Source organism: Mauremys mutica, unplaced genomic scaffold (assembly GCF_020497125.1).
Source record: "Mauremys mutica isolate MM-2020 ecotype Southern unplaced genomic scaffold, ASM2049712v1 000705F_np12_subseq_156622:218855_obj, whole genome shotgun sequence".
Lineage (NCBI taxonomy): Eukaryota > Metazoa > Chordata > Testudines > Geoemydidae > Mauremys > Mauremys mutica.
In genome coordinates this window covers 1,255-62,234 of record NW_025423038.1, presented here as the reverse complement: position 1 = coordinate 62,234, position 60,980 = coordinate 1,255, and the positions used below count along the sequence as shown (strand labels likewise).

The 60,980-nt window shown below is 48.7% G+C and overlaps 1 protein-coding gene and 4 non-coding genes across 5 annotated transcripts; 4 read left to right on the top strand and 1 right to left on the bottom strand.

Moving 5' to 3' along the window:
- The first annotated feature begins 3,043 nt into the window (after positions 1 to 3,043).
- On the top strand, positions 3,044 to 27,990 carry LOC123357502 (HHIP-like protein 1). Its single transcript, XM_045000683.1, is given in 10 exon segments — positions 3,044 to 3,355; positions 8,702 to 9,348; positions 13,057 to 13,200; positions 14,657 to 14,985; positions 17,521 to 17,647; positions 18,278 to 18,423; positions 21,590 to 21,671; positions 23,934 to 23,982; positions 23,984 to 24,017; positions 26,397 to 27,990. Coding segments are annotated over 10 exon segments (2,490 nt in total). The 3' UTR covers positions 27,017 to 27,990.
- A 14,062-nt stretch (positions 27,991 to 42,052) lies between these two features.
- TRNAI-AAU lies at positions 42,053 to 42,126 on the top strand. Its single transcript has one exon. It is a non-coding gene; the product is annotated as a tRNA-Ile (tRNA).
- Positions 42,127 to 50,487: 8,361 nt separating this feature from the next.
- TRNAD-GUC lies at positions 50,488 to 50,559 on the top strand. The gene has a single exon. It is a non-coding gene; the product is annotated as a tRNA-Asp (tRNA).
- Positions 50,560 to 52,225: 1,666 nt separating this feature from the next.
- Positions 52,226 to 52,297, top strand: TRNAD-GUC. Its single transcript has one exon. It is a non-coding gene; the product is annotated as a tRNA-Asp (tRNA).
- Positions 52,298 to 57,979: 5,682 nt separating this feature from the next.
- Positions 57,980 to 58,052, bottom strand: TRNAK-CUU. Its single transcript has one exon. It is a non-coding gene; the product is annotated as a tRNA-Lys (tRNA).
- Between the last annotated feature and the right edge of the window lie 2,928 nt (positions 58,053 to 60,980).

Below are 60,980 nucleotides of genomic sequence, written 5' to 3'. Positions count from 1 at the left end.
TTTGACCTTATAATACCAAAGAATGTAGAAGTTAGTTATCAGTAAAAAACAGTAGCTGCAGTTATGCCTGAATTTTTCTTGCTTCTAAATACGTCTCACTTCTTAACATGGCCTGTTGTAAGCAAGTTCACATCAATGCTGATTATTATTATATATTGTTCACTCTCGATGTCATCGCTGATTACACCGAATGAAGCTGAAGTCATATATCTATAATAACTTCTTTCCAAATTACATTAGGATTTATTCTTTTTGTGATCTGGAAGTTCTTTATATTACTAACAGAATAAATAAAAATCAGTTTCACCAGTTTAAATAGTTGACCAAAATAAGTTATGCTGCAAAATCATGCACTTTAGACAACAGTTTAGAATTTAGAATAAATGTTAAGGAAATATATTAAAGATTTGGAATTATGATGAGCACTTCACAATAGGGTCTTGTTTTATGGTATCAGTTTGGCAGTTCCTGATGCAATTTTGTAGAAAAGTACCCCTAATTTTCCATTTAAATTTTTTATATTTCTTATCAATTTCAATATAAAGAAACACAATACTTTTTTATACTTTATACTGTCATGTGTATGTAGTTAGCAGGGTTGCAGTACAGCTGGAACCAGACTCAAAGCGTTCCCATCACTTTTCCAAAAATGTTTCATTATACTGTAAATACATATATATAATTATTTCAAACAGGAACATTTGGTTATATTCAAATTCATATATTCTGAATTGGTTCTTACGAAGGGCCCCAGTCCCCTCAAAGTGAAGGGATGCACATAGTACTTCCCATTATTAGGGCCCAATTTTCAATAACCCCACCCCTAACTTTACCAAAGTCAAACCAGTCTTCCTAGAATTTCTCATTGTAACACGTAAGAGGAACATTTTTTTGGATCAAATTGAGAAGAATCCCAGCGAGAGTTTTTAAAGATACAGTGCTTCCAAAATTTTTCCTGCCCTTCCATTTTTGGAAGTTGCTTCTCGCGCTCTCTTCTCTCTGTTTAGTCTATAGTAGAGTTGATTGAAAAAATGATTCATTTTTTTTAATGGGAAATTTCAGAAAAAAAGAAAACTTTTTAAGATTTCCCACAACATTTTTTTGGTTTTTTCAATTAAAACAATTTTTTCCTGCTTTTGAAAACCAAAAATTTTAACTGAAAAAAGTTTACTGAAAAATATATGTGGAAAATTTCAAACTAAAATGAAACTTTTTGTTTTGACCCAAAAGCCATTATTCACTGGAAAAAAAAGTTTCAGCAAAAACATTCCCACCAGCTCCAGGTGGAATGCAGCAAGGGGGGCAATTGCCTACCACCCCAGACTTTTCAAAAGTCTGTATCAGAAGTTCTCATACTGTGGTCCAAGCTCCATTCAGGTGTTCCGTGGATAGTTCCCGCTAAGGTCCACATACAAGAGAATGAAGGGCCACCCACCTAATTAGTGGAGCCGCACAGGTGTGGCTCCACTAATTAGGTGCCTGGACCCTGGAGAAGACGCATGTGTAAGGTGAAGAGGTGGCCTTGGAGGGGAATGGGGGTAGGTGGGAGGGGGCAGTGGGATGAGAAGAGGGGGTGGGGGGAATTTGGGACACGCAGGGCTGTGGCGGCCAGAGAATGAGGCGACTTTCCCCAGCTCCAGTGTAGACAGAACTTACGCTAACAGGAGGGATTCTTCCATCTGCTTAGGTAATCCACCTCCCCAAGAGGCAGTAGCTAGGTTGACAGAATTCTCCTGTTGACCTAATGCTGTCTACACTGGGGACTTAGATCAACTTAACTGCGTCACTTGGGAGTGTGGATTTTTCTTCACTATGGCTGCAGTTCCTAGCCAATAGGAGCTGTGGAGCCAGCGCTCTGGGTGGGGGCAGCACGTAGAGCCTCTCTGATTGCCCCTGTGCCTAGAGACATGCCAGCTGCTTCAGGGAGCCACGTGGAACCTGCCTTAGCGCCACTGCGCTACCAAGTGGACTTTTGGCCTATTAAAATCTCCCACATTTTCTGGGAGATTGAGGCTGATACCAGGAGATTCCCAGCCAATCTGAGAGGGTTGGCAACCTGTGAAGACACTTGCTTCAGCAACAGAAGGGCTTTTTCCATCACTGTAGTTAATCAAAGAATATCAGGGATGGAAGAGACCTCAGGAGGTCATCTAGTCCAACCCCCTCCTCAAAGCAGGGCCAATCCCCAACTAAATCAGACAGATTTTTGCCCCATATCCCTAAATGGCCCCCTGAACAATTGAGCTTACAACCCTGAGTTTAGCAGGCCAATGCTCAAACCACTGAGCTATCCCTCCCCCTTTGTCTCTGTGAGGCAGTAGCTAGAATTCTTCCATCCACCTAGTGGTGTCTACACTGGGGGTTAAGTTGACCTAAATACGTCTCTTCGGGCCGGACAATACTAAAAACTCTGTCGCACAGGGGTGTGAAAAATCCCCATGTAGCTAAGCTGACTGAGTCCCTGGTGTAGACAGCGTGAGCTGGAGTGAGGAATTCTAGCCATGGCCAGTTGTGGAGGTGGCGCTGGGAGCATCCCTCCCATGGCTGTAGTATCTGAAGTGCCACCGCAGCACCTATGTCACCGTGGGGTTTTATGTGTCGCCATGGGCTGGGGCGGGACCTGCTCACAGCCCCGAGCTCTGTGGAGTTAGTCTCCCCCCTCCCTCCCTCCCTCCCTCCCGCGCCGAGCCGCAGCCCAGAATTTCTTCGCCAAAGTTGCTTCTTCCACATGCGCTTCCTTCCCTGCAGCTGCTCTTGGCTCTGCCCAGGGCCGGGGCGGCGCTTCAGCCTGACTCCGGGGCCCCCGGCCCTAGGGAACCGTTAGCAGCAGAGAGCGGGACCGGCCAGCTCCCGCCCCGGCGGCCGGGGACTCGCCTCTGCTGGCCCGCTGGGTTCCGGTGCGGCCAGGCTGCCCCCAGCGCCGGAGGGGTGGGAGCGGCCGGGCGAGGTGCAGCCAAAGGGGCGGCCCGGGGATTGCATAACCCGAGCCCGCCCTGGAGCGGCGTGTGAGCGCGCGGGGGCCGCACTGAGCCCAGCGCCCAGCATGGCACATGGCAGGGCGGCGCCGGCGTCGGGTCCCCGCGGGGCCAGGCCGGGGCAGCGGCCTCCGCTCCTGGCGCTGCTGCTGCTGCTGGCCGGGCTGGGCCAGGTGCGCCCGCACCCGCAGTGCCTGGACTTCAAGCCGCCCTTCAGGCCGCCGCAGCCGCTGGACTTCTGCGTGCAGTACTCGGACTTCGGCTGCTGCGACGCGGGGCAGGACCGGGCGCTCATGGAGCGGTACTACAGCATCAGCGGCCGCCTGGCCCAGCCTGTGTACGCCGCCTGCGCCAGCCACCTGCAGGACCTGCTCTGCCAGGTGACACTGCCCCTGCTACCCTCCCTCCCTCCCTCCCTGCGGGGCCGGGTCTGCCATGCTCTGCCAGGTGACACTGCCCCTGCTACCCTCCCTCCCTCCCTGCGGGGCCGGGTCTGCCCTGCTCTGCCAGGTGACACTGCCCCTGCTACCCTCCCTCCCTGCGGGGCCGGGTCTGCCCTGCTCTGCCAGGTGACACTGCCCCCTACTACCTTCCCTCCCTCCCTGCGGGGCTGGGTCTGCCCTGCTCTGCCAGGTGACACTGCACCCTGCTACCCTCCCTCCCTCCCTGCCTGCGGGGCGGGGGCTGCCCTGCTCTGCCTGGTGACACTGCCCCCTGCTACCCTCCCTCCCTCCCTGCGGGGCCGGGTCTGCCCTGCTCTGCCAGGTGACACTGCCCCTGCTACCCTCCCTACCTCCCTGCGGGGCCGGGTCTGCCCTGCTCTGCCAGGTGACACTGCCCCCTACCACCCTCCCTCCCTCCCTGCGGGGCCGGGTCTGCCCTGCTCTGCCAGGTGACACTGCCCCCTACCACCCTCCCTCCCTCCCTGCGGGGCCGGGTCTGCCCTGCTCTGCCAGGTGACACTGCCCCTGCTACCCTCCCTCCCTCCCTCCCTCCCTGCGGGGCCGGGTCTGCCCTGCTCTGCCAGGTGACACTGCCCCTGCTACCCTCCCTCCCTGCGGGGCCGGGTCTGCCCTGCTCTGCCAGGTGACACTGCCCCTGCTACCCTCCCTCCCTCCCTGCGGGGCCGGGTCTGCCCTGCTCTGCCAGGTGACACTGCCCCTGCTACCCTCCCTCCCTGCGGGGCCGGGTCTGCCCTGCTCTGCCAGGTGACACTGCCCCTGCTACCCTCCCTCCCTGCGGGGCCGGGTCTGCCCTGCTCTGCTCTGCCAGGTGACACTGCCCCCTGCTACCCTCCCTCCCTGCGGGGCCGGGTCTGCCCTGCTCTGCCAGGTGACACTGCCCCCTACTACCGTCCCTCCCTCCCTGCGGGGCTGGGTCTGCCCTGCTCTGCCAGGTGACACTGCCCCCTGCTACCCTCCCTCCCTCCCTTCCTGCGGGGCCGGGTCTGCCCTGCTCTGCCAGGTGACACTGCCCCCTGCTACCCTCCCTCCCTGCGGGGCCAGGTCTGCCCTGCTCTGCCAGGTGACACTGCCCCCTACTACCCTCCCTCCCTCCCTGCGGGGCCGGGTCTGCTCTGCTCTGCCAGGTGACACTGCCCCTACTACCCTCCCTCCCTCCCTGCGGGGCCGGGTCTGCCCTGCTCTGCCAGGTGACACTGCCCCTGCTACCCTCCCTCCCTCCCTGCGGGGCCGGGTCTGCCCTGCTCTGCCAGGTGACACTGCCCCCTACTACCCTCCCTCCCTCCCTGCGGGGCCGGGTCTGCCCTGCTCTGCCAGGTGTCACTGCCCCTGCTACCCTCCCTCCCTCCCTGCGGGGCCGGGTCTGCCCTGCTCTGCCAGGTGACACTGCCCCCTGCTACTCTCCCTCCCTCCCTCCCTGCGGGGCCGGGTCTGCCCTGCTCTGCCAGGTGACCCTGTCCCCTGCTACCATCCCTCCCTCCCTGTAGGGTCGGGTCTGCTCTGCCAGGTGACACTGCCCCCTGCTACCCTCCCTCCTTGCAGGACGTGCTCTGCCCTGCTCTGCTTTGCTCTGCTCTGCTCTGCCAGGTGACACTGCACCCTGCTACCCTCCCTCCCTGCGGGGCCTTCTCTGCTCTGCTCTGCCAGGTGACACTGCACCCTGCTACCCTCCCTCCCTGCGGGGCCTGCTCTGCCCTGTGCGTACAGTTGACACTGCACCCTGCTACCCTCCCTCCCTGCGGGGCCTTCTCTGCTCTGCCTTGCCAGGTGACACTGCCCCCTGCTACCCTCCCTTCTTGCAGGACATGCTCTGCCCTGCTCTGCTCTGCTCTGCTCTGCCAGGTGACACTGCACCCTGCTACCCTCCCTCCCTGCGGGGCCTGCTCTGCCCTGTGCGTACAGGTGACACTGCACCCTGCTACCCTCCCTCCCTGCGGGGCCTTCTCTGCTCTGCCTTGCCAGGTGACACTGCCCCCTGCTACCCTCCCTTCTTGCAGGATGTGCTCTGCCCTGCTGTATTGAAACCAAAATATTGGTGTATGGTACATACGGAGTGTAAGATGACTGCCTGGTTTGAGATATCCTGTCAGAGAACCATATGTACTACAACATTTAATATGAGTCTGTTTTCTTCTCCATATGTGTGTGGAACTCCATTGATGTCAATGTGAGTTATGCATGTGTGGCCAATATGAATTCTATAAACAGCTTTAAGTTGGAATTCTCTTGCTGTTTTGTATTAAGGTTTGACTTTTAAGACCAAATTTTCAGTCATGGCCACAACAAATGCACCAGGAAATATGCCAGCTTATCTGCTTTGCCTTGCACACTTTTATATTTGCATAAGTGAATTGGTGTGCAGTTACTCAATCCGTGTATGCAGTTTTAGTGTTTTGTCTCATTGAATCTCCTTTTGTTCACATTAATTGCTGTTCATTTGAAGGGCAGTCAGCATAATAACCTTCATTTCACAATGAATAGGCTGACATAATAAGAAATCTTATTTTACACACTAATCAGATCTGTTACATAGTCCCTTGCTTTATTATGGGAGATGCCAGAACTGTTAAAAAAATGAAATATTGTGTGTATTACTATTGTGTATATTTACCAGCTAATTTAAATATAGGTATCTTGGATGTTTTTTTCTTTTCATCATTGACTAATGATCTAAACTGTATGTTGTTGTTGTTGTTTTGGTTTTTTTATTAAGCCTATTTTGCTTAGGAGAAGTGTGGCCCTATAATTAAAGCACAAATTTATTCAAGAGAGTTGGTTTCTTTTCCCAGCTATACCACGGACTTGCTTGGTGATATGTGATAAATCATTGATCCTCTCTTTTTCTCAATTTACTTATCTATCACTTGAAAATAAAAATCCTTACCAACTGAGGCTTATTGCATTGTTATAGAGCACTTTAATATCTTTGGCTGGAAGGTGTATTAGAAGTGGAAAGTAATATATTATTACTTAACAAGAAAAAAGCACCTGAAAACCAAGAGAACTGGATGTTTTGGTCAGTTTGTAAGAGACAAGTAGTTTTCTGGATTTAAGTGACTTATAGATTGGCAGAGGCCCTGGAGGTTTTTCGCCTTCCTCTGCAGCATGGGGCACGGGTCACTTTCTGGAGGATTCTCTGCAGCTTGAGGTCTTCAACTGCAATTTGGGGACTTCGATAACTCAGACATAGGCTAGGGGTTTGTTATAGAAGTGTATGGGTGGGATTCTGTGGCCTGCATTGTGCAGGAGGTCAGACTAGATGATCATAATGGTCCCTTCTGACCTTAAAGTCTATGAGTCTATGTCAGGGGTCGGCAACCGGTGGCTCGCGGCTCGCCAGGGTAAGCACCCTGGCGGGCCGGCCCGGTTTGTTTATCTGCCGTGTCGGCAAGTTCGGCCGATTCGCGGTCCCAGGCCAATGCAGGAGGCAGGAAGCGGCGCGAGCCGAGGGATGTTCTGGCCGTGGCTTCCTGCCTCCCGCATTGGCCTGGGACCGCGAACCGCGGCCAGTGGGAGCCGCGATCGGCCGAACTTGCCGACGTGGCAGATAAACAAACCGGGCCGGCCCGCCAGGGTGCTTACCCTGGCGAGCCGCGAGCCACCGGTTGCCGACCCCTGGTCTATGTCAAGAAAATGTGCTTGTGACAGATAACCCTTATATGAATTTGATTCAGTTCTTAGGCAGGGTATCTTCATATACTGCTGTTTATTTGTGTTGCGGTAGCTACCAAAGGGCCCAGTCTGGATTGGAACGCTTTCATGATGGGCACTGTAAAATCTCATAGCTGGGGTCCTACCAAATTCATGGTCCATTTTGGTCAATTTCACAGTCATAGGATTTTAAAAATCATAAATTTCATGATTTCAGCTATTTAAATCTGAAATTTCACTATGTTGTAATTGCAAGGGTCCTGACCCAAAAAAGAGTTTGAAGGGGGCAAGGTTATTGTATGGGGGTTGTAGTACTGTTACCCTTACTTCTGTACTGTTGCTGGCGGCAGTTCTACCTTCAGAGCTAGGCAGCTGGAGAGCGGCAGCTGCTGGCCAGGAGCCCAGCTCTGAAGCCAGAGCCGCCGCCAGCAGCAGCACAGAAGTAAGGATGGCCTGGTATGGTATTGCAACCCTTACTTCTGTGCTGCTGCCTGCACAGCTGGGCCTTCAGTCAGCAGCCGCCACTCTCCAGCCGCCCAGCTCAGAAGGCAGCAGTGCAGAAGTAAGGGTGGCATGGTGTGGTATTGCCACCTTTCCTTCTGCACTCCTGCTGGTGGGATGCTGCCTTCAGAGCTTGGATCCTGGCCAACAGTTGCCGCTTTCTGGCCGCCCAGCTCTGAAAGCCGTGCAGAAGTGAGGATGGTAATACCGCAACCCTCCTAAAATAACCTTGTGATCCCCCTGCAACTCCCTTTTGGGTCAGGAGCCCCAGTTTGAGAAATGCTGGTCTCCCCTGTGAAATCTGTATAGATTAGGGTAAAAGCACACAAAAGACCAGATTTCAGGGGGGGAGACCAGATTTCACAGACCGTGATATGTTTTTCATGGCCGTGAATTTGGTAGGGTCCTACTCATAGCATGAACAGTCTCTACCCTAAATGTTTACAATCTAGTTTAACAGTCTCAAGGTGCATTTGCATTTGCTAGTTAGGTAGTTGGGTAATCAAATGTAGTTTGTGCTCACAGATCTGTGGCCCTCACTCTGTTGCTGGCACAGCAGTGCATGCCTTTATCAGTTGAAGAGGAATGGAAGCTATAGAAAGCTATGGCTCAGTTGCTACTTCTTTCAATGTGGAAATTTTGGGAGCTGATTCTTCAGTGTTTGGTCTAGTTTTATAGTTACAGATGTAACTCCATGATTTCAATGCAGGTGCTCCAGCATTAAGCTGGAGTAAAGCAATGGTGACTCTCTATCTTTGGATAATAGAGCCTGTAACACAAAACTTCACTTTTCCTCTGTTAGGACATGGGCGTGATGTACACTAAGCATACCCATGAGCCTGGGTCCAGTTTTTATGTGCTGGCACTCAGGCTTGAATACCTGAATCCACATTTGAGAACTCTCATTGAAGCCTGGCTCCCACCATCTCTATTTAAGGTTATTACCTCAATTGTTGGGATGAATCATTTTCAGAGGTCTGAGATCTTTATATATGTAAATATATTTGCATAGTGAGTCACATGCATGTTGTTGTGATAAGGTAAATTTTCGTATTTTGGTGACATTTTTTCAGCCACATTGTGAAGTGACTGAGGTTTCCTCTCTTTCTGTAGGAATGCTCCCCCTATGCTGCTCACTTGTATGATGCTGAGGATCCTTCCACTCCCTTGCGGACAGTGGCAGGACTTTGCCAAGAATACTGTGAGCAGATGTGGCAAAAATGCAGGTCCATGTTTCGCTATCTCTCTACGGACAAAGAATTATTAGCCCTGGAAAACAATATGGCAAAGTTCTGCCGCTATTTGTCACTTGATGATGTGGACTATTGTTTCCCTCGCCTGCTGGTAAATCAGAATCTTAATCAAAACCTTGGGTTAGTAACTGCCGACTCAGAGGGCTGTCTCCAGTTGTGCCTATTAGAGGTAGCTAATGGTCTGCGGAATCCTGTTGCTATGGTGCATGCAAATGATGGAACTCACAGATTTTTCATTGCCGAACAAGTTGGTTTAGTTTGGACCTACCTCCCAGATCGGTCAAGGCTGGAAAAGCCATTTCTGAACATCAGTGAAGCCGTACTTACCTCACCTTGGGAAGGAGACGAGAGAGGTTTTCTAGGTATTGTCTTCCATCCTAAATTCAAATTTAATGGTAAAGTGTATGTCTACTATTCAGTTGAAGTTCACTTTGAAGAGAGAATCCGAATAAGTGAGTTCAGAATTTCTCCTGATGACATGAATACTTTGGACCATGGTTCTGAAAGGTATTGTATGCACATTTATCTGTCAAATTTATTTAAGATTTCAAAGAAAATTTCATACATTTTTAAAGGCCTGCTAACGTAATAAATAAGATTAATTTGGCTTAATATTGCTCTTTCATTCTAATTTTATATGAAGCAAGTCCTAGTCTATTTATGCTGTAACTTTAAAGGGGAAAAAGGACATTAATTCATAATAAAGATTTTATTTTAATGTACAAAGATTAGAAAATTCAAAACCCTTCCCCCAAGAGTAATTGTACCTGCTGCATTTTGCACAGGTATGTATTTAGGTATAAAAGATACATGTTCAATGCGGATGAATTACAGTTGCCCTGGAATAAAACATTTGACTTTCCTAACTGTTCAACATCTAAAGATTTAACTGTAATGTTTCTTAAAGTTTTTTGCATTTAATTTCCTTGGTTTGACTACTGTGTAAGAAAGAAAAAGGAGCGAGAGAAACCTTGACCGCACATTCAAGTATACTTCTGCACTATGTGAGTCAAATTCATCCCTACTGGAATGTCACTGAAGTCAATATAAATGAAGTCAGCGATGTTACACCAAAGATTAATTTGACCCAGTATGCTTAGCTGAGTGATGGTGCATTCCTATGGTGTGTGCATTCAAATAAATATGTATATTTTGGAATGAAATAAATACAGTTGCATTTATTTGAATTTGCCTTGCTCTTCCTATAATCACACTGTTATGAGCACATTTTGGGCTCATCAACTCAGCACATTTAAAGTTACTAGAAAATAATATTTTAATTCATCACTCTTAAAGCAGAAGCTCTGAAAACCACCTTATTTGCCACTTCATATGCTCATCTGTCATACACTTCCTTTCCTTCCCTCCCCACAATCTCACACACATTGATATGAAAGGGCTTTCTCCTGTGCTAGTGCCCTCATAGACAGCCTCTCTATATCTCTGTTTTGTCTGTATCTGTTTTGACTATCCATCTCTTTTAAAATGTCCTCCTAAAATCTCTTCTCAGTGCCTGTCAGTATCTTCAGCTACCCTGAAGTGTTGTATAATTCTGCAGCTATAGTATCTGTTATTATTTATTACTCTTATAGGCACAACATTCAGAGAAAGGATGGTTGATGGGTACTAGATTAGGGCTTGGGAGAGCTCATTTCAAGTCTCTGCTCTGCCACCGACTTCCCGTGTGACCTTGGACAGATCACTTAGCCGCTCTGTGCCTCAGTTTCCCATCTGTAAAATAGGAATTAATACCACATTTCTACCTCACAGGGTGTTGTGAGGATAAATTAATTAAATATTATGAGGTGCTGAGATACCATGGTAATGGGGGACCCTATAAATACGTAACTAGATAGAAATGTGTAATAATTATGCAACATCCTGAGATACATTTGTATGAGACACTATATAAGATAACTCTAATTACTATATATGCCAAACCAAAATATGCACAGTAAGTTATGAAATGTGTGAAATGCATACAGTATTATTTTAAAAGAATATGTTTTGCATGTAATAATCTTATACATTTTAAAAGTTTGCATTACAGTGAATTGGAGCATCCTGTTCTTCTAAAACAAGGCATCATTGAAGTCAGTGTAACGTTTTGGTTTCATAAATGTTGGTGTTTCATTGCTTAATGTACAGAATTAAGGCACAGGCCAAACATATTAACTGCACTATTTTTAAGCATAGCTATATTTTTCTTATTTAAAATGTTTTACAGATTCTGAGTTAGCTAATCTAATTCTGCTGTTGCTCTGCACCTACAGTGCAAAGATAATTGAAGTTTTGCATGTAGGACAAAGTAGGACTGGTTTATAAAGTTTTTATAATCTGGTGTAGGTCCAGAAAATTACAGTTTTATGAGAGCACTGAATATTATTTATTTTAATATAGAATCATAGAATATCAGGGTTGGAAGGGACCTCAGGAGGTCAGGCTAGCACCCACAGTGTGTTAGGTACTTTCCAAACACTTAAAAATGAGGATCCTTGCTCCAAAGCAGTCACAATCTAGTGACAGACAGAGGCTAGGGGAAGAGGAACAACAGTTTATATACGTCAACTTAGTTCCCTATAGGCAGAATGGCAGAAGTGAGTTTTTAAAAGGTATTTAGATGTGGACAGAAGAGCCTTGAGAAATTAATCGGGCCTAAACCTGCAAACGTTTACTCTCGTACTGTCCTGTTGAATGAAGGCCCATCAGGCTCTAAGTTTGTAACCTCTTCCATAACTACTACAATGTTCATTACACAAATAGATTCATGCTGCAACCTGAAAAAAGCAAAGCCTGGTCCTGCTGTCCTTACTTTGGCAAGGCTTCCATTGACTTCAGTGTGGATATTGTCCAGAGATGGATAGTCAGGCCTGTAACCCTGCGTGGGGTTCCATTAGCAGAATTTATATATTCTGTTTGCCTTCAGGTTTATTAATAACTCAGTTTGTCTTGCTGTACTGCACAATCCCTTTGCTTTGGGAGCAGCTGAACAGAAAGCAGGTTCCTATTGCTTACAGTATCCTTCTTCACTTTTACACGTGGATAGTGTCTTGATGTGCTGTCGAACAGCTACTCCATTCTAGAGATGATGAAGTTTAGTGGTGGATGAATTGATCCCTACATGGCTAGTTCATCTGTTTATAGGGCACTTTAGGATCTTTCAGAAAGAGAGGGGACAACATTAATGGAAGATACTGCAATTTGTTGTTATCTGATCAATTATTTTTACACATATTAGAGACTGTCAACTTGAAATATAGGTTTTTTTTAAATAAGGAAGTAAAATACATTTCAAGTGTTACACTTGTCCCTGAATCACACTGCTAGAATGTGTATTTTTTAATCATGTTTTCTTATATTTAACTGTTTGCTATACTTAAAGTGATGCCAAATGCACAAAGTAAACAAGCTGAAAACAGATTTTTTCCTCAAATTTCTTTCAGTTAACAAAAATGTTAGCTGTTGCTTTGAACAGTAATCAGAATATTTGTGTTGACAGAGTGTGAATATGTTAAGGATGTCCCTTTAAAAATCATTTAAGTTTGTGGTTCAGTAATTTACAGATTCCAGGAGCAAGTGAAATATGCACCTGTAATTCTCCTTAATAGTTTGTGCCTCAAGCCTTGAGTTTTATTATTATTATTTAATATTTGTAAAGAAGTAGCTCTGAACGCTCTAGTCAGAATTATAGCCATGTTGTGCTAGGCACTTTGCACAGGTAGACCTTGGCCCTGCACCTTATAGCTTACAGTCTGATTGCAAACGAGAAGCAACAAACAAAAGGCACGAAGAGGGGGACGACAGGGGTAACAAAAAAAAATAAGGTCACATGGTTACACAGGTTCCTTACTGCACAATGTGATGGTTCCATATCATTAAAAGTGTTGTGAATTTATCTAAAATAATAAAATCAACTGTGTCTGCCCTGTTGCACCATTTGGGATTCCAGATGACTAGTGCACAACACTATATGGCTCAAAAAATAGCGTGTCTGAAATCAAAAGCTGGCCCACTGTGGGTAGCATGTAAAAGAAACATCTCTGATTTCTCTAGAGTGAGGACAAAGCAAAATTCTATAACCAGGGTCTGGAGGAAGATTTGTGTTTTTCCTGGTCCACATACAGTTTCATGTCTCAAATGCTGTACTTAGGCTACTGAGCCTTTTGATTATAACTTACCCAATATTGATAATGCTTCATTCCTGTTTATGATCAGGATAATTCTGGAGGTAGAAGAGCCAGCTTCCAATCACAATGGAGGAGAGCTACTCTTTGGAGATGATGGTTATCTTTACATATTTACTGGGGATGGAGGCATGGCTGGAGATCCTTTTGGGACGTTTGGAAATGCTCAAAACAAGTATGAGCCTCTAAATCTGTGTGCAACTTTGTGTGTGTGTAGGGGAGTGGGAGTGAAGTAGAAGAGATAAGCCATGGGGAGAGGAACTGTATTTTTCTAGTTATGTTTATTGTTTCCTTAAATGTGTAATTTCAGTTTCCTCAACAGACATTAAAGCAGCATTCTTGTCTTTTGAAGGTAAAAATTACAGGAATTATAGAAAATGCCTTTGGTTTTAATTTCATGCTATAATGCAATAAAACCTAGATATGTTGACTCCAAGTCCTGTGGCTTATCCATTAGACCATGTTTCCATTAAACCAAAATGTCTTCATTTAAAAATAAATAATTCAGAACGGAGCTCTTCCCTAATCTAGATTATGCCATTTTGCAATTCTGAACAAACACCCACAATACTTACATTTGGAAATTAGCTGCTGACTATGCACCGCATTTCATTTTCGTTATTCTTTCGGTATGTAATATAGTTGCCATAATGAACCAAGTGCTGTCATAAATCTTGTTACTGTATAGGAAGCTGTGTTACTGCAACCTTTTCTTTGCATATTAAGCATTGTTATGATGCTAATTTACATTACAACAGTAACTAATGTGTTTTTTAAAGAGCTATTAAAATCTGAAACACGAACCCAATTTTTAGCCACAATATACTGAACTGAGCCCAGTTTTCTAGGATCTAGATGGGGATTATAGAACTTTTCACTTCCAAGACACCAGTTTAAATCTGCCATGTTGGTAGTCCCAAAAAGTCATTACTATATGAAGGTTGTTCAGTGGCCCATTCAAAATGAGATAGATAGATGGTCTTGGTCCAGTTGCTTAAGTACAAATATTCAGATAACAAAAAGCTCCACCACAATTGGCACCCTTGTTGGCAGCAAAGAGGCCAATGTCTGATTGGGCAAGGAAACTGCCCTCACCCTGGAGGTGATCCTATTAATCTTCACTGCTGGATCTTGGTGAGGAAGCTTGCACTGCTGCTGCCACCTATTCTGACGATAAATAGAGGGTTTCCGTCCATCTGGCATTTTTCATGAGCAATAAATTCACTTAGGCTACAGTCCTGCAAATGCTAACCTGACAACTGAACTTTTCTCCCATAGCAGTCTCACTGAGGTGTATAGATCTCTTCAGATGCTTAAAGTGAAATGTGTGAATGTTTGCAGAATCAGGGCCTTAATTTTTTACTTAAATCAGTTTTTCTTTTGTATATAAGACTAAATCCTGCCCTCATTAAAGCCCTTGGCAAAGTTCTAGCTTACTTTAAACTGCGTAGGTTGGCTCCCATAAACTTCAACTACATTAATTTTTGATGCACTGAAAGACTTATGTTTTCTGAAATAGAAATTATGAAATATTAGACTGCATTTTTTTAAAAAACTACTTATCTTTGGTTAAGAATATGTGTTTAAGAGAGTGCTGTCTTTTCCCCTCTCTCTCTTTTGAACAAATACAGATCAACATTGCTAGGCAAGGTGTTACGGATCAATGTGGACAATAATGACCGTGGGCCTCTTTATAGAATCCCTCCAGACAACCCTTTTGTTACTGACCCAAAAGCTCGACCTGAAGTCTTTGCATACGGGGTGAGAAATATGTGGCGCTGCTCTTTCGATAGGGGTGAACCCTACACAAAGGAAGGGAAAGGGCGACTTTTCTGCGGAGATGTAGGACAGAATAAATTTGAAGAAGTTGACATTATAGAGAAAGGAAAAAATTATGGCTGGAGAGCAAGGGAAGGATTCAGCTGTTATGATAAGAAACTTTGCACCAATTCCTCACTAGGTAATTATACACTCTAAATAAATGACCTTGATATTGGGTGGTGCCTGCACTTCCATTATTGACTTCTGCTTTCACAGGCTGATTGTGCAGTTGCAAACATATATTTTGGGGTTTAAACTTGGCATATACAGCCTCATCCTGGGAGCTAACTAACTTGGGAAGTTACATTATAAACGTTTGCCATTTCTGAGAAAAATTAACTGAACTTTAATGTCCTGGCTATTCCACTTCTTAGCCAAATATGCTGCTCACTATACCAAATTGTGCCATGATGGGTCTGTGATTTGGACAAATATGCACGAGCAGGGCCGGCTCCAGGACTTTTGCTGCCCCAAGCACCAGCGCGCTGCTTTCTTCTTCAGCGGCAGGTCCTTCCCTCTGAGAGGGACTAAAGGACCCGCCACCGAAGAGCCCGACGTGCCACCCCTTGCCCTTGGCCGCCCCAAGCACCTGCTTGCTGAGCTGGTGTCTGGAGCCAGCCCTGTGCACGAGGGACAATTTTCATTTTTGCTACATAAGCAACACTTCTATGCAAGTCTGTGGAAGTCAGAGCTATTTGCTTTGCCCCTGAGATATTGACATTTTACTTATTTATCTCCATAACTTATAAATGGTTTAGTTTCATAAAGAGAGATTCTTCAAGCTATTATTCCCCTACATGGATTGGTCACTCTGCCAGCTTTTAAAAGGCTACTCTGTATGATGATGATGTGATGATTTATTTTTTTTAATCCCAAAAGGAAAACACTCTTAACTTTTTATTTTTAACACTTGGGCTCAGTACACATGCTGTCTGCTACAGTTTGGTCAACATAGTAAATCTCAGGGCACGCCATGCCATAAATGTGTCTGGATTTTGGGCCACAGTTTCAGTGGGAGTAAATTGGCATAGCTTCACTGCAGGCTGTAGCCAATGGAGTGACATCAGTTGACACCAGCCAAGCATCTGGCCCATTGTGTTTTTATGTTGTTCAACACCCTACTTTTTTCTTTTTGCCATATAAACATCGTCTTCCTATGAATTTAAATATAAGGAAATTGATACATAGGAAAGGACGTTAAGAGCTATAAAATGTGGGTTAATGGGTCAGAAAGGACGTGGCACATTTTAAGTCTGAATTCTCTTCCTTCTGCCACTGAAAAAATAGCCTTTTGAGTGTCCTTTTAATGCCTTTCTGTGTGTCAGTTACTTAAGCTACATTAATGGGAACCTCTTTATCAGTGACACGGTGGGTTCAGAACAGTTTCTGATGCTTTCATAGATTCTTTAAAATAAAAAAAAGTTGAGTTGTCAGAAGTAACTACTTTAGATGGGTATATAAAAATGATACAGCATGGCTTCCCATCTGCCCTGACCCTTACAATACATGAATGAACCATATGGTTAAGGGGAGTGGGAAGAGCTTGGCAGCTCTCAGGATCAGGTCCAGTGTTATGTTGTGTAAACTGCTTTCTTTATGGAAACAGCTCATTAATTTTCTTGTCCTCAACAAGGGATTTCCCATCTGGCCTTCCTCACCCACAGTACCATCATCTTCCCAAGGCAGAGAGTTACATTTGTTGACAGAAGAGGGCTGCCTAGGATTCCCTTCAGGTCTCATCAGTGCCCATTTTATCTCAGCTACGGCAGTCACTTCAGAGAGATAAGGCTCTAGTGCAGCAGGTTGAGTGTCAAGCTGCCATTCAAGGCTCTCCCAGAGCCAATCGCCAGTCGTGGGAGTACTCGCTGAGAGACTGCAGGAAAGTGCTGAGCCCTTTGGATTCCCAGCAAATAGGTGTGGGGAAAACAGGATGGGGAGAGAAATACATTTCCCTTCTCCAATTTCCTAGCTGCTGTGAGGGAGAAGAGGGATAGAGAGGAGAAATGCATGCCCTCTTGCCCCATATACATGTGCCCTCTGTCCCTATATTCAGGAGTTTGGGAGGAGAGAGGGAGGGGAGTGAGGAAACTTAAGATGGAGCCCTAGTGAGCCACAAAATGACTCTCTACCCTGGCGATGTTTTGTGGTGATTTCATGAAGATTTTGCATCAACTATGGCAACGCTGTCAGGATGTCTCACTGCAATTATTTTGTGGCTCTTCAAGGTTAAGTTCCTCTGCTTCAGAGTGACATGAGAGTTTCCCTCTGACAGGGTTGTGAATATGCTGTTTCTTTCATGCTTGCAGCCCCGTTCTAGAGGGGAGAGGCCAGGCTCAGGAATACAGCTAGGCATCTCCCATGACAGCATGGAGCTAATCACAGAGCCTTTAGGTCCACCGCTAAGTGTACAAAATAATTTAAGTACTGGGTCAGTTCCTTAGTAAGGAGCCCCTAGTTATCACAGCCATTTGGGAGAAGAGACCTGAAAGGCCAAAGTGTAATAAAAATAAATTTGACTCCATTCAGTTGTTGATTTAGCACAGAACAAGAAGCTGGACGGGAACTTGATAGTACACATCCCTGTCTAGTAACCAGCTATCATTTTATTGATAGAACAGCTATTCTGTATCATACTTAAAACAAAGCAAGACACAATATCTTCTCCCCTCTACAGATGATGTGCTTCCAATTTATGCTTATCCACACAAAATGGGGAAATCTGTTATAGGAGGCTATGTCTATCGGGGTTGTGAGTCTCCAAACCTGAATGGGCTGTACATATTTGGTGATTTTATGAGTGGGTAAGTCCAGTCGCTCAGCAAGCATTAGCCCCAGCTGAAATCCTCCATTTTTGCTCCATACGCCTGCAAGTGCTTCTGCAGTGTAACCCTCGCTGACTTACTGCTCTTTGCTTGGTTTATTCTGAGTACAAACCCTTATTGCTTATTACAAATGACTCACGTAACATGTTTTTATGTAATCATTCTTCCATGTTGTTATGAAGGTATATGATTATCACAGTAGCAGTAGATGTTGCTGATTCACGTGGTGTCAGTACATGTGAATGCATGTGGCTTTGACATTGATTTAAAACCATAAAAGGAGAGTAAATGACCATTCTGTATTTCGGTGCATCTTTAATGCATTGCACTGTCCAGCCATAGGAGGTATTTCTAGTCACAGGAGGTGCCTAACTCCCATTGAAATTAATGGGAGTTAGGAACCTAAATACCTGTGAGAGTCTGTGCCCATGTATCTTCATGCTTCTGGTCCTATTAAGTGTTCATCCCCTTTCATTTCTATTGAATCTAATGTGAGTGGAGAGCACACATCCATCATAGGATTGGGCACTCTTTTAATTATCCCATTTGGTACTATTAGATCAAAAGTATCTGTCTCAGTTGCCTGATGCAAATTATTTTGTCTCACAGACGTTTAATGTCATTGAAAGAGAAGCGTTCTACTGGAGAATGGCAGTACACTGAAATTTGCATGGGAACAGGACAAACTTGCGTGTTCCCTGGGCTTATCAATAATTATTATCAGTACATCATCTCTTTTGCTGAAGATGAGGCAGGTAATCATATAGTATTACACTGAACAGTGCGGTTGTATTTTATCTTCAGAGCAAAACACCTTGGAATGAGAATAACTTTTTAGGTTAAGAAGCACACATTCTGGAGGGTGGTTCAGGTAAGATCCAGAATGGGCACAAACTTTGAAAAATTGGACTCCCAAGTTCTTGCAGCTACCAAAAAAAAAAAAGTTGTCATGCTGTTCAGGCCGTGTTCTACTCCTTAAGTGGCCAGTGTACCATGCAATGAGGAGCCCATCAGCAGTTTTGGGAGAAGGTTGCTTGCCTATTAATGTATTTATTTTTACTGTAGATCCATTTGCATTACCATCTGCCACATTGTCATTTGGAGGGGAGCAAATGCCTGGGGGCAAATATGTTAAAACATCACTTAGAGGGAACCTTAATCTCCAATTTGAAAAAGCCGTAGGAAATATACGGGAGTGCATCTACACAGCAATAAAAGAACCACAGCATGATTTGGGGCTGTCCAGGGTCAGCTGACTCAGACTCATGAGGCGAGGGCAGCAGGGCTAAAAAGTGCAGTGTAGATGTTTGGGCTCAGGCTAGAGCCTGGGCTCTGAAATCCTATGAGGGGGAAAGTTCTCAGAGCCTGGGCAAAAGACCAAGCCGGAATGTCCACAATGCTGTTTTTAGCCCCACAGCCCAAGCCCTGCAAGCTCGAATCAATTAACCCGGGCTCTGGGATTCAACGCCAGGTTTTTTGGGTTTTTTTATTGCAGTGTAGATGCAACTGGGTAGCCACCAGGTTGACGGTAAAAATGAAAGGAGTCTGGTGTTTGATACAACATGCTTATGCTTTTGGCTCACTTAGGGATCTGGACTGGACATTATTAATGTCTGACAAAATTAGACACAATGAGTGGTGACAGTGAAACCTGCTCATGCTGGCCTTGAATATTGTAAATCTCCTTTTGGAGTGAAACAATGGAAGTTGTACACTGTTTTAGTATTTTGCAATATGTGAATTGCAAACAATTGTATCTTTGCTTTTAAATATATGGAGATATACCTCTCTCATAGAACTGGAAGGGACCCTGAAGGGTCATTGAGTCCAACCCCCTGCCTTCACTAGGCAGGGCCAAGTACTGATTTTGCCCCAGATCCCTAAGTGGCCTCAAGGATTGAATTCACAACCCTGGGTTTAGGAGGCCCATATTCAAACCACTGAGCCATCCCTCCCATTGGAGGGAGGGACTTCCACTGGAGTCAATGAGAGTTTTGCTCAGGTAGCAGGTAAAGTATTTGGCCTCATTTTTAAATAATTTTATTTGTGGAAAGGCTTCAGATTAAGCTACTGGCTTTGTATGTTACAAGAGTGATTTCTTATGATATGAAACGGGGGCAGAAGAGGATCTGAAGGGGAAACTTGACACTGGTCAACTGTTAGTACATTCATATTGTTTATTATGTGGGACTGAAGTAAGGATAAGCACACTACAGTTCATAGCAGTAGACGAATTAGAGTCACTCCACAAATGTTTAGCATGGTTGCCAAGCAGCAGCATGCACTACATTGAAATTTAGGAGTTTGTGCTCTTAGCCATTGTAATGTAAGTCTTGTTGGCTTCTGATCACAATGATTCCTGCCACAATCCCTGAGGTATGGTTTTATAACTCTTTGTTGTTCCTGGACAGTTGAGTAGACAATGTTTGGTATTAATGCAGGCTGGATGCAATTGAATAACTGAATGTACAATTTTTTCCCTTTTTTATATTTAAAAATAAAGCCCTTTATTGACATAATTAGCCTATTCCCTCCCTAGGCTTCAGAGCCAGCGCTCCAACCCAAACCACAACAACTACACTGCTGTTTTTAGCACCACAGCGCAAACCCAAGACTGTAGACCCAGGCTCTGAGACTCACTGCTAGGTTTTTTAAAACACAGTGTGGACGTACCCAGTGGAGTGCAAAGTGGATGTAAAATACTACCATTCTGCAGCATTTTACACTTACATTGCACTGGAATAAGTGACTGTACAAGGTGCAATGGAGTATCAGGTTTATAATCTGTTAACAGGTTTAGTTCTTCCTATGTATTCGTTTCAGTATAATGGAAAGAAAAGGTATCACTAAATTAATATTTTCCTCTACTGAGTTCAGGGTATAATCTTCTCTTGGGCCCTTTTGCTGTCCGGAGATGTTTGTTTATGACTTTACCAGTCAGTTATTTGAGTGGGCCTTCCCTTACTAAAATGCTTGTTTTCAGGATTACTACGTTGACGAGTGGAAAACAGGCTCCTGTGCAATGGGAAACCACAAATCTTTTTCGTGTACTTGTGGTATTTGCATAAAATTGAAGGAAGGTCCCAAATCAGCTCTCTGGTGCTAGTGTATGGGTGGATATGTTCTGCATGCATAAAAGTCAGGTTATGTGCGTGGGTCCTGTGCACAGTTAACCTCATTAGTAGAGCAGTGACTATTTTCAGGTTAAATGTCTGAAAAAAATATTGATGAGTCATGGCAAAATTTGATTAAAATCCAGGGGCAAATCTTGAGGTTCCCTATGCAGTTGGGATTATACCCAAGCAAAATCAGAGTAAAGACCTCAGGATTTTGCACACAAGGTTTCTCCTTGATTCCCACCCACACCCATGATTTCTTAGATCTCAACTCTCCTTCTGCTGCTTCCCCTTCTCTTCACTACATGCATAGAGATGCTTTAGGGGGTCTGGCAGGTCAAGGCTTCTCCCAACCAGCAGGTCTGTGCCTGTTTCTCTCTCCCCTTCTCTCTGCACTTTGGGGATGGGGAACCCAGGGAATATCCTCAGCAACAGGCCTGAAGCCAGTCACCGTGAGGCAGGGTTGAGGAACCCAAAGTATAGCTTTTCCAGCAGGCAGGCTGGTGAATGAAATGTGTGGTGGGAGGAGAGGGGTGTGTGTGAAGGAAATCAGTGAGTTTTGACATAAAATTCTCTCTGGCAGGTAGAGCTGTGTGAATAATCTGTAACTAATTTATTTAATCAAATTTGTCCTCATAAAAATCTATTTTCTCCAATTATTTTAATATTTTCATAGAATAATTCTTTGTACGTAGCCTATTCTCTGTCTGTTTGTTGTATTTTAAATTCAATCTTTTCGATTGGATGCATAGGTTACATAACAGGTTTCTCTTCCCAGACAGTAATTCTTACTTATTTTTCTAAGGAGAACTTTACTTCATGTCTACTGGAGTACCAAGTGCCACCGCTCCTAATGGAGTAGTTTACAAAATAGTAGACACCTCACGGTAAGAAATGCTCTTGTTACAAAATCTACATTTTGGTTCAGTGGACCTGGGTTCAAATGTGATTGATGGTTATGGCTGAAATAAATTGCTCTTGTTTCACCTTCGTCCCTTGTTAAAGAGTAAACCAGTGTAAACAGGGACTGGCTTCATATTAGAGAGTTGTGAGTAAGCTTCCTAGTGGATGCTCCAGGTTTCCACAGAGTTGGAGTCTGTATTGGTGTGTGATCCACGGATTTGCTTTGAAGGGGGTTGTATGCCTTACCTGGGTGTGAGGGTTATTCAGTGTCAGCTTGAAAAGCAGGCAGCTGGTTTTGTGGGACTCGAGTCTCTCAGAGGCTGCTGTATTAGGGGACAATGGAGCCTCACGACTTCTGCCCAAACTGATGCTGCCTTTGTCAAGGTGGTTGATATGTTACCGACAGGCCCGTCTACTCCCTGTTCCCTCCTGCACGAAGTCCACCTCTACAGAGCGCCTTCTGCAGCTGGCCGACATCTTCTGCAGGGGAGGTGTGAGACCCATGTCCACAGAGGGGCCTCTCTATGTGAATTAAAGGGCGCAGCCCAGCCTGATATCAACACCACCACTTTCTATAACTAAAACAGAAAAAATAAAATAAAAACTGAATTTACTTTTTGCCATTTATGCTTTTGGTGTAACGGTGGAACTAGCTTGGACAGTGGCATGAAGACTAGGGCTTCACTTTCGGGATCTTATGCTATTGCATGAAGTTGTTGTATTTGGGACATTAATAATGTAGGAGAATCTTGGGGAGGATTTATAGATTTTAATTTAATTAAAACATGACTATTGAAGGACCAAATAATGCCTTCAGATAAATGCACCCAGTGGGCTTTTTAAGACGTGTGCTTATTTAAAATAAACTAAATTTGGGCATCAGCTCTCTGAGCATCTTTTTCAAGTCTGCATGGGAAAACTCCTTATTTCCAGAGAATATCTCTACTTTCTGATTGTATATTGGTAACTTCTGAATTCCAGAACTTCACCCTTTTCTTTTTTCCTCTGACTCCTTTGCAGACTAGTACTTTTTCGATCCTATCATTGCCCATCAACTGAAACAATTTAGAATATTTCCTGCATATCACAGAATGTATTAAAAAGATGCTTGCCGTTTCCATGGTACAAACCAGCATCTTAAAACCATGGGCATCACTTTTTAAAATACAAAGTACAATGCTTATTAGTATCAAATCACATAGAAACATTTAACATTTTGAAAAACAGAACTCAACAGGCAATCGATAAGTTATAAATGAAGGTCTCCTTAGTAGTACTCATTATAGAGCATAACAGTGGAAAAATAAAGATTTGTATAAGGGCTTACAAAAGTATAGTATCCTCAAGTCAATAAGTGAGAGAGCTATTCTTCATGTCTGGCTACTGCAGTCTTCTTTCCAGACACAGCAGATGCAAACGACTCTAATTATGTAGGGATTAGTTGCTGCATGTGTGCATGCAAATAGTCAGACTGCATTATCCAACTGTTGCACTAATTTGAAAATTCTCAGAAGCACTGAAATTAACAAACCAAATATTAGAGGAAAAAGTGGCTATCTACTGGGTGTAACTTCTCAAAAGTGAGGGACACTGCTATGGGTAACAAGCTTGAGATAAATGAATGTAGCATTTTAGGAGAATGTTTCTTTAAAAGGGACTCAATGTAAAAATCTAATTTGAAGTGAATTGCATCTATGATGCCATTTAAACTGTTAACTTGCTGTCAGGGACAAATTCCAGATTCTTTTTATTTTCCATTTTAAATCATTCTTTCTGGCTCCTTTCTATTGTGTGAATTGTGGTCCAAAGTGAAGTGTATTTTTGTTTTAAATATATAAATGATTGCATGCCATCTTGTTTCTATGGAGATGGCTTGGAAACTTGCATGTGAACATGACATTCATTTCAGCTATCCAACAAACATGTAGCTTTATGCTTTTTTCTGTTCAATTTGATTCATATCTTTCTGTATTGCTTGAACCCACCAATGATTTGTACTTTCATGGATTCAGCAATGATAAAGAAAATGCTATCAAAATATTGCACATGCTTGTGAATATTTGAGATCTCTGCTATACAGAGTGAATAGGATTTTGAGAAGTGGGGTATAAGAGTTTATTTGGGTCGTTTAAATAGACTTTTTTTCCACAAGTGCGAAATTCATTGAAAAGCAATGGAAACAAAGAATGCTGCTGATACCATTGGAAAGCAATTCATCCTGCATTGTCTGTGCTCCTCTTTCACAGGAGAGCACCCCCAGGAAAATGCCGGGTTGAGCCTTTGTCAGTGAAAGTGAAAAAGCAGGCTCATAAAGTTTGTGCCGAAGGAGAGTGAGTATTGTTGTTGCTCCTTATTTTTAATCCGTAAATATAAACTCAAAACCAGCATTGTCTTTTTGAATGTGCAAACCATCCAGAGTCTCGGCCCCAGTCTATAATTAAAATTAATTTCTACCTACTCCTTTTTAATATAAGGAGTGGAAGGATGGTTGGGGCACTAGCCTAGGACTTAAGAGAGGCTGGTTCAATTCCCTCTTGTGCTACAGACTTCCTGTGTAACCTTGGGCAAGTCACTGAAGGCAGGTCTACACTTAAAACACAGTGAAGACACTACCTATGCTGATGGGAGGGCTTCTTCTCTCGGCATAGTTAATCCACCTCTGTGAGAGGTAGTAGCTATGTAGATCTTCTCCTGTCAACATCGTGCTGTCTACACTGGGAGTTAGGTTGATATAACAGCATCGGTTGGGGTGCGGATTTTTCACACCCCTGAGCAATATAGTTATACCAATTTAAGTTTGTGGTATAGACCTCTCCTTAGTTTTTCTGTGCCTCAGTTCCGCGTCAGTAAAACGGGGATAGCAGCGCTCCCCTTCCTCACAGGAGTGTTGTGAGGATAAATACATTCAAGATTGTGAGGCACTCTGATACCGTGGTGGTGGGAAGCCATATAAGTACCTAGGATAGACATACTAAACATTCAGCTTAGACTGTCCCTCCTTACATGACTTTTTCCCATTCCCTCCGATCTTCCCTTTCCGTGGTAGATAGCAATATGACCGGTTCATTAAGAGCAGTGTGGATTCCCTGTGCCAGGGCTTAAATTCAGCCGGAGCCGTTCAGAGCAGAGCTCGGGTAAATATTCCGGTAGGGCAGAAGCACTGAGCCCCGCCCCCTCCTGTGGCTGCGGGGCAGAAGCCCTCAGGCTCTGGGAAATAGTCTGTGAGAATTTAAACCCTGCCTGTTGCCATCTCTGCACTGCAATCTTGAATTCTACAGTGCTTTCCACTAGGAAAACAGTGGATTTTGGAGTACCGCTGAATAGGCAGAAGCACTTCAGGGGGTGAAAAATCTTGTTATTAGAGGACTGGAAAGTAGCTCATTGGGAGAGATTGGATCTGAGCCATTGTTACTTAGAGGACGGGAAAGGAAGAGGAAAATGCTCTCAAAAGATTCAGTTCAGTCAGATAGTCAGCTGAACTTCTGGCTGATGCAAACCTTCCAGTCCCCATTGATTGCCTGTTACTAAATGTAGTATTGCATAATGATAGACTTTATCAATTAGTGAGCTCCAGAATTGCTGAGTGCATTGCGAAATCAGGCCCTAAACCCAATAATGTGTAAGTTTCCAGAGTGTAATAATCTCTTCTCTGTATTGTCAGTTTCCCCAATTTATTTTCTCTTTAGAAACTGAGCTTTCAGAATAGGGAATGCTTTTCATGCTACAAACAGGGCCCCCCTGCCAACACGTGGGATTCTGGGAGGATGTTCCAAAAATTGAGCCCCTCCAAATCTTGGTCAGTCGAGAATGTGGGTTATTTAGGAGAGGGTGGTGTTTTTTGACACTTTTTTCCCTCTGTATATTAAAAAGGATGATGAGTGAGGTTGGAGGGGAAGTCTGTAAGCTAAACAGCAGAATTTTGACATCTTTGCAAATATACATAACGTTGTGAGAGCTCCTTGGTTTATTTATTATTCTGAATAAAGCAACTATCCTTTTGACTAGCCTATATTTATTTTTAACTTAAAAATAGAATGAATAAGCAAGTCCAGTAATTCCTGGAAGCTGCAATAGTAAAATATGTCCAGCCCTTTGCAGTTCAAGGCTGTTTTAAAAAAACCCACTGTTTTATGCGTTGTCCTGGCAACTCAGCTCTTTTTGTACATTCCAGTTACCAGAGAGAATTGATTGTGAATGTTTGTGATTCCAGCCACACTGAATAAAGTATCTGGCACAGTGGGGAGGCTGGAGCTCTCACAATCTGGTAATGATCCAATCATTAGTAATGAAGAGGACAGCAGAAATAGAAGCATGGCTTTAAAAATGCTTTCTGCAGGGACAAGAGGTATAGGGAGAGAATTCTGTTTCTTGCCAGAAGTCTTTAGCAAGTCTGACTCTTGATGTGTCCACGCATTAAAGTTCTGTCAGTAAACTGTGCATGGAAATTTGGTAATGTTTCCTTTTTTGTCCTATTTATTGGCATTGAACAGTGCAGTCATCTCCAGCAGCCAGACATTCTTAAAAGCACTGGAAACTTTTAGCTGATGCAATGTTGGTTTAACTACTCAACAGGATCAAGAAAGCAAACTCCATTAGAGAAGTTAAATACAGTGGAGCTATAAGTTAGCACTGTTTTTATGTAGTCATTTTAAACTATTGTACTAGCTTTATAGACTCATTATTGTTACCTCTGTTTTTCCCCCAATAAGAACTGATTGTGAAAACACCAACCCAACGGCCTAGATTAAGGACCACCACCAAAGCCCCAAGAAGGGGTAGGCCAACTTCCGAAACACCCCGTGCCACTACTCCAGACTGGGTGGAACAAATCTTGAACCTTCTAAGGAATCAAAATAGAGTGCAGGTGACCTCCAGAACACCAACAACCAAACCCCCGAGGTCCAGGAAAGGGGGGAAGAGTGGGGAAAGGAGAGGGCAGAGAAGGAAAAACAAACCTCCCAGCACTCTGTCTCCCCCACAGCTCGTGAATGGTGCAGTGCGACTGATGAACAGGCAAGCACGAGGAAGGGACCGGGGAAGGGTGGAGATTTACATCAACGGAGAGTGGGGCACTGTATGTGACGACTTGTGGAACTCCAAGGCGGCAGCTGTGGTGTGTCGCCAGTTAGGGTTCCCTTATGTTGTCAGGGCAACCAAGAGAGCGGAGTTTGGGGAAGGACGTTCGCTTCGGATTCTTCTTGATGATGTTGAGTGCACGGGGCAGGAGAAGAACCTGCTGGAATGCACACACGCAGACATCGGCAAAAACAACTGCTCCCACAAAGAAGATGCAGGAGTGATATGTAGCCATGAAGAGGTTATAAACTGAAAACTAATAACAGCACATTGGGAGGGTAAAACTGGACTAAACTCATCTTTCTTTTCCCCCCCTTTTAAACAGTGGATGTACTGAATACAGTATATTTATCCCTGAGGATGCTATTTGATTTAAGTAAACTTGCAGTCTTGTCCCCATACATCCTGTAATGTGTGTGCTGGGAGGAGAGAGAATGTACAGAACATAATCACTTGAGCATGTGTGTGATCGGGAATCAGGGTTTTCTTTTTTCCAGGTGGAAACAGAAACATCCTCATGTTAGCAATTATGAAATAGAAAGATGCACCTCAGATGCAACTATAGCACAGCGTTCCCCCAGCCAGGTCTGGCAGCGTACTGCTGAAAAACATTCCCAAATGGCAGTGTTTTAAAGTTTTGTTTATCCAAACATTCACATTGCCTGCTTAACTCTTCCGGCACCTGTACAAAAAACTGAACATTGATCTTTGAGCATCTACGAGTCTGTGTGTTTTGCAGTGGGACATGGAGATAACTTAGTGTTGAATCTCCATGCTCTGGCTTAAAAAGGAAAATGAAGCCGGGGGCCTGATTCTCCTCTCTAGCTGTTTTTATGTTGGTGTAAATGTATTGACTAAAGTGGGAATTACACCCGTTTACATGAGGAAGGAATCCTACCCAGAGTCACTGTAGTGCCTGGAAGAATTATGTGTTAAATTCTACAAATTGATTGAAATTTCAGAGAGTCTTGTCTCATCTCACTTGCACCAGAGTAACCTCATTGACTTCATTGGAGTTACTCCCATTTACACCAGTGTAAGCAAGAGGCAAATCCAGCCCATAGTACATATGGTGGCTCTAATCCAGTTTAACTGCAGTTATGGAGACACTTCAGTCCTGATTGTCAGGGCCGGCTCCAGAGCCCAGCGGGGCAAGCACCCGCCTGGGGCGGCCCTTTCCCGGGGGGGCGGCAGGCTGGGCCGGCGGACCTGCCGCAGTCATGCCTGCAGGAGGTCCACCGGAGCCCCGGGAGCAGCGGACCTGCCGCAGGCATGACTGCGGAGGGGACGCTCGGCCGGCGGCAACAGTGGACCTCCCGCAGGCATGACTGTGGACGGTTCGCTGGTCCCGCGGCTCGGCTGGACCTCCTGCAGGCATGCCTGCGGCAGCTCAACCGGAGCCGCCGGACCAGCGAACCGCCCGCAGCTGCGGGAGGTCCAGCCGAGCCGCGCGACCAGCGGACCCTCCGCAGTCATGCCCGCGGGAGGTCCGCTGCTCCCGCGGCTCGGGGGCGCCTCCCGGGCATGATTGCTTGGGGCGGCCAAATTTGTAGAGCCGCCCCTGCTGATTGTCCCCTGCCTTGAGTCTTGTGTAGCCACATACCTCTGTGCAAAACAGGTGCAAAATGCTACCAAATCAGAAATGTAGCATTTTACACCCATTTTGCACAGGTGTAAATGACTACACAAGGGGCAAATCTATAGAGAACAAGGCCTGTTACACATGTACTATCCTTAAAGGGACACTATCAGCTTCAAAAAATCTCACACTTCTGTCTGAATTTTTTTTTTTTTTTTTTTTTTACAAGTAACACATAAGTAACCCTAACTGAATGAGTGGAGACAAGTTGTTTCTCTCTCTCTCTCTCTCTCTCTCTCTCTCACTTTTTAAAATAGTTTTTGTGTCCTCATTTTATGTACAGTAATTTTCACTTATATTCAGTGTCCATTTCCTATGTACTGTATATCTTTCACACAGCAACATGGGAAAGTTAAAAAAAGGGAATAATATGTAGTACTTGTAAAGACAGCCAGCAGAATTCAAACATAAGACTTAGAATCTGCAACTATTGACTGATTTTGTTGAAATAGCCCAGAATCCAAGCTGACCGTGTCCTTTCAAATCCAGAACACAACTCCAGATGTTAAATAAATTTGTTTAAAATGATCATGCCTGAAATTTCTTGAAGACCCTATAAATATTCCTTGATGGTAAAGAATGGCATCAGTGTGTAAGCAGAGATGATGAAAGGAGTAGCACAGACTACAACTTTCTGTTCCATGTTAATCAAGTTAAAAGGGGAAAACAAAGAAGTAACGTGCCTTTTGTGGAATGTTATTCTTGTTGCCGCAAAAAACTAAAAAAGTCGTCAAGGCTTTTTTCACGACTATCCAGTAACCAGGTGCAGCTGTTGAAAACTTGGGGATACTCAGTTTGGATGTATCAGATTGTTTTGGGAACAATTAGGGAAGCTCTTTGTAAATTTGTCCATAAAACCATTGGGCCATATACAACAGTTTTTTGGGCGGGTTGGGGGAAAGATAAATTATTTCTCAACATTTGTTTAAAAAAATTCCCCTTCCCTTTTCTTTTTTATAATCCAATTTAAAGCTGTTCAATTTTAAATGGAAATTTGAGGAGGTGTTCTGCTTAAATACTGTGAGTAGGTTCTGGCCCACGTGAACTAAAGCCATCCCAGAATACTCCTGGATGATTTGAGTATCTTTGCCAAAGACAAGGTGGGGAAGAACCTCAACATGGGGAAGAGGGGCAGGTGATTGAGTACTCCTCATATTAAAGTCTTAATTTATTTTACGCCTGCTTTTCGCCAGCTGGAGCCTTTGGCAGCAGAATGTAAGTAAATGCCACCTCATCATCGAGGACTGTCAGTGTTGATCACCAGCATCTCCTAGTTGCTGCTGTTGCCACCTTGTGGCATTCATTCTCTGCTGCGAGAGGAGAATGTATAAATTAAGATGTTTTTATCCTCTATCTGGTAATGTAAATGTATCTCAAAACTAAGCTATTATATGTTCTTTTTAGCCGCTAAGGAGTCCTGGACCACCAAAAGAAAGAAAAATAGTTTGAAAATGAGTTCTATTTCAGCTCTGTGAAATTTCAGTTTTAGATTTTTAAGAAATATGCAGAGCAAAATTCTGCAGTGAGAACCCTGCCCACTTCCCATGTATCAGCTTGCTGGGTATAAACAGTAGCCCACACATTTCTTACACTACTAAATACAAGCAGGTTTCTAGAAATTTTGGTGGTGCCCAGAATCTACCTCCCCCAAACTCCATCCCCCACCTACCTAAGGCTCTGGGAGGGAGTTTGGGATACAAGAACTGTCTTTAATTAATATTAAGGCTCTGACTCAAACTCAGGAAATTGAGTATTAGCCCTGCAAGTGACACACTGTTTTTAACATGTCAAAGAATGGAAGAAAACAAAGACACCAGGGTATGAGTCAGGGACAAAATTTCAGCCTTAATGGCACATTTCCTGGCATTAGCTGGATAGTCACACCCCAAATTAAAGTTATTTAAACTTTATTTTTGGGTGTGTTTGAGATTGAGGGGAAGAAGGGATCACTGAGTGCAAAGTAGTTCTGAAATGCATTGTTCTCTGCACTGAACCACCAGAGAATGGTGTCTGAAGGACTGGGATGCCCTCTCAGAAAAGCTGGATTCCCAGATATTCTCATGAGAATTTTTTTAAACCCAGCAGGCGCCAACCAGCCTGTATTTTATAAATAAAACCCCCAGAGTTTAAAATTAATTTTAGAAATTTTTGGATATATTTGAAGAAAACTTTACATCTTCACTTCTGATGTGAGCATTTTGCACGAATGAATGCAGGTGGGTTCGCCTACAAGCAAATGTTTTCCTGCATATGTTGTAAAGGACACACACAAGATTAATAATGGAGAAGCAACTATATAATGCAAGAGTTCCAGTAATGGGGTCTGTTCATGGTGTGTGTACTTATAGTTAGGGAAAATGTTATTTGCTCTTACTCTAACCTAGATAATGTGCACTCTAGTACTATAGTGATGGGTACCATATGAATCTACACAGTAATAATAGTAAAACCCTGCAGATCAGCTGTTAAGGAGAGTTGACCATCAGAACACCAAGATGTTTTTTTATTGTACTGTTGCATATTTTTATATAAAGTTAGCCTGTTTCTATTTTAAACCGGGATTATATGCCCTATCTCCAAAGTTATTTTATAAAGTATTGAACTGAGCTGGATGTATCCATGATAATACCACACCGTGCTAGTGCCTTTTGCTTGCTGTGTATCACAATATAAATTGAATATGTTTAAACCTCTAGCACATTTTAAAATCATAGATAAGTGGAGCAGTTTTGCTTTGCCATCACACAGTCAGAAAGCACGAGATTACATGCTCTATATACTAGATTTTAAATTCCTTGGGGGCAAAGACCAGGCCTTTGTCTGTTGTAAACTGTATTTGCTCAATGATTAGTCTATGATGACACTAGACCATTGAACAGACAAGGAAGCACCAACGAGAAAGCAAAGACAAATTTTATATAGTGAGGTTTTGTTTTCAGTGACAGTAAAATCCATTTACCTCCCATTAGACAAATACCTGAGTATTTTCGTTGTCGAGCCACACAATAATTTTCTGTCAGAGTAATGTCTGCATTACAGTGTCTAAAAATGTTCTATCACACTATGACGCTATAGATCTTCTATAAACTTTGTTATAAGTGATCTGAATATTCCCACAGGCAGCACAGATTATGGTCCTAATCCTGCAAGCAGTTACTACCGAGAGCATCTATCATCCTCCCAACCCCCATGAGCTATGTGTAAAGGAAGGCTAATGCTTGCACATATTATGGTAACTATATGCTGCAAAAGACCCTATAATAGTAATGTGACGTGCTATTGATGCCAATATAAAATACTAATATACAAGTGTTTATTTCTATTGGCTATGGCACTCTGCTCAAGCATGTTGCTTGCAGAGTCCCTGATCCTGCACTGAGTTCAGGGCTCTGCCCGTATAGTGCTTTGTACAGTTTTGAAGATTTAGATGGTAAACTCTTCAGGAGGGACTGTCTAAATTGTCAACTCCAGTGCTGAGCATGCTGATGATACTTAATGACTAGCCACCATGTTCATTTGCATATTTGAGATGGATGCTGTTAAAAAAGAAAACAAAAATCCTCTTATTTGGAAACCTGATTTTATTGACAAATTCAGAACTGTCCCAAAAACCCACCCCTCTACATCCCTCAGACTGTTCAAATATGTGGTGCAGAGATAGCTAATTGTTTTCAAGTGCAAGCTGCTGTCTTTACTATGCCCGCTACCTCCTCTCATCACTTACAAAACATGTCACCAGCTATCCTGGGACTGGAATAACAGACAACTATATACGAGAACCCCTCTGTAGCACCACTCTTAGCTTCACAGATCCACAAACACATCAAAACATCTGTTATCTACAGCCAGGCCCTCAGATACTGCAGAGTGTGCAGGATATACACCTTAACACACTTAAAACTTCCTTCACCAAACAAGGACACTCCACCAGACATAGACTCATAGACTTTAAGGTCAGAAGGGACCATTATGATCATCTAGTCTGACCTCCTGCACAATGCAGGCCACAGAATCTCACCCATCCACTTCTATAACAAACCCCTAGCCTATGTCTGAGTTATTGAAGTCCTCAAATTGTGGTTTGAAGACCTCAAGCTGCAGAGAATCCTCCAGCAAGTGACCCATTCCCCATGCTGCAGAGGAAGGCGAAAAACCTCCAGGGCCTCTGCCAATCTGCCATGTAGATCGCATCATAGTATTGGCCATCCAAATACCTTGAGAGAACCTGTTTCAATACAGGAAAAAATACCCCCACATCGGCACACCCTACTTGTCACCTCCCACTGCACCCATATGGAACCCATATGGGGATTTGTTAAACTGTTACAACCCATACTTGATGGGGACCACAGCCTGAAAGAAATCTTTCCCAAACCCCTCTTCTGGCCTTCAAACAGCCCCTCCCCCCAACATTCCCACGCTCATCATCAGAAGAAAGCTCCACACAAACCAGGAGGCACCAACACAAACTGGCACCAGACCAACAGATGCAAAACCTGCAGACATCTCCACTGCTACAATGATCGATACCCCCCACAACACATGGTGATTCACATGGGTCTTACGCATGGCTATCGCAACATGTGGTATAGCTCATCCAGTGCACTAAATGCCCCAATAACAACTATGTGGGTGAAACCAGACAATCACTATGCTCTCAAGTGAACTCACACAGGAATATGATAAAAGACAAAAAAAAAAACCAACTATCACTTTTCACAAAACAATCACTCCATATCTGATCTATTAGTCCTTATCCTAAAGGAAAGCTGCACAACCCCTTCAAAATATGAGACTAAATCCATAACTTTGGTACACTCTAAAAATCATTGTCTAAGGCAGTGGTTCTCTAACTTTTGTTCTGGTGACCCCTTTCACATAGCAAGCCTCTGAGTGTGACCCCCCCTGTAGCGGGCCGGTGTGGCTCCCCTCCTCCCCGGAGAGGGTTGCGCCCCGGACACAGGAAGGGGCGGGGCTACAGCATGGTGAGCCCACCCCTCAGAGGGTCAGGCGGCGACCCGGAAGAATAAAAGCCGGGCTTCCCAGCTCAGTCAGGGCTCAGCCACCGGAGAGAGCAGACCTGCCTGAGGGAGCTCCTACCGAAGGAACCACAGTAGCCCCGAGCGACTGCCTGAACTGGACAGAGAGCACCCTACCTCGCCCCTGGGAAGACCAGCCGGAGCTCCCCCGCGCCACCTACGACGAGGAGCCCGGGGGAGCGGCCCAGCTGTCGTGCTGTTACCCCGAGGAGCCCCTGGTTTGGCCGGACTTTCCTACGAGCCTACCAGACCTACCTCCCAGCCCGGGCGGGGACGAGCCCATGCAGTGGGACTTCCCGGGGCCAGACGCCGTGGACCAGGTAGGGCAAGAGGGGGATAGTGGAAGTGGCCCGGGGGCAGCTGACCTCAGTCAGGCTGCTGACCAGACTGAACCCATGTCAGTGTGTTGCGGTCAGGATCCCCACTGACCGGCAGCGGTGACGACCGCTGCCTAGGGCCCCGGGCCGGGACACAGTGGAGTGGGTGGGCCTGTGTCCCCCCTGCCACCCCACTCACGGGCCTGCAGCCCCTGTACCTACTGGCTCAGCCTGCCACAAGAGGCCTGAGCCCCTGTACTGTTTGCTACTGGCTCAGCCTGCCACAAGAGGCCTGAGCCCCTATACTGATTGCTACTAGCTCAGCCTGCTTCAGATGCCTGCGCCCCTGTACTGTTTGCTACTGGCTCAGCCTGCCACAAGAGGCCTGAGCCCCTGTACTGTTTGCTACTGGCTCAGCCTGCCACAAGAGGCCTGAGCCCCTGTACTGTTTGCTACTGGCTCAGCCTGCCACAAGAGGCCTGAGCCCTTCGTCTGTGTGCTACTGGCTCAGCCTGCTACAAGAGGCCTGAGCCCATCTGCTGTTTGCTACTGGCTCAGCCTGCTACAAGAGGCCTGAGCCCTTATACTGTTTGCTACTAGCTCAGCCTGCTACAAGAGGCCTGAGCCCTTATACTGTTTGCTACTGGCTCAGCCTGCCACAAGAGGCCTGAGCCCTTATACTGTTTGCTACTGGCTCAGCCTGCCACAAGAGGCCTGAGCCCCTGTACTGTTTGCTACTGGCTCAGCCTGCCACAAGAGGCCTGAGCCCCTGTACTGTTTGCTACTGGCTCTGCCTGCCACAAGAGGCCTGAGCCCTGTACTGTTTGCTACTGGCTCAGCCTGCCGCAAGAGGCCTGAGCCCCTGTACTGTTTGCTACTGGCTCAGCCTGCCACAAGAGGCCTGAGCCCCTGTACTGTTTGCTACTGGCTCAGCCTGCTACAAGAGGCCTGAGCCCCTGTACTGTTTGCTACTGGCAGCCTGCCACAAGAGGCCTGCCCTTATACTGTTTGTCGCCCAGCCCCTGATCCAGAGGGCCTGGGCCTTTGCCAGACCGTTAGTATTGCTTATAGCTCAGCCTGACAGCAAAAGGACTGAGCCCCAACTGACTCTGTCTTCCTTTACCTCGCCTTAAAGGGACAGGACAGAGCACCCCTGTGAGACCAGCGGGCCGGTGTGGCTCCCCTCCTCCCCTCAGAGGGTTGAGCCCCGGACCCGCCTGTTACAAGTGGCACCTGACCAGGGACCTTTAGATCCCTTGCCCCTGTGAGAAGGGGCCGGTGAGAGGGCGGCGGACCGCCCCTCTTAGCCAGGAAGATGGAGACTGACCGGCTGTTCCAGCTGCTGGTGGAAAGCCAGGAGCGGCAACAGGCAGCTCAGCTCCTGCAGCAGCAGCAGCAGAATGCCGCCCAGCTGGAACAGCAGCGGCAGCGAGACGCGGCCCAGCTGCAGCAGCAGCAACAGCAACAGGTAGCTCAGCTAGAGCAGCAACAGCAGCTGGTGCAGCAGCTTGGGACCCAGCTGCAGCACCTCCTCGGGCCCGCCCCCCGCCCCGCTGAATGGCCGAGGAGGAGGGCACGGGGGGGGGTCCGCGTCTGGCGACCCCCCTGCGTCTGACCAAGATGGGCCCAGAGGACGACCCGGAGGCCTTCTTGGTCACTTTTGAGCGGGTGGCCCTCGTGGCGGGATGGGCAAGAGACCAGTGGGCCACCTTGCTGGCCCCCTATTTGACCGGGACGGCCCAAGCAGCCTACCGGGGGCTGGCGACCGAAGAAGCCCGCGACTACGACCGCGTGAAGGCTGCAGTCCTAGGCGCTTTGGACATTAGCCCGGAGACGTTTAGGCAGCGGTTCAGGCGACATACCTACCCGGCGGGAGCCCGTCCCCGGATGGTGGCCCAGACCCTGAAGGAGGCCTGCCGTAGGTGGCTGCAGCCAGACGTCAGGACGGCAGAGGAGGTCACCGAGCAGGTGGTGTTGGAGCAGTTTGTTCACACCCTGCCGGCCAAAGGCCGGGCCTGGGTACTCCGCCACCGACCGACGAACTTAGCGGACGCCGTCGCGCTCATGGAGGGTTTCCTGGCTGCTGAAGCCTCGATAGGGCCCACCTTCCGGCCACCTACCTCGGGGCCCGAACGACCCCGGGATGAGAAAAGGGCGTCGAACATGCCCCACCCCCGAGGCCCAGACCACGGGCCGGGACCCCGACAGGAAACCCCGAGTCCATGCTGGGAAGCAGCTCCCCGGCCGACTACCCCGGCCTTCACCCAGGGAGCGCCCAAGGTCCGACGGAGCCCCCCCCGAAGTACCAGAACAAGCCTTCCCCGGAGTGGACGCCCTGAGCTCGGTCCCTGCTTTAGATGTGGGAAAGCAGGCCATGTACAACGAGACTGTCCCGAGATGGATTGCAGTTTCGGGCAGGTTTACGTAGGGGCCGGCCGGGCCCGCCGGGCGGAGGCCCCCAAGCTGATAATCCCGGTGACGGTTGAGAACCAGACCACACAGGCCCTGATCGATTCAGGGTGCGGCCAGACGTTGGTCCGCCAAACTCTGGGACCACCGGCCGACCCCCGTCTGACGCCGATACAATTACAGTGCATCCATGGGGATGTCCGACCTTACCCGAGTGCCTGGACCCAGCTAACGGTGGGAGGCATTACCCGGCGGGTGGTCGTCGGCCTGGCACCCGGCCTGGCCTATCCGGTGATTCTGGGGCGAGATTGGCCCTCATTTGAAGAGGTCCTCCGGGCAACGCCGGGGTTGGCTGCTGAACCCCGGGGACCTCCGCCTGAGGCGGGGCAGACTGATGAGGAGAGTGAGGGAGAAGACCAAGAACGTCAGGGGCCGCCGGGGCCAGCTCCCACAGAACCTCGCTTCGATACGGACTTTTGCCGCGAACAACGGTCGGACCCGACACTTAGCCGAGCCTACGACCAACTTGCGGCCGTCGACGGCTCCATAGTGGACTCTCATCGGGCCACGCAGTGGCCCCATTTCGAGTTGCGACGGGATCGGCTCTACCGCATCGACCGAGACCCGCGCACCCGGGAACCTGTGACGCAATTGCTGGTACCCCGTTGTCACCGCAGGGCCGTGATGCAGTTGGCCCACGATGTGCCCGCTGCCGGGCATCTGGGGCAAGAAAAGACCCTTGCCCGAATCCTGGCACGGTTTTTTTGGCCCGGTATCCATCAAGAGGTGAAGCAATATTGTACCTCCTGTCCCGAGTGCCAGCTGGCCGCACCGCCTCGGGTATCCAAGGCCCCCTTGATCCCCATGCCAGTCATCGAGACCCCCTTTGAGCGGGTCGCCATGGACCTGATAGGTCCGCTTCCCCGAAGCGCGGCCGGCTTCCAGTACGTCCTCGTCCTGGTGGACTACGCCTCCCGCTTCCCCGAGGCCGTCCCCCTGCGGAGCATCACCGCCCGGACCATTGCGGGGGAATTGATGAAGATATTTTCCCGAGTAGGGTTGCCTAGGGAGATCCTAACAGACCAGGGCACTAACTTCACGTCCCGGCTGCTCCAACAGGTCTGCAAGCTCCTGGGGGTGAAACAGCTGCGTACGTCAGTGTACCACCCACAGACCGACGGGTTGGTAGAGCGGTTTAACCGCACCCTTAAGGACATGCTAAAAAAATTTCCCCCTGAGGAATTGCGGCACTGGGACCAGTTCCTACCACCCCTGCTTCTGGCCATCCGGGAGGTCCCGCAAGCCTCGACTAAGTTCTCCCCCTTTGAACTGTTGTACGGGCGGAGGCCCCGCGGACTTTTAGATTTGATGCGGGAAACCTGGGAGGAGTCGGCCTCCCCAACCCAGGGCCTCCTGCAGTACGTCCACCAACTACGGGAGTACCTAACCCAGGCCGGGAGAGTAGCCCGGGAGAATTTGCGAGCCGCCCAGGCGAAGCAGGAGCGGAACTATAACCAGGAGGTCAGGGCCCGGACATTCGCTCCTGGGGACCGGGTCCTACTGCTCCTTCCCTCCAGCGAGTCGAAGCTGTTGGCCCGTTGGCAGGGGCCCTATGAGGTGGTGCGGCAAGTGGGACCCGTGACCTATGAAATACGCCAACCCGACCGGCGGAAGAAGCTCCAGACCTACCACGTTAATCTGCTAAAGCCATGGTGTGACCGAGAGGGCCTACTGATCGACCCTTACCCGCCCGAGCCCGAGCTGGGTCCGGACACGGCCGAGACGAAGGGAGTGGAGGAACCCCCGATAGGCCCCTCGCTCACGGCAGAGCCGCGTAAGCAGGCTACATGTCTCCTGCAGGCCTTCCGAGAAACCTTCACGGCCGCCCCAGGTTATACAACACGGGCCTGTCACACGATTCTGACCGAGCCAGGGAAAACGATCAGAGAGACCACCCGGCCTTTGCCGTACCGGATGCGACAGGAGGTAGAAGAAGAAGTCCGAACCATGTTAGCTTTGGGGGTCATCGAGCCCTCCTGCAGTGAATGGCGCAGCCCGGTGGTGTTGGTCCCCAAACCGGACGGTACGCGCCGATTCTGCATAGACTTCCGTCGGGTGAACGCTATCTCACGGTTTGACGCCTATCCGATGCCCAGGGTGGATGAGCTCCTGGGCCGCCTGGGGGAAGCCCAATTTATCACTACCCTGGACCTGAGCAAAGGGTATTGGCAGATCCCCCTCGACGAAGCGTCCAAAGAAAAAACGGCCTTTGCTACCCCCTCAGGCCTTTATCAATTTAATCGGATGCCGTTCGGCCTCCATGGGGCCCCTGCGACCTTCCAGCGGTTGATGGACCACCTCTTGCGGCCCCACCAGGAGTATGCAGCCGCCTACTTGGATGATGTGGTGATCCACAGCCGCCACTGGGAAGATCACCTCAACCGGGTCGCCGCGGTCCTACGAACCTTGCGGGAGGCAGGGTTGACCGCCAACCCTAAGAAATGTAGGATCGCATGGCAGGAGACCACCTATCTGGGCTACACGGTGGGAGGAGGACGAATCAAACCCCTGGTGGGCAAGGTACAGGCCCTTGTGGACTGTCCCACGCCCACGACGAAGCGCCAAGTGCGGCAGTTCCTGGGGCTCGCCGGATATTACCGGCGGTTTATTCCGCAGTTCGCCGCAATTGCCGCACCCCTAACCGAGCTCCTTAAGAAAAATAGTCCCCGACAGGTGCGCTGGACGGCCGAGTGCGAGGTGGCCTTCCAGACCCTGAAGGACCGCCTTTGCCAGGAACCAGTCCTGTACAGCCCGGACTTCGACAAACCGTTTATTCTACAGACAGACGCGTCTAAGACCGGCGTGGGAGCGGTCCTGTCGCAAGACCTGGAGGGGGAGGATCATCCCGTGATATACCTCAGCCGGAAGCTATTCCCCCGTGAGCGCAACTACTCCGTGATCGAGAAGGAAGCCTTAGCGGTGAAGTGGGCCTGTGACGCCCTCCGATTCTTCCTCCTAGGCGCCCCCTTCACCCTCGTCACGGACCATGCGCCCCTCCAATGGTTAATGAGGATGAAGGATAACAACCCCCGGATCATGCGGTGGTACCTAGCCCTACAGCCCTATACCTTTACCATCCGGCATCGGGCGGGCAAGGACCACGCGAATGCCGACTTCCTGTCCTGCCTTGAGGAGATGGAAGGACCTGGCCCCAAGGTATGGGAGCCAGGCTTGAGGGGGGGGGAATGTAGCGGGCCGGTGTGGCTCCCCTCCTCCCCGGAGAGGGTTGCGCCCCGGACACAGGAAGGGGCGGGGCTACAGCATGGTGAGCCCGCCCCTCAGAGGGTCAGGCGGCGACCCGGAAGAATAAAAGCCGGGCTTCCCAGCTCAGTCAGGGCTCAGCCACCGGAGAGAGCAGACCTGCCTGAGGGAGCTCCTACCGAAGGAACCACAGTAGCCCCGAGCGACTGCCTGAACTGGACAGAGAGCACCCTACCTCGCTCCTGGGAAGACCAGCCGGAGCTCCCCCGCGCCACCTACGACGAGGAGCCCGGGGGAGCGCCCCAGCTGTCGTGCTGTTACCCCGAGGAGCCCCTGGTTTGGCCGGACTTTCCTACGAGCCTACCAGACCTACCTCCCAGCCCGGGCGGGGACGAGCCCATGCAGTGGGACTTCCCGGGGCCAGACGCCGTGGACCAGGTAGGGGAAGAGGGGGATAGTGGAAGTGGCCCGGGGGCAGCTGACCTCAGTCAGGCTGCTGACCAGACTGAACCCATGTCAGTGTGTTGCGGTCAGGATCCCCACTGACCATCAGCGGTGACGACCGCTGCCTAGGGCCCCGGGCCGGGACACAGTGGAGTGGGTGGGCCTGTGTCCCCCCTGCCACCCCACTCACGGGTGGCAGCCGTCCCCCTCTACCTACTGGCTCAGCCTGCCACAAGAGGCCTGAGCCCCTGTACTGTTTGCTACTGGCTCAGCCTGCCACAAGAGGCCTGAGCCCTTATACTGTTTGCTACTGGCTCAGCCTGCCACAAGAGGCCTGAGCCCTTATACTGTTTGCTACTGGCTCAGCCTGCCACAAGAGGCCTGAGCCCCTGTACTGTTTGCTACTGGCTCAGCCTGCTACAAGAGGCCTGAGCCCCTGTACTGTTTGCTACTGGCTCAGCCTGCTACAAGAGGCCTGAGCCCCTGTACTGTTTGCTACTGGCAGCCTGCCACAAGAGGCCTGCCCTTATACTGTTTGTCGCCCAGCCCCTGATCCAGAGGGCCTGGGCCTTTGCCAGACCGTTAGTATTGCTTATAGCTCAGCCTGACAGCAAAAGGACTGAGCCCCAACTGACTCTGTCTTCCTTTACCTCGCCTTAAAGGGACAGGACAGAGCACCCCTGTGAGACCAGCGGGCCGGTGTGGCTCCCCTCCTCCCCTCAGAGGGTTGAGCCCCGGACCCGCCTGTTACAGGGGACATCAGCGCTTTCCTAGCAAAGCTGCTGCTAAAGTGCTGGATTTGGGGAACGGTTCGGCTCCGATTCAGAGATCTGCCTGCGGGGTGTGAACCTGCCACGAGGAGTGGGAAACGCAACCAGCAATGGGAGGCGTTGGCTGAGCTCCAGGCTGCCCCCGTGTGGCCAAAGCTTAGAACTGAGCAGCGGAGTTTAAAGCTGGCGCTGGGAGGGACCTGAACACGCGGGGCACGAAGGCTCCTGCGTGTGACACTTGTTGGGTGGGCAGCTGAGCGTAGCTGATTGCCGGAGTTCAGGGCTGCACCCCAGGGTGCTGAGCAGGTGTCTGTGCTCAGATTGGCCTCACTATGATGGTTTCTGGGAAGTTTGGGGCTGCCAGTCTCCCTAAAGAGAGGGGAACCAGGCCATTGCCTCTGAAGCGCCTGGCATCGGTTACTGTCAGAAGAGGGGATAGTGGCCTAGATGGACCATCGGTCTCACCCAGGAGGGCCGTTCTTATCTTCACCACTTTCCTCTAACCCAAGCAAAGCCAGAAGCAGGCCCAGCTCAGCAACTCTAGCAGACTCCCTGGCCTCTGGCCCAGCATACAGCAAAACGACCCTGCCTCCGCCAGGACAGACAGCCACCGACTCCCTCTTCCAGACCAACGCAGCCCTTCCCCGCTTTGGCTGTCTCCAAGCTGTCTGCGTGCTCTGCTCTGCTCCACGGCTGCCATGCTGCCTGAGATCAGGAGGCTGCGAGGTCTCACGGTCTCAGCTGAGCTGGTATCGCATGCCACCCCGCCCATCTCCTCATTCTCTTCATGGACCCCTGGGATGTGAGTAATTCTGTATTTGAGTGGCTCTCCCTCCCGGCCAATGAGCTTGGCGTAGACTAGCAGGGAGGGAGGAGGAAAGGGATTGTGCTCCAGTGACAGCTCAGAAAGAAAGGTGCAGGTCCCCCACTAGAGCCCAGCACAGCAGAGCAGAGCAGAGCAGAGCAGGCTGGAGAATGTGTGTCTGGGTCTGACTACTTCTCCCATGCTCTTCCATTTGAGCTAACTTCCCCCAGCTGTCTCCAGCCTCCCAGTCAGCGCAAGGGGGAGAAGGGCCGAGGAGGAAGAGCTTTGTGCTCCGCAAGGGCTGGCCTTTTGGGAGGCCAAGCGGGGAGAGGGATGGAGGCCACTGGAGGAGCTGAGCCGGCTGACTGTCCATGGCTTCTAAAAGAAGGGCAAGAGAAGGTCCCGCGGCTGCCTTGCCGCTGGAGAATGTGGGCATTGATCCCGCTGCCTCTCGCATGCGAAGCGAGCACTCTACCACTTGAGCTAATTCCCCTACCTTGGCAAGCCATGTCTTGATCCATTCATTCGATAACGGAGGCCACATCGTTCCCCGCGCCAGCCAGTGACTCCTTCCAAAAGGGTCAGGCAAGAGAGGGCTTCCCGTAGGCCGGCTAGCTCAGCTGGTTAGAGCGTGGTGCTAATAACGCCAAGGTCATGGGTTCAAGCCCCATGCTGGCCACTCGGGGTGCAGGAGGGAGAGGGTGGCTTCTGGTCTTTTGGCTGACTGCTAGGGGTGGCAGAGGCCAAAACCAGGTGGGCCGGGAGCGGGCAAGAGCCCTGCTGGGTGCCAGGCAGGACGAGGCTCTGGACACCTCCTTGGGCTCCCCTCCCTGGGCTCCTCACTCCACCTGCTGCTTGAAAGGAACTTGGACCCGGGGAGGAGACGGGTGAGCCCGGCCGGCTGCCTTCCAGGCTCATAGGAGGCCAGGCTTGAGCTGCCCGCCCGCGAAGCCAAAATCGCAGGCCTGCCGGCTCACCCCCATTTCCACAGAGGGTTGACCTGATGGCCCGAATTCTTGCCGGCCGCCAGCTCCACCCAAATGGACCCGACGCCAGATCACGCTCCCCAGCCCAAGCCACAGAGGAAGGATTAATCCTCGGCACCCCAACCTAGGGGAGAGGCTTCACACTCCGCCGGCGCAGGGTGACCTTTGGGACTTCCCTGGACACCATCCTCCCACCGCCCACAGCCAGACCCCCCAAGCCCACACTCGAGCCCACCCCTCCGACAGGAAGGAGCAGGAGGACCACTCTGCCCAGGGGCTCCACCACTCGAAGTCAGCTTCACTTGCTTTCTCTTCTACCCCTTTCCTCCCAAGTTATGCGCGCCTCACGGGAGCCGGCCCTGGGAAGACGCAGGCACGGCACTCTGACTGGCGCAAGCCAAACGCCCACACCGAGAGTTTAGCACGGGCTCTTGAGGCACTGGAGGAACCCAATGCAGACGCACTGACGAAGCTAAGCTTTACGGCCAAGGGCCCTACCTGTGCAGAAAGCCAACTTGGTTGTGAAAAAGACTCCTCTTTCGGCTCCCCTTCCAAACTTCCAAATGCCTCCAAATGGGAAAACACACACACTGAAACACCCAAACGGTCCTAACGCTGGGGCCAGGCGAAAAAGAAAAGCAAGGAAAAGATTTCTAAATGGCCACCCTGCCAGAGTTGTACAGCTCCGCAAGTGAAACCCGTGGGAGGGACATTACACAGAAAAGGGGAATGGAAAGCTGCCCAAATTGAGATGCTGTGGAAAGCTACAGCCCCATCGCTACTCCTACTCTGCACACTTCTTGCAACAGCTGATGAACGGCCAGGTGCTTTTCGTATCCAAGCCCACACCAGGGGAAGACATTGAGAAGCTTCCCGTGGCTTGCCTGGTTCAGCTGGTCAGAGTGCGGCACTCGTGGAGGCCAGATGGTGCAGAGGAGCCCCTGGGTGGCTGTGGGCCTGACCGCTACGGGCAGCAAGGCCAAAAGTCAGATGGCCGGCTCTTCCGTCCACCACGCTCATCAGGAGCCTTTAGTCGACAGGCTCGGAGAATGCGGGCATCGCCCCCCACTACCTCTCGCATGCAAAGCGAGCGCTCTGCCGCTTGAGCTAATTCCCTGCAGCTGGCCTGACTCTCAGGCAGCAGGCAAAAAAAGGCAAGGGCTCTGTGGCCTTAAGCAGAACACAGCCTGAAATGGGAGGGGGGGCGCTACCCAGAGCTGGGGAAGGGGGTCCGAGTCCCAGCCACGCTCCTCGGCACAAACACCAACACTCCCTCCCTGGAGTGTGTCTGGGCTGAGAGTTAGCCCCTGAAACAAGCACCAAGCTTCAGTAGACAACGCAGGGATAGATCACTTGACGATTGCCTGCTCTGGCCATTGCCTCTGAAGCGCCTGGCATCGGTTACTGTCAGAAGACGGGATAGTGGCCTAGATGGACCATCGGTCTCACCCAGGAGGGCCGTTCTTATCTTCACCACTTTCCTCTAACCCAAGCAAAGCCAGGAGAGGTCCTGCGGCTTCCTTGCCGCTGGAGGACGCGGGCATTGATCCCCGCTGGCTCTTGGAGTGCGGGGGAGTCCGACTCTGCACCCCTCTTCCTGGGACTCTCAGTGATTTTCAGCCAGCCAGTAAAACAGAAGGTTTATTGGACACAGGAACACAGGCTACAGCAGAGCTTGTGGGCAGAGCCAGGACCTCTCAATCTGGCCTTTCTGGGGGGTTCAGGGTGTGACGGTGCGATTCTGGCGGGACCCAACTGAGAGCGCCAAATCAGGACCAATTGCTTAAACTGGGCAGTCACAGCCCTAGGCTGGGGTTTTTCCACCTCTACGGCAAACCAAACCAGCCAGACAAAAAGGACTTTGGTCTCACCCCACTGGCTAACCACAAGTCACACAAGCAATTTCCTTAGACACTCCAGTCTCCCAGCATCACCACCAGTGCACTCGTCCTGGGGATGAATGGTTATGAAAACCAACACCCCAATAAAAGAAAAAGGTTCCCTCGATCCCAAAGGACCAAGCCCCAGACCCAGGTCAATATACACATCAGATCTTACTCACAAATCACGCTGTTGCCAATCCTTTAGAATCTAAAATCTAAAGGTTTATTGACAAAGGGAAAAAGGTAGAGATGAGAGGTAGAATTGGTTAAATGGAATCAATTACATACAGTAATGGCAAAGTTCTTAGTTCAGGCTTGCAGCAGTGATGGAGTAAACTGCAGATTCAAATCAAGTCTCTGGAATACATCCCCCGCTGGGATGGGTCATTCAGTCCCTTGTGTAGAGCTTCAGTTTGTAGCAAAGTCCCTCCAGAGGTTAGAAGCAGGATTGAAGACAAGATGGAGATGATGCATCAGCCTTATATAGACTTTTCCAGGTGTAAGAATCTCTCTGTCCTCACTGTGGAAAATTACAGCAAAATGGAGTCTGCAGTCACATGGACAAGTCTCTGCATACTTTGCTGAGTCACAAGGCGTGTCTGCCTTCTCTCCATGGGTCAATTGTGTAGCTGATGGTCCTTAATGGGCTATCAAGCCAGCTAGGCAGGGATAACACCAGCTTGTCTGGGATATTTCCCAGAAGCAGAGCATAATACAAAATACAGACAGTACAGAGCCAATACTTATAACTTCAACTACAAAATGATTCACAGACATACAGACAGCATAATCATAACCAGCAACCCAGAACCTGGTCTTAGACACCTTATATGACCCCCTTTACTTAAGATTTGGTGCCACTACAGGACCTTGGTTGCAACCCATGTTCTATATGGTCCCAATTTATATCAATAACGTCACACCCCCAACGCAAAATTGATGCAGGAAGGGATGACAAAACATCACTGACTGCATCTCAAGAGCCCCCTTTCCTTGGGTCTGTCTCACTACAGCTAGTGTTGGGCTAGATGCCGTACCAGTGTATAACCGGAATGGTTTATCAAAGTCATGTTCAATAACATGAATGAATCTCTTTACAAACTCAAGGTATAACTTGGTTAGCTTTTGCATCATGGTTCCTGTATGTTTCATATGATCTTGCCAAGAGCTAAAGAAAACAGCTACTTTATCCATACCAGCTTTGGCCAATGTTTTGAACCCAATTAACATTAAACCAATGTAGATATTGATGTTGTTCATAGTACAGGAATCTTGGCATTTAGCCATGAAAGCAATATGGTAGTGTGCCTCAGTTTCCCCTTTTCATACAGCACATCAGGTCTGGAATGTATTTTCCCCTGTGAAAAGTTCCAACACTGTTTACAGGCATTAACTGTGAAACATCAGTATAGCAAGGCCCTTTAACATAAAGTGTGTTTTCATGTATTCCTTTCAACATATTCAAGGGATTGTCCAAAAGATTAGGCACATTGTACATTGTTACAGTTCTTGGCAATAGCAACACATTTAGCATTAGCAATAACAACAAATTCATTGCAAGTGTCCATTTACAATTATGTTTGTCATGCCACACCCTTGGCTCAATATCATTGGAGTTTGGGCATTTTAGGGTTAACCTGTGGCTTCCCTTTGCAAAATTCAGTCTTCTCTTTCCTTCTTGTCGTTCAGGATTAAACCCTGATTTCTCTTGCTTAACAGAATTCACTGGCTGATGGGGTGGGCTCTCTTTGCTAACAGCTATTAGCAAGTCTTTCTTCTCCCTGCCAGCCAAGTAATTCGCATCAACACAGACACTAGCTTTTAACTTCTTAGCTGCTATGGATTCCAAGGCTGGACTTTGTCTTACAGAGATACCACACCAATTTAAAGGGTCTGAGGGTGAGAGCTGGCTTGCTCTCCCCTGCCTCCTCAAGCGTTCAGCCATAAAACTGTTCTGCTTTGAAACACCAGTAACTGAATCTGTCCTCAGATCCTGAAGCACAGACTGCTCACTTACAGATTCAGCATGGAGACATTCCTGTCCCAACACCATTGTCTCCCCAACAAGCTGGCCACACACAGCCAGGTGGTTATAGGGCTGCTCAACTTCCTTAACAGCTTCTACTCCACCTGAGACCTTTTCAAAGCTGCCCACACTGGATCTCTCAAAAGGAAAATCAGTGGATCCATTCACAACTGAAAATTTCTGGCTGTTAGGAACTGAAACTTTCTTGATTAAATCACTTTTACACCCTTCATTTGCAGTAAACTGCTTGCACAGGCTACCATGAGGATTCCTTTCCCTAGGAGCTTCTCTAAGCAGCAATTCACCCCTCTCAGAAATTCTGCCCTTCCCCTCTTCACCTAGGGCTTGCTCTAAAGGAACACTTCCCTGAGCAACCACAGATGCTTTCTGGGTCTCACTTACATTTAGAATCACTTCAGGCCCAACAGGCGGATTTCTACACAATCCCCTTTTAGGCACACCTACAGACTTTCTAGATAACAGGTAAGAAGCAGTCTCCTTTCCTTGGCCATGAACAAGTTCAGGAATCTTTTCCTTCTTGCTACAAGTTGTCAAACTGTCAGTAGGTAACACCATTAAATCACCTTCATGCTCTCCTTGTGCCCTGGCTAGGGTATCACCCTGATCAGACAGAGTTGCTACACCCTTTTCCAACCACACATTAGCAACTGGCAAACTACAAGCACCAGAATTGTCTGTTCTCTGGGATTTTGCTAAGACACTAACTGGATGCAACCTAGTCACAGTGCCATTCTCCCCAGCAGACACAAACTCAGGACCATTCCCTTCCTGGGCTTTAGCTGTATTTACAAGCAACTCCGAGACAACTGAATCACCCTCAACCATCACAGGCTGAAAGGCACCTTCTGTCTGCTCCACAGACACAGAAGAGCCAGAGACACATTCTCCTTCACCAGAAACACAGCTTGGGATTTCACTTCCCTTGTCCCAGCACACAGGGCTGTTCACAGACAACTGCTTGGAGACCGAGGTAGCTCCCTTCATAGGCAAGTCAATACCCCTGACCCACATAGGCACATTCCCTCCACTGTCACATTTCTCCACACAGGACACAGGTAAGGGATAGGGACACTCCTCTTCCACTATCCCTGTCTTCCCAAACTGCTGATTAGACAAAGCCATCAGCTCACAAAGCTGCCTAGGCCCCTCCAAACTTTCCCTACTAGGCACATTGCCACTCCCAACAGATAAGCTGCTGCTTTTTTCACTACACTGAGCTACTTTTAGCAAATCACAGTTACCCATTTCAGGTTCACTTCTACAAGCTGCACTAGCCACCAATCCATCACCTATCACAAATTTACCCTTTCCTTCCTCAGTTAGGGCTTTAACCTGACCATTTACTTTAATCTGCTCCTGAGAAACATTTTCCTCACCAATGAGATCTTTCTGCTCTTGATCTAACTCCAGACTTCCTTCTGAGACATCAGACAGACATTCAGAAACTCCACTCACAGACACGCTGCTTTTTTGCACAGACAAACCTTTGGAGCAACCCACCTCAGGCAAATCATTGCTCACAATAGACACAGGTTTAAGATTATTCCTCTCCTGTGACTGGCTACCTGGACTGAACAAAGCTTTAACATTTTCCCCAATTAAAAGATCTTTAGGCAATAACTTCCTGACGCCAGCTATCACTTCATGCTGAGCCCCATTCCTCTCAAGGTGGATTCTGGCTAAAGGCACACGGACAGTAAACTCACAGAGGATCACAACATTCACACCCTGATTTGGTAAATAATCTTCCTCTTTGACCAGATCTGCTTTAACAAGAGTGATGTTAGAAGCCATAGTTTGCCCTGAACAGCTTTTACCATTGACTTTTACACTCTCTATGAATTTTCCATTCCCACTCCCATACATAGCACTGGCACAATGTATGGGGCCACCCTCTACTGAACCCACAGTAACAGCATTGACATAAAAGGTGGCATTGTTGGGGTACATTTGGTTACCCCCAGACAACTGCTCAGAGTTATACAACATACCAACATTGTTACAAACTGGACTTTCAAGAGGATACAGTCTCTGCTGTTCTTCCATTGCTTTTTTGACTTGGAGTTGGAGTCTAGCCGTCTCCTGTTTTCTCCTCAGCAGCCAGCAACTCCAGACGCCTCTTACGAGCTTTTTCTTCTCTCTTAGCAACTTCTTTCTTTCTCTCATCAGACTCTTTCTCCATTCGAATTTCTGCCAGTTCTTGCTCATAATCAAACTGCAGGCTGTCTCTCAAGGCTTCCAGTTTCCTTGCTTTTCCTGATGCTTTCTGTCTCATGGTCAGTGACCTTTAACCAACCAAACTCTCAATCCCAAAGTTAAAATTTGGATACCGTGGGGTTCTGAACCAAAGCTTAATTTACCTGGTTCTGTGGATCCAAGCACAACTACGCCACTGTGACGGAGTGATTCTGGCGGGACCCAACTGAGAGTGCCAAATCAGGACCAATTGCTTAAACTGGGCAGTCACAGCCCTAGGCTGGGGTTTTTCCACCTCTAAGGCAAACCAAACCAGCCAGACAAAAAGGACTTTGGTCTCATCCCACTGGCTAACCACAAGTCACACAAGCAATTTCCTTAGACACTCCAGTCTTCCAGCATCACCACCAGTGCACTCGTCCTGGGGATGAATGGTTATGAAAACCAACACCCCAATAAAAGAAAAAGGTTCTCTCGATCCCAAAGGACCAAGCCCCAGACCCAGGTCAATATACACATCAGATCTTACCCACAAATCACGCTGTTGCCAATCCTTTAGAATCTAAAATCTAAAGGTTTATTGACAAAGGGAAAAAGGTAGAGATGAGAGGTAGAATTGGTTAAATGGAATCAATTACATACAGTAATGGCAAAGTTCTTAGTTCAGGCTTGCAGCAGTGATGGAGTAAACTGCAGGTTCAAATCAAGTCTCTAGAATACATCACCCGCTGGGATGGGTCATTCAGTCCCTTGTGTAGAGCTTCAGTTTGTAGCAAAGTCCCTCCAGAGGTCAGAAGCAGGATTGAAGACAAGATGGAGATGATGCATCAGCCTTATATAGACTTTTCCAGGTGTAAGAATCTCTTTGTCCTCACTGTGGAAAATTACAGCAAAATGGAGTCTGCAGTCACATGGACAAGTCTCTGCATACTTTGCTGAGTCAAAAGGCGTGTCTGCCTTCTCTCCATGGGTCAATTGTGTAGCTGATGGTCCTTAATGGGCCATCAAGCCAGCTAGGCAGGGCTAACACCAGCTTGTCTGGGATATTTCCCAGAAGCAGAGAATAATACAAAATACAGACAGTACAGAGCCAATACTTATAACTTCAACTACAAAATGATACACAGACATACAGACAGCATAATCATAACCAGCAACCCAGAACCTGGTCTTAGACACCTTATATGACCTCCTTTACTTAAGATTTGGTGCCACTACAGGACCTTGGTTGCAACCCATGTTCTATATGGTCCCAATTTATATCAATAACGTCACACCGGGTCACGGCATTAATTTTTGGTGGGGAGGGGCAATCCTGCAGCACGTCTCGTGGCTCAGTCTGATGGCGTCCGTTTGCAAAGACAGCCATCAGCCGGTCCTTAGTTTCTGCTTGGTAAAGGCAAGTCAGTGGGGTCCATCTGTCAGAAAAAGAGTCCCAGGACTTCTTGCTGGGCGCCAGGGTCCAAAAGCAGCGCATTCCCTCTTGGAAAGGGCTGTGTTTCGAATGTCTGTCCACTGCGCGTTGAAGGGAAGGATCTGCGTGCCTGGGAAGCTGCGTCCCTCCAGAGGCGCTTGAGAAGCCAAAGGGGCCATGGGTGAGTTTGTGATGAGGTGAGTCTGAAGTGTGGAAGGGGGAGGGTGTCACGAGGAGGTTTTGAGAGGAAAAAAGGTGCTGCTGAGCTGGTAGGTGAGGGCAAGGTCCCAGGCGGGTGTTGTGTGAGGAGCTGTGTAGGCCCGAAAAGGCGTGGTGCTGGGCAAGGGCAGGTGAGGAGGGCCAGGGCTTTTCCCAGGGCTGTTGCTGCGGCCAAAGCCTTTGGGAAGCAGAAGAGGGCCAGGGGTGCTGTTGCCTGCTGGGGCCCATGCGACGGTGTAGGTGTACGCTGACCATAGCTGGTCTGTGGGAGCTGGGGCCCCTGCCCATGCCCCTTTCCTCGTTAGTATAGTGGTGAGTATCCCCGCCTGTCACGCGGGAGACCGGGGTTCGATTCCCCGATGGGGAGGATGACCCCTTTTCAAGGGGGGAACAAAGAAATCCCTGGCCTGCCCACCACATGCCTTCCATTCTCCTTCTACGGCCACTTCCCTTCGCACCCCAAACTGATGACTTTCTCCTCCAGAGAGACAATTACGTTGCAAGGACATGCTGGCCCTAGCCAAAGCCTCTCCCTGGCCTTCCGCCCCCGGGCCCAGCTTCGGGGCCTGTACGTGGGGGCACGTTTCAGAGTGGCAAAGGGAAATAGGCTGGCCAGGGGCATGAGGACAAAGGGCGAGGGACTTGGTCCAGGGGTGGAGGAAGACAGAAAAAGGGACAGGCATGGGATTGGCTTCCTCTATTTTTTCCTTTGCTCAGCATTTTACATGTGACTGTAATGGGCAGACCTGAGAAATACCTGTGGCCGCCCCGAGAGCGCAGAGCTGAGCATTTTGCACTGGGCTGCTGCCTGCGCCCCCAGCGCCTGGCTGTGATCGTATAGTGGTTAGTACTCTGCGCCGTGGCCACAGCAACCTCGGTTCGAATCCAGGTTATGGCATTGCTTTTTGGTGGGGAGGGGCTATCCTGCAGCACGCCTCGTGGCTCAGTCTGATGGCGTCCGTTTGCAAAGAGAGCCATCAGCCGGTCCTTAGTTTCTGCTTGGTAAAGGCAAGTCAGTGGGGTCCATCCGTCAGAAAAAGAGTCCCAGGACTTCTTGCTGGGCGCCAGGGTCCAAAAGCAGTGCATTCCCTCCTGGAAAGGGCTGTGTTTGGAATGTCTGTCCAGTGCGCGTTGAAGGGAAGGATCTCCATGCCTGGGAAGCTGCGTCCCTCCAGAGGCGCTTGAGAAGCCAAAGGGGCTGTGGGTGAGTTTGTGATGAGGTGAGTCTGAAGTGTGGAAGGGGGAGGGTGTCTGTCACGGAGTGTAGGGGAGTCAGGCCCTGCACCCCCGGGCTCCCTACCAATTCACAAGGACTCTCAGCCAGCCAGTAAAGCAGAAGGTTTATTTAGATGACAGGAACACAGTCCAACACAGGTCTTGCAGGCACAGATAACAGGATCCCCCCTGTTAGGTCCATCTTGGGGCCCCGGAGCCCCACAGCCCCCCTTGGGGATCAGAGCCCTCTCTCTCTGCCTCCCCTCTTTTCCCTAGCCAGCTCCCGTCTGCCCAACCCCCTCCGGCCCCTCCTCTCTGCCCAGCTTCTTTCCCGGGCCAGGAGGTCACCTGACCCCTTTGTCTCCAACACCTTTAGATGCACCTTTGCAGGGGAGGTGCTCGGGCCATCAGTTGCTAGGAGACAGAGTGTCAGGCATTCGGTTGCGCAGGCCTTCTGCTTTGCTAGATACTTAGAGGCCTGCACCCGGCATTCCCAGCCCCCAGTACGAACAGTCCCACTTCGTCACACCATCAAGAGGAGGTTTTGAGAGGAAAAAAGGTGCTGCTGAGGTGGTAGGTGAGGGCAAGGTCCCAGGCGGGTGTTGTGTGAGGAGCTGTGTAGGCCCGACAAGGCGTCCTGCTGGGCAAGGGCAGGTGAGGAGGGCCAGGGCTTTTCCCAGGGCTGTTGCTGCGGCCAAAACCTTTGGGAAGCAGAAGAGGGCCAGGGGTGCTGTTGCCTGCTGGGACCCATGCGACAGTGTAGGTGTACACTGAGCATAGCTGGTCTGTGGGAGCTGGGGTCACTCACCATGCCCCTTTCCTCGTTAGTATAGTGGTGAGTATCCCTGCCTGTCACGCGGGAGACCGGGGTTCGATTCCCTGACGGGGAGGGTAACCCCTTTTTCAAGGGGGGACAAAAAAATCCCTGGCCTGCCCACCACATGCCTTCCATTCTCCTTCTACGGCCACTTCCCTTCGCACCCCGCACTGATGACTTTCACCTCCAGAGAGACAATTACCTCACAAGGACACGCTGGCCCTAGCCAAAGCCTCTCCCTGGCCTTCCGCCCCCGGGCCCAGCTTCGGGACCTGCACGTGGGGGCACGTTTCAGAGCGGCAAAGGGAAATAGGCTGGCCAGGGGCATGAGGACAATGGCCCAGACCAACGGGGAGGGCCTTGGTCCAGGGGTGGAGGAAGACAGAAAAAGGGACAGGCATGGGATTGGCTTCCTCTATTTTTTCCTTTGCTCAGCATTTAACCTGTGACTGTTATGGGGAGACTTGAGAAATACCTGTGATGCCGGCGAGGTAGGTGGCTGCCCCGAGAGCACAGAGCTGAGCATTTTCTACTGGGTTGCTGCCTACAGCCCCAGTGCCTGGCCATGATCGTACAGTGGTTAGTACTCTGCGCTCTGGCCGCAGCAGCCTCGGTTCGAATCCGGGTCACAGCATTGCTTTTTGGTGGGGAGGGGCTATCCTGCAGCACACCTCGTGGCTCAGTCTGATGGCGTCCGTTTGCAAAGAGAGCCATCAGCCGGTCCTTAGTTTCTGCTTGGTAAAGGCAAGTCAGTGGGGTCCATCGGTCAGAAAAAGAGTCCCAGGACTTCTTGCTGGGCGCCAGGGTCCAAAAGCAGCGCATTACCTCCTGGAAAGGGCTGTGTTTCGAATGTCCGTCCAGTGCGCGTTGAAAGGAAGGATCTGCGTGCCTGGGAAGCTGCCTCCCTCCAGAGGCGCTTGAGAAGCCAAAGGGGCCATGGGTGAGTTTGTGATGAGGTGAGTGTGAAGTGTGGAAGGGGGAGGGTGGCAAGAGGAGGTTTTGAGAGGAAAAAAGGTGCTGCTGAGCTGGTAGGTGAGGGCAAGGTCCCAGGCGGGTGTTGTGTGAGGAGCTGTGTAGGCCGGACAAGGCGTCCTGCTGGGCAAGGGCAGGTGAGGAGGGCCAGGGCTTTTCCCAGGGCTGTTGCTGCGGCCAAAGCCTTTGGGAAGCAGAAGAGGGCCATCTCGCTTTCAACACCTACATCACATCTGGTTTTTAGACATCATCACCCTCATCTAAAGTTTCAGGTTTCCTACAACCCTGTGCCTTCTGAGGTGTTCTAATCTCCCCCCTCACTTATTAGATGGACACTAGGACAGAGGCAGAATAGAGACACTTAGCTTAATGAGAACCTCAAACTCCCGCACGGTGGGCCACAGAGTCAAGCAGCCAGCACTCACAATCGGTACCGGCCTTGTTTGGGTTTTTTTCCCAAACTAGCTCAGCACTCAGGGTGTTGAGCCCTTCTGGAAATCTTGCAAAAGAGTTTGGAGCCTGAATGGGTGTTGAGTTCTTAAGAAAACCATGTTTTTGTTTTGTTTCCCCAAGAAAATTGGGGACAAAAGATTAATCTAGGGTGAACCTGGATGTTTATTGCTGTTTTCGTTCAGCTCCACTAGGCTGTTTCGAAAGCTGGTCCGTTCCCCATTACAGAGGGTCCAAGCAGAGAGAGTGAAGGAACCCCTGTGCTCAGCATCACAACCTGAGCCCGAGGAAAAGCACTGAAACACGCTCAAATGACGCTTTAGGTTCATCCATCAGAATCACAAGAGCAAGACAAAGACATCTCAAGAGGAAGAGTCCTCGGCTTTCATTTACCCCATCGCAACCCTCTTCACTTCTTCTTCTGCCTACCTAGAGGCTCGTCCACGAAAATCACTCAACTGATTATAATTTGGGCAGAGAAACCCAGGGAGGGCTTGTGCTCCCCCTCCATGTGAGCGGATAGCACTCTGACTTCGTCTACAGGGTCTCTCAGCTTTGGCTTCCCCAGTTTGTCAACTCGGTGCAGGCAGGAAGCAGGCTCTCCTCGGCTTTGGCAAGCCACTTTCTGTCCAAATTGGGAAACCGGTCCAGTCTCCATTCCCCTGTGAGAACAAGAGCAGAGAGTTCACCAGCTGAACCCAATCCGAGGCATTGAAAAAAATGGAATTATGCTTCCCGTTCCTCCGTCAGGATCACCAGGGAAACACACCAAAATCCCAAGAGGAACAACTCGTCTCTGTTTTATTTACCCCCAACGCAATCCTCTCCGCTTCTTCTGCCTCCCTCGAGGCTCTTCCAGGGACAAAACTCATTGAGCTGATAGGATTTGGGGGATGGAAACGGAGAGAGGGGGTTTGACACCTCCTGAGAGGATGTGGACGCGATAGAACAGCTCTCTCGGTTTTAGAAGCCTCCTAGCCTGGCTCTTTTGTTGTCAATTCTGTGCCATCAGGAAGCAGCGAAAGCAGGGTAGGTAGGGCACCCGGTGACGTTGCACTCCATACATTTTATGAAAAGATGCTTATAAGTGTGAGTATGATGTAAGGGGAATATGCTTGATGCAAAAGGTCTCTTGTAAGGTATCATAACAAAGGTTCTAACCTACTGAATATTTGCCTCCTATTTGTATGCATGTCTCATTCTTGTCTTTGAAGCTGGAAATATGAAGTCTAACTCTGAGGTCCTATTGTAATTGTGCAAAGCGTGGGCCACTAATGGCGGTTTAAAACCTTGACGGCTCCCATTGACAATTGGTTGTAAATGGTTTATTGACCTGCAAACCTTCCTGTGTACGTGTGGGCCAACCGAGGAAGAATGGAAACTAGGGGTCTTACAGAGACCACTATAGTGGAATCCATCTTAAATCTGGTATTTTTCCGTTTAGAAGGAAGGGTGAGGACCCGGAGAGACAAAAGATTCCCGCCTTATGCCAAAGCTATAAAAGGGGGTGAAGCAGGACAAAGGGGCTGCCAGTCATGAGAAAACCCCTGCCAGTCATGAGAAAACCTAAGATGTCTGCTGGAAGTAACAAAGACCGAAGCAGGGGAAAGGATTGGGCCCAGACTAGGCAGGAGTCTAGTCTGTGAAAGAAGCTGATTGGAACACCTCTGAGGGTGAGCTATTCCCTGGAATCAGTTTCTTAATGTATTAGGCTTAGGCTTGCGTGTTTTGTTTTAGTTTGCTTGGTGACTTCCTTTGTTCTGTCTGTTATTACTTGAAATCACTTAACTCCTACTTTTTAACCTTAATAAAAATGACTTTTGTTTATTAATAAACCCAGAGGAAGTGATTAATCCCTGGGGGAGCAAACAGCTGTGCATCTCTCTCTATCAGTGATCTAGAGGGTGAAGAATTTAGGAATTTACCCTGTATAAGCTTTATAGAGAGTACAAGGGATTTATTTGGGGTTTTGGATCCCACTGGGAGCTGGGTGCTGGAGACAGGTGCTGAGCTGTTTTGAGTTAAAGTCTGCAGCTTTGGGGGTGTGGCCCAGAGCCTGGGTCTGTGTTGCAGCAGGCTAGGGTGTCTGGCTCAACAAGGCAGGGTTCTGGAGTCCCAAGCTGGCAGGGAAAACGGGCTCGGAAGTAATTTCAGTCCCAAGGGGATCTCTGTGACCGAACCCATCACAGTGGCGTAGTCGAGCAGGATATGTGCACAGCTGATTGCTTTGAGACACTTGTAGTGATTTTTAAGCGTGTTGCCCGGAGGACAGACAAAGTGCTTATTCGGGAAAGGGAAGATGACAACTTTGGTTGCCAAATTGGCTGGGAAAGCTCTGGATATAGTCAGTAAGATGCCTATTGCTGATGCTTCAAACTATGGTCTATTTAAGGAATTGGTTTTGAAACAGTTTCAGATTAGGCCCGAAACCTAGAGGGTTAAATTCACAACTCTTTCAACTCCCAGAGCCCTTCTACAGCACAGATGATTTGTATACACCTTCACCGTGAGCCAAATTGGCAGGTTTCCGGGAGCCCTGTGAGTCCGATGTTGTTTTAGTCTCCCTGCTGATTTATTAGGAGAATAAAAGATGGACACCAGAACTGAGGCAGACTACGGACACCGCATTCTGAGAAAACAATGGTGAACCTCCAACTCCAGCAGTGTGGGCCACATAGACAAGTAACCATCACCCACAATCTTTACAAGCTTTTTTCCAAAATAACTCATCTTTTGGAAAAATAGGTTGAGCCTTTTTGACAATCTGGCTAAAGATTTTAGTGCCTAACTGGGAGCCTAGTTCTTCTGCAAATCTGGCCCTAGCGGTGGGAGTGAGACCTTCTGAAAATTCTGGCCAATGTGTCTGGAAGCTCCAAGAAGCATCGCAACTTTGAGCATTTTCTAGAACAGGATAAACAAAACCTTCCTTCCTTGACCTACAATCACCTTAATTCCAGGTTGAGGTTTCAAGAGAATTGATTTGATTCTTAGATGCAATGCGAAACAAACACCCTCCTGTAGACATTGGAAGAGGGAGGCTGAAATGGATCTGCCACTAAACCACGTTGCCTTTCATCAGTAGCCACCTGAGCAAGAGGGTAACCACTGGCCTAGAGGTGAAAGGCCCATAGCCCATACTCAGAAGCCTTCAGCGGCTAGATCTTAGGAATGGAAAAGCTTAATGATCTTTCTCCGGGGTGTTACTTCCAAAGACTTGTATATAGCGCTGGGTGAAAGGTTTGTGGATGAATATTATATTTAGTGAAATATTTTGGTGGACCCAAAATGATTGTTTGGTTTGGTTTGGTTTCACCAAGAAAAGTGAAAAGAAAAGAAAAAGATCTTGGGTCAAAGTGCAATGTTGTTCTAATTTAGGTTAGGCTCGGTAAGAAGGAAAAACTAAATTGTTTGCACAAGTAAGTGTATTTGTGTAAAAGGGTGCAGAGGCTGGGCTTTAAGGGGCAGATAGCCATATTGTAGTAGTTGGAAGCTTTGCTTTCCCCATGGCCTCCAAAGAGTTTCCAAGCATTCTGAAGGAGGCCAGGAAATTGCATTCTTCCACTTGAACTCCAAGCAAGGAAGGCAAGGTAGACTTTTGTTGAAGAGGGTAACTCCCTGACCGGGAATCGAACCTGAGCCGTGCCGGTAAAAGCGCCAAATCCTAACCACTAGACCACCAGGGAGATGACATTTGGGGGGTTGGGCATAACTTTCTTTGCCTACTTTCTATCCAACTGAGGCCATTCGTTCGTCTTCAAAGGAGGTTAACACAAGCTCTGAGCTCTTCATTTCCTTACGGTTCCCTTCCTATTTTTAGCACTGATATGAAAAAGAAACAGAAAACATATTAAAACAATTTCCAGTATTGTTATACATTGAGGCCACGTCTTTTTTTTAAAAAAAACAGTTTTATTGCTATCTTGTTTTACTCTCCATGGGCTTACAGAAACGTACGAGGGATGAATAAGATGTGGTGGAATCGTCAGCCTTAAGCAATCTCCATCCCAATGAAGAGGGCTGGTGGAGGATTTGAGAAAGAAGCAGTTATCTCAACTACTGAGCGCTGGCGAAGATATAGAAATAAGTAGAGAAGCTCTAGATGGCTGCTCAGGGGGTGGGGGGCAATCAGCTTCTGAAAGGTTATTTTTTCCCTCTCTTGCCTGGGCTAGAAGAGACTCAACTCTCTTAGGACCATGGAATTGTCAATGTGTCTTGTCTTCATGATGTACTAAAGGTCCAAGACCGCCTCAGCTGGTTGAGAGGACAAAGAGTGGATGCTGTTATGCTCTGAGACTCTAAGGGAGAGAGTGATGTCGAAGAGTGCAAGATCAAACGCCCAATGTGGGGCTTGAACCCACGACCATGAGATTAAGAGTCTCATGCTCTACTGACTGAGCTAGTCAGGCTAGGCCTCAAGGGGTCGCAAAGGCACAGACAGTGCAAAAGAAGAGCGAAGGAAGTTTCTTTGCGTGCTGAGATTCATTTCCTGACATTTGCCTTCTTTCCTGGTTCCTTCGCTCTCCAGTAGCAAACAGGGCCCGTTCCAAGGTTAGTTAGATGCTGGTGTCTAGACCAGAGAAGTGGGGTTCATCTAGCAGCTGCTCAGAGAAACCTGGGTGGGAGGGTGGAATTTAGGATTCTCCCACCAGGAGGAGGTGCTGTTTCTCAGAAAAAGCTTCTCAGCGCCCAAAGAGGGGGCAGAGAAGACAGTTCCCCGCCGGCCGCCAGACACATCTTTTCGCAGGGAATCAGAACCCCCTGGGGTAAAACTCCTCCAAGGATGTGCGGCTCCAGGAATGTCAGAGAAGGGAAGGACTGTTTGCTTTAGGAGGTGGGTGCGGGAACCTGCAGGTCCTTAGGTCCTTCCAGCGTCCGATGAAAGCATTTGGGGGGAAGGGGCCGGGATAGACAAGGACAGGAAAGACGGGCTTGCAGCTCCTGTGCAAACACCATGTTGCCAGCGGTCCAAGAGAAGCGGGTGGGGGGTTCGAGCATTTTGGCTGCTTCCTGAGGGCACGGAACTCACAACCTGGCAATGCTCAGAGCCCCGTTCCTCGGGAGTTTTCTTTGTGTTGGTCTTGTGATGCTGAGGGAGGAAGCTGAAGCATCATTTGAGTTTGTTTCAGTGCCTTCGGTTGGGCTATGGTTGTGACCCATTCATATATATTGTATGAACTATATACACTAACTATACTACAAACGAATAAAGTTAACTACAACTATATAAATCTGGACTATATATACAAGAATTAACGAGAGAAACTACGAGTAGCTAGGGAAGTGGAGGTCAGCTAAGCCGCGCTCCACTGTTCCAACGACCGACACGGGCAGTAAGAAGGAACTGAGGGGCGGGTGGGTCAGCAGGGGTATATATCTGGCGCTATAGCGGTGCCACTCCAGGGGGTGCCCAGCCGACCCACCGAGTGTTGCTAGGGTAAAAATCTTCCGACGAACGTGCACACGGCGTGCGCACACCTAACTGGAATGCATATGAGCAATCACTCGAAGAAGAACTCCTTCTTTCTTGTATATTGCAAAGAAACCTGGTGTTATTTTTCACCAAGGAAGCTGGGAGATGTTTGAACACAAAGTATTGCAGCTTGGGAACAATCCCCCAGAAATGGCATCTTCCACTCCACAAATCAGTAGCAAACAGTTAATATTAGTGTTTGTCTGAGAATAGAGTGAAGGTGAGTGTTTACTCCGACACCTCAGTGAGTGAAACAGACAGAAAGAGCAAGGTTGTTCTGAAAGACAACGGATCTGTCTGGAGGCAAACAGACCTTGAGAATGAGCAAGAGTGTGAAAAGAGGTTCAAATGTGGGTTAGGTGTTAGTTAGGTTGGTCTGACAAATTTCAAGAAAATACCAATGCTCATAGACTGATGCAGACACGGCCTTACAACTCCCCCACTGCCAGCTCCCGATCGGTGTCAGAAGCTCTCCCTTTCCTGCTCCCCAGCCCTCAGCCCCAGGAACCACTGTCCTCTGCTTCCCCCTCTGGCCCCACCAACTCTTCCTCCCATTTCTGGGTTCCTCGACCCAGCGGCCAGACACGGGGTCCTACTCACCGCAATGCTCTCCACGAGGGCTGCTTTGGAGACCTGGGGCTCCAGAGTGTCCAGCCCCTGCTGCTGTGCCAAGAAGCACAGATGTGGGACAGCATGGAGGAAGCCGAGCTGTTGGGCCCTGTCCTCCACCAACTAGGAGTGGGGGAAAGAGAGAGAGAGAGATGGTTAGGTGACTACCTCCACATGTGCGCCAACTTATATGGGCTCCTGGGGCTTTAGCCCCAGGAATATTCACAGTCAGGGGCTCTGCTCCACCAATATTTGGAGCTAGGTTTCTCCCCTGCTTGGAGCACCCCGCCCCCGCCCCGCCTTTCACCCCCCCCCGCCGCCGCCGCCGCCAGGGCTGGAGCTTCCCCCCCTCCACCCCGGAGCTTCCCTGCCTGAACATAAAGAGTGCGCAGCGCGCGTCTCTCTCCCTTGCTGCTGCTGCTGCCGCCGCCTAAGGGCTACAGCATAAGAGCAGTGCTAGCTGCTGTAGCACCTCAGGAGGGGAGGGGACCCTGCCGTTTTTGGCAGCCCTCCCCTCCCGCTACCTGGAGGAGACACGAAGGGGACTTCCGGCCAGGAGACGGACATCACTCACCTTAGCAGCTGCTGGGGCTTCTGTGAGTGTTTGCCCTGCAGACAGTCTGCTCCGAGGGAGAGGAGGCTCCCCAAAGTCCTGCCTGGCTTGGTGGGGAGCAGTTCCAGAGCAGCGCCCAGGGACTCCGTGACACCCGGTACCCACCACAGGGGAGGCGAGTGGGCTTTCTGGACCTGAGAGAGTCCCTAGGAGCATGTGCAGTGACTGTGGTGCAGAGTGAGTGTGCTGCGGGGAGCGGGGGGAGGAGGGGTCCCTCCCCTGGAGCTTGTGGCTGCCGGTAACGGGGGCGGGGCGGGAGTCCTCTCTGGCCATAGCCCTGGGGCAGCCTGTCTGCATCCCAAGTTCCTTATCCCCAGCCCTGCCCCACCCCAGTCCCTGCACCCCCAGCACCCCAGCCCTGAGCACCCTCCTGCACTGTGAACCCCTCATCCACAGCCCAACCCCAGAGCCCTCACCTGAGGGGAAAAACGTGCAACTTAAATTTGGTGGTTAGTTTGGAGTATCATTTTGTTTAGCATGATACTTGACTATTTTACACCCCTTTAAAGTATATAGCTAGTCGTATACAGGTGTTACAAAGTGGGAATGTTCTTCTCTGAATACTGTGTGGGTGCCTCAGTTTCCCCTGTGCATTTCTCAAGGATCTAGATGGTGGGATAAGGGGGTGTGATTGTTGCAGAG